At 41.7% G+C, this 72089-nt stretch overlaps 1 protein-coding gene across 1 annotated transcript; it reads right to left on the bottom strand.

Moving 5' to 3' along the window:
- Nucleotides 1-11732: 11732 nt before the first annotated feature.
- wnt4 (wingless-type MMTV integration site family, member 4) lies at nt 11733-39298 on the bottom strand. Its single transcript, XM_080026168.1, has 6 exons — nt 39060-39298; nt 20589-20670; nt 19216-19369; nt 18463-18594; nt 18017-18159; nt 11733-16715 (listed from the first exon to the last, which is right to left on the bottom strand). The coding sequence occupies exons 1-6, from the start codon at nt 39134-39136 to the stop codon at nt 16245-16247; spliced, it is 1059 nt and encodes a 352-aa protein (XP_079882294.1). The 5' UTR covers nt 39137-39298; the 3' UTR covers nt 11733-16244.
- Between the last annotated feature and the right edge of the window lie 32791 nt (nt 39299-72089).

Consider the following 72089-nt stretch of genomic DNA (forward strand, 5'->3'; position numbering starts at 1 on the left):
AACAAATGTGAAGCCCGCGTGTTTAGGCTTTCCAATACAGGAGCCAAATTTGCATTCACTTATCTGACATTCAAAGATACATAAGCTAGCAATAATAAAAACACCATTCAGTGTGTGGGTATTTTCATTGTATCTAAATGGGGCCTATAACCTGACTACAATGGATAATTTTGTAACACAAATCTGAACATATCCAGCATATTCAACATTATAGCATATATTGGACACAGTTAAGGATAGTAATATTAGAATAATATAAATGTCATATTTTCAGTCCTCATGACAACATATAGGGGAGAACGGGGGAATCTGAGGCATCGGGTAATGTGAGCCACCCCCTGTATCTAGGCAACGGAATAAAAATTTGGTCATGTGAGATATATGTTTTCAAGCCCCTCTCATTTCCCCATGGCCCTGAAAGAGAGGACCTCATGGTGCTGTGGTAAGCATGTTTCTTTCACCAAAATAGGTATTTTGCATGTAAAAGTTAATTTTCTTGCCAAAGCAAATGTATTCGCATAGAAAAACTTCTATCATACGTATTGATGAACTACCAACATATGAAACCATGTGATACTGATAACTGAAGATTAGCCTGAAATGCTAAGAGAGGTAGTTTTTTCTCAAATTGTGGTGGTGGGGGAAAGTGAGCCAAATGCTGTGGGGGAAAGTGAGCCACTGTCTCACTTTCCCCCACCATGAGGCACAAGTTAAGATTAGATTTTAATGTAATATTACATGACATATGTTTTATTGTAATGTCATACACATTGTAGAAAAGCCATCATGCCAAGGAAATACACCAGGAAGACGACCTGGGGCAACCACACGGAAATAGCACCTTCTCATCTTTCCCTGTAACCTTCAGGGCTGGAATGTAGAGTAGGCCTAGTTGTAGAGTATGACAGGCTGATGTTATAATCCAGTTGGGTCTTCTCCTGTGTTCTGAGTCCCAGGCTGTTCTCGCTGGTTCTGATTTTCCTATGCTTTGACCCCCAGACACTAGCTGGCTCTAAGGCCCTGTTCTCACGGCAACACGAAACGGTGCAAACGCGGAAAAATTCCCGCGGTTGCACTATATCATGTACATGAAAACAGCAAACGCAGGCATGAAACCGCAAGTTTTTGAGATCACGTCCCAGGGAGGATTTTTTGGAAAACACAACGGTTTTGGTTTCGTGTGAACACCGAAACCATTTCCCCTGGTAACGCTGACGTCACGGCTCCACTTCACGTATGCATAGTCTATAACATTTGCTGTCAATACCCACACGCGAGAAGTTAGAAGACAACATAACGTGCAGGGCTTAAATAGGCCTATAACACTCGCCAATTTAGTCTGTAGTCTATTGATACCATGCACCCTCCACTTTGTCTGGGGAAAGATTTGTGCTCTGCCGCTTTTTCTAGCAAAATAAACTTGTGTACACGGCTCTCTCTACATTAAAAAACACTATCCATAGTTCAGCGCGCAGCAGTTAAGTTACTGTTCAACAAAAGGAGCATTAAGGCTACGGCTTCACAGTAAAAGCATTTCACTGGCTAAACATTAACAGCATTTCACCGGACAAACGTGAGTTGACTTTTATTTTGAAGTACGCCCAACAGGAAAAGTAGCCGCTCACAAAGCCCCTTCACTATCAGCATGTCTTCTGTTTTCACGAGTTCAATGCGGTGAAATAAGAGGACAGAAAGCTTGTCATTTACAATACTTGTAACCCCAAGCTTACATCAACCGCTTTATGAACATTAGTGGCATTAATTTTCGGTTTCAGTAAGGTTTTATGCATCAAATTGTACCGGAAAAGCTATCTACTACTACTTTGTACCGCCACCTGCTGGCCTGGCATGCTTACTACATCGATTCCGTCCCGTTTCCTCTGAAAACATGTGCACGGGTGAAGATGTCAGATAAATTGTGTCTGAACGGGGTTTAAAAAAAAAAAAAAAAAAAACGGGAAAACTGTCACGTTTTCACCGTGAGAACAGGGCCTAAGGGTCCTGTGTTCTGACCCCCAGACTGTGTTCTAATCTAACTGGTTCTATCTTTCATTTGAATCTTATTAAAACCTTTTGAATTATAATATGTTGTATTTGATTTTGTTCAGAGTTACTTTCAAGTGTTAAGAAAATTTGCTTTGCTTAATTGACCAAACCCCATCATTCTTTTACTCGTCCGACATTAGTTCTGGAATGTGTGGCTAGCTTTCAGGATTCTTACTGTTACAATATACTGTTATGGTAGTTTCAGAGTGGAAAAAGTAAGTGGATCAGTTTACCCCACAGCTGGGGTAAAGTGAGCCACATGACAACTTTTTTTAAAACAATCATATTTTCATTGCCCTTTGTCTTGAAAAAATTCTGCTAATGCCCATTTCTAGGAAACATCCTGAATTAATGGGAAATGTGTAAATTTGAGTGATAAATAATTTTAGCTCGCTTAGAGGGGAACAAATGTAAAAAGTGTCTCAGATTACCCCGTTCTCCCCTACTGCTGTTGGCTACTGGATACATGTAACACACACGCGCCACCCACCCCTCTAGCCCGCATACACATACCTATACACACGCACACACACACACACACACACACACACACACACACACACACACACACACACACATGTCTTCAGGTGTTAAGTGTCCAGGTGTTAGGGAGAAGTTCTTTGCCATTCAGCTGAAGTCTCCCTGTTGACAGACACATGGTTATAAACCAGCGATAGTGTGTGTGTGTGGGTGTTTTCACTTTCACTCGTCCTGGCTGATTCTCCTCCGTTGGACCTCTCCTTATCTGATCGCTCCATGCTGGGATCAAATGTAGCCTGAATGGCCTCCACATGAGTTCTTGAAATGTACTACTCAAAGGCTTCGGGAAGGGAAGTTATGAGGATAGAAGTGGAAAACATCATCATTGTCTTAAGGCGAGACACTGCATGTGAATAGGGTTAACATTTTAAAATGATAGATATCATCATGAAACTTTGTTTAGTTAATTACTTACATTAAATCAATTATTTGTTGTATAAATTTTTCTGAAATGTTTGAATACATATGCACATTTGGGCGATATCTAACTTATATGTGTCAATTTGCATCTATTGCTGGAAGTTGGATAAAGCCGGGGTTGAAATCTTTGTTTCATTTTTACAACATATTAAGAGTCCTAAGTTTTTACAGAACAGATTTTGGATTTTCAAAGTTTTGAAAAAAAAAATAATGTTGAGATAATGGACGTTGAAGATGGTTCTATAGGAGAAATATACTGTACATCATGAAAACCCCCAATGCAATTTAAAATGCTGCCAAACAGCAGCAGTTAATATTTTGAACACTCATACCATCAGTAATGGGGTGCCACAGGGGTCTATTTTGGTCCATGACTTTTCACTTTATACATAATTAATATACCTCCAAATCATTCATTAAAGCTGCAGTTGAGAGTTTTTTTTACTGTAATTTTTGGCAAAACTGTCATAATAGCCATTCAGCTATATGTAGGTGAAGTGGTCTGAAAATATTTTTTTATCACTTTGCTCCCCCCTGCCTCTGTGTGCTGCCCCCCAAAATTGCCACCGCTCATGTTAATTTTGACCAATCAGAGCGAGGTCAGATTCTCCGTTCTTATTGGCTGTGGGACCTTGCCAACGACGTTGATGCGTCAGTTGCGTGAGCGTTCACGACCCTAGCATTCTGACACTAGCCTACTGTTTGGTACTAGGCTACTACGGCGGACAGCGAGTAGCTATGTCTTCACAAACAAACCCTCAATTTACCATTCCCAGGATACCAACAACTAACACCGCTAAGACAGCAAAAAAACGAGGAAAGACGAATGTTGAAAAGTTAACTGCTAAAAGGGAGACGGAGAGAGCTCGAAAAAAAGTACACCGGCCATGTCTTCTTGCCCTATCACATCAAGACCTCTCCGACCGCGACCTCGTCCCCTTCCTCTGCCCCTAGGCTGCCTGCCGCTAGCAGCAGGACGTTCTACATATCCCTCGTCCTGTGCTCAGTGTTGGCCAACTCAAAGCGATTTTGTCGCTATATTTAGTGACTTTTCAGCCCCCCTGGCGACTTTGTTTTTCAAAACAGCGACAAGCGACAAATCTAGCTTTTTTTTCTGGTGTTACCCTCTCCTCGCGCAGCAGCCCCGAGCAGCTGCGGTCAGAGCAGGAGATGCACACACACACCTCTCCGCTCTGTTACAATTAGTTTGCTATCTTGCCTGGCTGTTACAGCTACTTTTGTTAGGCCTACCAGCACACTTACAATGATTTTAAGCTAACATACATGGTATGTCTGTGATTAAAATGTAGATGCTCAATGTACGTATGTAGTTATCATTACTAATGTTTAATCACCTCGGAATCGGACATGGTGTTTGTCTCCTGTCAATGTAACTGAATTCACATGAACGCGCATAGCTGTCGTTCAGAGGGAGGAACTACAGCAGGTAGAGCGTTGGGAAAACAGCCGTTGGGATACCAACGGCTGAAACTCTCAACTGCAGCTTTAATTGACCGTTTTTATGCAGATGATCCAATTGGATTTTTCTGTGGATTTTTTAAAAAGAATATTAGGGAATCTGGCTTGACAACTATCCCCATCATTCAAGAATCATATTCAGCATTTCACTTTAAATTAGAATTAAAAATAAAACTAGGTCCCCTAGTAGAAGGGTTATCTTTTATTAACCCTAAATATGTTGTTCATTCAAATGTAATGTCTGCACTTCATTACAGAAACATTCTGTGCTATCACGCTGCTCCATCATTAGTCCAGCATCTAAACCTACTTCATCAATGTGTTTTATGTTGTACTCATCACTGCTCTCTGTGGATGGCATTCCTTACTGACAGGAGCAAGTAATCATCTGGTGATATTTATCTATAAATCTCTACTGTCTAAAGCTACCTCATCTCTTCTCTCATTTAAATCTTGGAACTACATTGCACAATCCAATCACGATGTAACCCAAGACATTCCATATGTACACTAATCTGGGCAGAGCGATACTTTCAGGTACCATGCATCTTTTAAATGGAAGGAACCTCAAACTGCCCTTCAGCTGGATTCTATTATATCCCTTGGCAATTTTAGAGATTTATTTTCTGGTGTTTGTTGTGATATTTCATTGTTTATAAGTTCTTATTTATTATGCCTCCCCGCTGGCGTTAGCTGAAGGTCGGAGGCATTATGTTTTTGTGTTGTCAGTACGTCTGTCCGTGCCATAGGCTACTTGAGCATGTGAGCGCAAAAATGTAATGAACACTTTGAGGAATCTTCTTCAACCTTTGCACAAATGTTCACTCTGTCTCAAGGTTGAACTGAATAGAATGTAGTTGTCATAGATCAAACTTCAAGGTCACTGTGACCTCATGCCTCATGAACACACTATCTCAAGAATGCTTTGAGGGATTTTTCTCAAATTTGGCAAAAAATGGCAAAAAAACACACACTACATTTGATACATACTGATTACATTTTGGAGGTCAAAGGTCAATGCCACTGGGACATTGCTTATTGTGATTGCAATATCTCAAATACGCTTTACTGGATTTCCTTCAAAGAGGTCAAAGGGCCCTGCAACCTTACATATTGTGAGATTGCAGTAACCTTGCACCATATTGTAGCTTTTTAGGAGCTTCGTCTTCTTTAAAGCATTTCCTACCACCACTGCACTTTCACCGTTCAGCAATTGTATGCCTTGTTGAGGCCTATAACCGCCAGACGGTATTTCTAGTCTATTGTGGTTTGCGTTGTTTTATACTGGTTGTGTGGTTGTCTGATTAAGTTTCTTGTTGTCAGATCTACCGTGAAAAAGAGTTTAATGAGTCAACCTGATTAGATAAATACCCTGACCCTAAGAATGATGTTAGATTTACTTTTGTGATTTTCTCCCACAAACTAGTTAGTCTATAGATTTTATTCAGAATACTTATTTTAAACTTGCTGTTTTTTATTATTTCTACAAATTGATAAGCTGACTCAAAATAACGTAGTGAGGGGATAATGTCTTATTGGGGAATACAATTCCTTAAATCCACCACTGAGAGGAATTGAGGCAAAATAAATAAGTTTTTCTAACATGCTCATTTCTCAAACATTCAGGCTAAACATCTCTGAGTCTGTGTCTGTTATGGCCAACCAGGGTTTACTAGTACAGGTTGAAGGAATGTAGAAACCAAGCTGTGGCTCACCTACATAACTCCTCAAAGTCAACCATCAAACCCCCCATCATCCACCTCCCCTGTGCTTCGTGTCACCACTTACTCCCCCACAATGACTCTAAACTTGTCAATGATCAACCATCTTTACCTCCTCTGCGAAATACTTAATTCTTAAATCTTTATCAGACACTAACACTGACTTATGACTCCTAATGATTAGAAATGACCTGTAAAAGCAATTATAAATGCCTTTTCAAGGGTCCTATTTATCCCGGGAAATTAGACATAACGATTTACGGCAGGCAGACTGGAAAAGCCTATGTTTAATAACAGTACTAAATCAAAGTTTTATTTGTGTCACCAACTTCATATTAGCATTATTAATCTGACATAGTCACATATAAATACATAACCTCCTTGCCATGCATCCTGCCGTCTCTCTTTCACTTGCTTCCTATACAAATACAAGGAATACAACTTAAAACTGGTGTGTATGGAGATGGTGAAAAAGCATAAATGAAAACGAAATAGCAGGGATCTTAGTTTACCCTGCTCTCGATTGACGTAAAATGTACTTGTGGGGTTAGAGAGGACATCAGAGGCGGTGTAGAGGTCAAATACGTTGAGTTACTGCAGCAGTGCATGGTCAGATGTGGAGCCTGGTGTCCATGTCTGGATGCCCACGAGCCCCAAGCCCCACTTTGCTCGTGTTGCACAACGTGGCCGTTTGAGGGCAGAGACCGCGCAGACATCAGAGGAAAGCCGAGGGGGGAGGGCCGCAGGAGAAAGAATTGCAACTGTCATCACAAACAAGAACCATCTGTCTCATTTGTGTAACTTGTTTTCTTTTAATATGAGAAGTATTCTGAAGAGATCTGGGAGTTTTGAGAGAGGCCTGGGAGGGCCGGGCCCAGGGCCAGCCTTCCTCTTTGGGTTCTTGGAGCGAGGGGCATTATTATCCAGCGCAACCTGCAACCGTTAACCCTTCACACTCACAGCCCGCGCTGACAGGCAAACTTTTAACGTGAGGCATACGGTCACACAATCGTTGTCTCGTCACCTCTCATACCTTCAGGAAGTGTTTGTAAGGCAAGTGCAAGTGCTCTGTGGGTTATAATAATGCTCGCAATAAGACAACAAGTCAATTTAAAATGTATTAAGGCGAGACACTGCAGACAAAACAGTTTTTTTCAAGCACTGGGATCTGAGATTTTTGTCTTTTTTGCTTCCATAATATGTCTTATTTCATACTGGTATAAATAAAGAGGTCCAGAATGTACATTTAGGTGTTTATTTGAGTAAATCTTGTCTGTTTGCTTCTGTATATTTCTCTTATACACATATTTAATGGCCATTATCTCAATATATATTTTTTTAAATACTCTGAACCAAAGATCTCAACTTCTAAAGCACTTACATCAACTACACTTTCCATAATGAATCTCAGCACTATTTTGAAGGATTTTTTTCAATTGTCGTGAATTCTCTGATTTGGAAACATTTTGTTTATAAAAACATGCCGAAGATGTAGGACCTGTATGTAGTATTTTTGGATTTATTTAAAAGGCTGTATCCAATATACTGTATGTTCTGAATAAACCTTGGACCTATAGTATGTTGTAAAAATGCAATTAAGAACTCAAACTATATTCAGCATCTAGATTTTAGTTTTCAAGAGTTAGATATTGCCAGTTTGAAATGTATTTTATGAAAAGATTGTAATACAGAAAATAATTGTTTTAATGTAATCAACTGGCAGTTTCATGATGATATCTGTAAGTTAAAAATGTTAACCCTATTCATCTGCAGGGTCTATCCTTAATTAGCTTGATGTTGTTTCATTGTGATTTATTTTCCCTTTTGTGTGAGTGTGCGTTTATTGAAGAGTATGGTCTAGACCTGCTGTATACGAAGAGAGTATCACTTCTGTCGGGATTTGGCGCCATATAGTAAATAAGACTGACTTGACTTGGGATTTGTGCATGGTTGGCAAGAGCTAAGCAATCAGTGCTTGTTATCCCAGTGCTTGTTATCCCATGCCATGCTATGTTGATTTACAGTACTGAATGAAACCCTTATCTCTTCATCTGCAGATTGACTTTGATTTGCAAGCCCAAGAGAAGGTCGCTCCCAAAAGTCCAAACACACATTTGTGTGGACACACCAAATCACAACCTTTTTGAGGCCAACATTGTGTTGTCTTATTCGTGGGCACTCAATACGGTGTATACATGTCAACACTGGAGCTAGAGAGAGCTATAGTGAGACCAGAACGTCCAGGTCTTGTTCCAGAAGCAAGACAACCTCTCACTGACTTGTGTAACAATGTTAAATTGCCAAAGGACCAGACATCAATGCACGCTGTAGAAGTTTTTAGACAGCCGAGATTATGACGATAAACATGAAGCAACAAACTCAGATGAAAGCTTTGGCAAATTTGGTGGATATGTACGGAAGCCAACAGCGGCCATTCCAGTATAGGTTGTTTTACTCTATCATCTCACGATCACAAGGGTACAAAGATGCTTTTCTCCTGATCACGAGTCATTTATCTTTTGATCATGAGATAACAAAGCTGGTTATCATGGCCACTCTCAGCGTCCGTAAATGTGGACGAGAGTAAGTTACGATGACCAGACTACCTGTGCAGCAGTACTGGTATTTTTTTCCGGGGAACTGTTGTCTTTTTGTTTGCTACTAAACAGGCAGGCACAGCATATACAAAGAAGAATTAAGGTAATGTATTTTATTTGTAGCGAATACATTTTTCAAAGTTAGACCATATGAAGCTACCCTAACATTTTCCTTCATTAAAGCATAACTGCACCCTGATCCAGTAATTGAGCCAAGCTAAAGGCTAAACTCACAGTTAAACACACTTTTGATCATATGCCTAGTAAGGACATGATGATGATGGTTGGTTTCAGTGGACTACTACTACTCTTTCCGACGTAGGGTAAGCCTAAGGTATTTTTATTCAACAGAGAGTAATATTGTTTCGGAATTTTGATGGCCAGAAAATTGTCTGCATGGATGCTTGGTCGTACAAAATATCAGCCACGAGTAGTTTTATTTGACAAAATATTTTTGTACCAGCCTTCATAAACCCCATATTTGTTGCATCTTTAGTTTCTACACAGTCCCACAAACACATACACTAAGTGGTAAAACCCTACTGTCAGCCTCTTGTCTCCACCACAACCGCAGCAAACCACAAAAGGCATTAGACTTCTCTGACTGACTTATGCTGTACATCTGGCTGGCTGCAGACTGACACACACACACACACACACACACACACACACACACACACACACACACACACACACACACACACACACACACACACACACAGTCATAGACATTCCCAATCAGTGTGGCCACCACCACCCACCTCATCTAGGCCATCGTATTATGGTGGCTTAATGAAGGACAGATCCCCACCGTCGCAGACCGAGAGTGGTTAGGGTTACACTCTCTGCAGAGGGGGGTGGAATGGAAGTCAGACATAATGCAGGAGAAGGAGTTGGTGTGTGTTTGTGTGTGTACTTGTACAGTAATCTTTGTGAGGACCTGTTTTAACTTTAAACAATCAGAGTGAGGACATTTGTGCAAAGTGAGGACATTTTGCCTGGTCCTCACTTCTTCAAAAGGCCTTTTTGAGGGTGAAGACTTGGTTTTAAGGGTCAGGTTAGAATTGTTTAGTAGATTAACCAATAGTCCAGTGTGGAGAGAATTTGCATTGAAAATTAAGATGAGATATTTCAGAACTCCTCTTATCTATCTGTCTCACAATTTAGCAACACTTCCAACATGTGCTGGCGGGGCTGTGGCTTGGTGGGAGACCACATACATATATTTTGGGACTGTCGAAAATGATCGACATATTGGCTTGAAATACAAAAAAAAAATTAAACAAATAATAGGGCTAGATTTACCGTTTGACCCAACCCATTTTATTTGAGGAGTGCTACCCTACAACTTGGGTGATAAAAACCAAATGTATTTATTAAAAGTCTTTCTTTTGATGATTACGGTCTCCTGGCTAAAGCCTCAGCCACCAACATTGAACCAATGGAGGGAAAGGGTTGTAAGTGTCGACTATATGGAGAGCCTAACTGCAAGACATTAGCTAAAATTGGACATTTATACAGTCAAATGGACTCAAATCTCATCTCACAGCTTTCAAAACTGCAACAGCAGAGATAAATGAGAAATGGTTGGCATTTGAGGATTGATATAGCCTACATGTTCATGTTACAAACCATCAATGACTGAATTCTGCTTATGTGTGTCCCCTTTGTCTTTGGGGGTTCAATGTGTAGTCTCTGAGAGGGTGGGGGGAGACGGAGAGGAGGGAGTACCTGCAATGTATATGATTTGATGATTGTGATTGCACCTTGTAAACAACAATTGGTTAGGGTTAGTGTAAGGATTGGGGTAAGGCATTTAGTTCTGATGGTTTAGGTAAGGGTCTAGGGAATGCAGTATGTTAGTAGCCACAGTCTGCCCCAGGGCAGCTGTGGCTACTCTCGTAGTTTACCACCACCGGTATGACTGTGTGTGAATGAATTGAACCAGGAAATGTAAAGCGTCTTTGAGTGCCTAGGCAATAAAGCGCTATATAAAACCTATCAATTATTATTATTATTAATGAGTGTCCTCACAAAGATAAAAGTACAAGAATGTGTGTGTGTTTGTTTGTGTGTGCGTGTGTGTGTGTATGTGTGGGGGGAGGGGGACAGTATAATATTGATAGAGACAGAAGAGGGAAAGAAGCTTGTGCCATGTGGTCTGCATTTCCCTGTAATCCCTGTTCTAGCCCAGTGTTCTTGCCTCTGTTCCCTCCTCTAGCCCAAACCCCAATCAGGCCCCGCTCACTGATTGGCCGCCCTGCTTCTTCCCAAAACCAACTTACCAGGTTCCCAACAGCGCGGGAAACACACATCCATTTATCTCTGGATGCTAGACTGTATGTGTTGATAAATGATAGGGCATAAATTATGCTTATAGATGCAGAGAAGGACCTCGGGGTGTAATGTACCTCACGAAAGCAGCACACACACACACACACACACACACACACACAAAACGCTGCACAGTGCACACTGTGGCCACATAATAGCGCAGCTGAATGACACCGGAAATGGACGATTTTATTGAAATATGTGTATGTCTGTCAGCAGGACTGTGCGTGTGTGTGTCTCCAGGCTTGGTGGTGGAATCGGTTTTGGTCCCTTTCACTTTCCATCTTTCTATCCTCTCATATTCTTTTTTCCCTTCTGGGCAACATTGTTTTTGTTGCATTCTTTCTCTCTCTCTCTCTCTCTCTCTCTCTCTTATAAACACACACGCACGCACACACACACACACGCACGCACGCACGCACGCACACACACACACACACACACACACACACACACACACACACACACACACACACACACACACACACACACACACACGTAGTTTCTTTTGAAAGAAAGGCACAACAGTGATTTTTGACACAGCATATATTCCATATTAACATACATTCATAGGCAGTATAGTCTTCTTCAGTGTATAAGTCTTTACAGATCTACAGTATGTCTCTATAATGATTGAACGTTATTATAGTAAAGCTTGGCTTTATGGTGGTGGTACAAGACAACAAAAGACTCCTGACAGTGGCATGGTTAACTGTGTTTGTGTGTGTGTGTGTGTGTGTGTGTGTGTGTGTGTGTGTGTGTGTGTGTGTGTGTGTGTGTGTGTGAGAGTGAGAGAGAGGAACTAGGAGAGTTGAATATGTGGTCTGATGTTTCTTGTTGTGGGGTGAGGGCTGTATGTGCGCTTGGAGAGAAAGTGATTCAGTCATCATGCATGGTGAACATGCTCGGCAAACCTCTGGCAGACCCCTTTGTTTATGTGTGTGTTTACATTGTTTGTGCTTGCAGGTGCATGCACGTCTCTGTGTGTTTACCCGGTTTGCATTAAGCCAACTTGCATTTGGCACATGGCGACGTGCAGACGGAGGCCACGATTTACACCGACCCAAATGAGCATGCAAGATGATGTGAAGTTCTAACAAATGATCTCAAAGGAATAGTGCAACATGTTTTTTTATCTTGTTGCCTCACTCTCGGGTTCAAGACAAGGCGACTGAAAACATTCCTTTAACTTGTAGTGCATTTTTTAAGAAGAAATGGGCAAAGGTTGCTCAACGCTAGTTAGTTTAGCTCAAATACTGGTAGTCTATGGCAAGAAGATTAACTTTACAGCATCACTAAATGGTCCTGTGTGCTTGTTCATATGAGCCCATTTCTTCTTCCAAAAAGTACGCACAGCTAAAGGAATGGCTACTGTTACCTTGTCTTGAACCCGAGATTGAGGCAAGTAGCTTCAATGAAACATTTTTGAACTATTCCTCTAAATAATATCTGGAAACTGTTTTCATGTTGGGCTTCTGGTTTGCTGTTTGCAGGTGGCAGCTGTGGATGTGCAGGGGCCTATTTCAGAATGCAGGTTTTGAGGCAACTCAGAGTTTGTTGGCTCAGAGTTAGCGTAAACTCTGGGTTTTTCTGTTTCAGGAAGAAGCTTCAGCGCAACTCAGAGTCCGTTACTGCTGCAACATACGCCGTGAGACTAACCCTGGCCGCTGGGAGGTTTTAGGGAACAGACTCTGAGTTTGTGTCACTTAACGCTGCAGCTCCTTCTGAAGAAAGTGTGCCACAGTGCGTCCCTGTACAGTTTAAAGCAAAATCGCTCCATACAAAAATGATGTAGTATAATAATTTAAACTGTGATCACTTGCTCAGGGACATGGATTTGGTTATTCAGGCTCTTTGTCAATGAAAACTGTCGCCTAATTTGTCTGACGTTAAAGTATTTCGATCTCCATTTAAAAGGAGCGACAGTCTGTTTACTGCAAGTGATTTAGGAACCGCTTGCCATACAGCAAATATAATATTGCTGTCAACAATTTTGTGCTGTGTCAGCTCCTACTTTTGCTGCTGCTGATATGCGAAACTTTTTTCCTCACAGCGAAGCGTAATTATTCTCTTGAGAAAGAATGTTTGCCCAGTTTTTTTCTGAATTCCCGAAGTAAAGGATTAGACCAGAGTTATGATATAATATCCCTGTTAATTCTTCAATTTACCATATTGTTCATTCATTAATAGTTCTCACTCAATTGGGAGGAGTGGATACATGGAGTAGTGGGAGAATTAAGCATTTTGTTTCTCCTGTTTCCATTGTGAATCATGTTATCAGCGATCCATTGACGATGGCTTTTACACACACACGCTCAACCCAGAGTGAGCAGACTCCGAGTTGATTGACCCAACGCTGATCCGCTGTTCTGAAACCGATAACCCAGAGTTGCTCATCTTAGAGTTGGTCGACTCAGAGTGCAGGGTTGAACTCAGAGTTTGTTAACCCTGCTTCCTGAAATAGGCCCCTGATGTGGTGTTGGATTTATGATTGTTGGCTGTGTGTGTGTGGTTTGTGTGTTCCATGCCCATCACCTGCCATTGCTACAGAAAAGATAGGATCACTATAAAATGAAAATAGTTAGGAATATTCACATTTTCAAGGAAATCGTCTGCATTCGATTTTTACATTTTGAGGCTAAAACTAAAACTCTTAAAGAGGACCTATGATGCTTTTTGACTTTTATGACCTATAAACGTTGTTATGATGATTCATAGTCATGCTTAACCATACTAAATTATCAAATAATGACTTACATGCATTTCGACGTATTCCCTGCTGACCGTCTGGGTTGTCTGTGCAGAGCACTAAACACTATTCTAGCCAGTCGAGAAGTCACGTCTTCAAAGCGGTCTACCCTTTCATAATTTGTGACGTTGCATAAAAATTTGTGACGTGACCACGCGGATGTTTCCATGTATGGTAATGCTGTCACTTCCCTGTTCGCGTCTGCCTCGCGTCTGCCTCACGCCCTTATAGGTCCATGCTCGCGCTTCCCGCCACTGAAAGTGTTCCGGAAGGAAGGTAACCAATCACAACGGAGTGGGGTTTTCAGGAGGGGGGGGAGGGTAGCGGAGATGGCCGATGCACAGGCGGAGGGAGCGGAGATTGCCGAAGCACACACACTCAAGTGTTGACAGGATGTGCTGGATCGCCAAAATAAGAGAAAGAGCTTCCCGAAAATCTACATAGTTTTTTGTGATGTGATTCGTGTCAGGTTGCTCTATAGCAGTGTAAAACAAGAAATTAAGACCAGAAAAGTAGTATAATAGGTCCTCTTTAAGTTTGAAGGAAAACTGCCTACATTTCAGCAAACTAATTATCTTTTGTTGAGATAAATTATCATTCATATGTAATGAAACTTCAAATTTTGAGTTCCATAAACTAATAATTCACAAATTGTATGCCAATATATTGCCTGGAAATCCAGACCCTGATATATTGAATGATAGAGGGTCTGGCCACGATTAACAGTAATTTCCAACTCAAGGGGCGGCTCCTACTCGTGCATTTCAAATGCCACTGCACGTAGTTGGATAGCACTACAACCAATCACAAGAGCGATGCACAAGGTGACGTAAGCCCCTTTCGTTTAGCGAACAGCTGTTAAACTGTTAAATTAAACGTTTGCCGTTGTCGGTCGGCAAAACAGAACATTCCACTTACTTGCTAATGAAAGATTTGAGTGCCGTCTTCCAAATCGTTAAGGGTGGAGGCCAAAGCAGTCTCAAACTCACACAACATATCCGCAGCCATCTTTGATGTTTGCTATCACGGCTTCGACGTCGCATGCACGTCACTGTCGTCATCCGGTTACGTCCTCCCCAGAGTACCATATAAAGGGCTCTGGCGCGCCCATATTAGATAGAACCAATTGAAACCACCAGCCAGATTTCTGTTTATCTTCATAAAGCTTCAACGGAGCGTGTCCAGACCAACACGCGCAGCAAATTTAATTTGCCAGCGCCTAGTGGCAGGTCTGGGAATGCCAGGCTACCAATATATTGTTTCTGTTCAGAAAGTTTTTCAGGCACTTTAAATGCTGTTTCACTTTTTAATCAGTATTTTGAATGACTTGGTTTTGCTTTTTAACTGTTTGACGGATAATTAGTTGGCACAGCTATTAGGGTTTGAATTCCTTTGTTTGTAGAACTAAAAACTTGTTTCATTACATATGAATGATAAGTTATCTCAACAGAAGATGACTAGTTGGCTAAAATGTAGGGAGTTTCCTCTCACACTTGTAGTTTAGTTTAAGTTGGCCTCAAAACTAAAAAAATCTAGTGTAGACAGTTGCCTTTGAAATTTTGAGTTTTCCTAAAATTTTCAGTTTCACAGTGAAGGAGCTGACAGTGGCTATCACTTGGTTATGAGTGTGTGTGAGTGGAGCAGCATCAGGGCATCGCAGGGGGCAACATAAATGACTCAACAGCTGGACCTCAGTGCAACACAGCCATGTACACCCAGGAAGCAAATCACAGAAAGTCAGTCTGCGATGCATCCTTGTTTGTCGCTCCAGTCCGTCCTCTGACAGACTCTGCATCTCCCTCATTGACATCCATCACTCCAATAGAGTCCTAGAAGCAGCAGCAGCAGCAAGGACAGAGGGCAAACAAGCCCTCCTCTTGAGTCGTGACCCCACCCCAATCCCTTAATCCCCATCCAATCATTGGCCTTCGCATGGGTCCAGCTTGTCTCTTATTATCACTCCTCGTAGGTCCACACATTTCAATCTCCTCAGTCTCGACAAATAAGTTAAACATTACAAAAATAAGAAGCATCAATGACAAAGCACATATGAGAGTGAGGGAGGGAGGCAGAAAGTGAAAGATGCTCTCTACTTGAGAAGAAGCCGTCTGCCTCTGTAGCATTGTAGGAAATCCCATGCATAATCTACTAGTATTCACGAGGGTGGCACTACATGAATAGGATGTCCGTTGTACTCTCAGTCACACAGTCTGTTTCCTTTGACCAGTAGTTGGAGATGGGGTTGGAGCTTCACAAGTCCTCATTGCATCCCTTTGGCCTTGGTAACTGAGCAGGCGAGTGTGGGGCATTTGTTTTGTTCATCAGCAGTGCACTCTGTTTAGCCCCCCAAACTCCCAATCACCGGCAAGTGTGCATCTCTACCATTTTACGGCACTGTTTGCATTTGACATAGCAGCACCAGTGGAACTTACAGCTGCACCTGTCCACCACTTCCACCTCTTGCGTCTGGAAACCGCGGCCGCAGCACATCAGCTCGCAGCCGTCGATGGCCTTGGAGGTCCTGTTACACTGCCGGCCCACCGTGCCCAGCATGCCCGGAGTGCGCGGGTCGTGGTCGCAGAAGTCCGGACTGGGCTCCAAGTAGACCAGGTCTTCGTCCGTGTGAGGTTTGAACTGGGAGTTCCGAGGCGTTAGGACTTTAGTGGTGCCCACTTTGCGCTGCTCCACCTCCGTAGCCCCGTCAAACTTCTCCTTGATGACGTTGCCCACCTTGCGGAAGGGCGGCATGGCTTTCCAGCAGGTCTTGACCTCGCAGGAGCCCGACACGCCGTGGCATTTGCACTCGACGCGCATGTGGGACAGGATGGCCTGCAGAAAATGCCAAAGAATCTTTGCTTAGCAGACATAAATTGAAACATGATGACAATGCATACTTCTCTATAAAGTGTAGCTGCGGTGGCTAGCAGCATCCAACTCTCAAACAGAGAGAGTTTCTGTTTGTGGTTACATCAACAACTACAGCCACACGTGTGACTGCTCCCGGAGCTGTAGGCTTGGACTGAAGTCAAACGTGGCTTGGATTGGGATTTGAAATATTTCAGACCTGACCCTGACTTATTTTAAATTAAATAAGACTTGACCAGAAGTTGTCTGGAATTATTTGAGCTGTGACCTGGAATGATCTGAGATGACTCGAGACTAGAAATTACTTTGACCTGCCTTGAATAAATTGAGACTAGTCAATTGAGACAAATAACTGGAAGATTGACCTGGCACTTGCACTTGTCTCAAATAACTTGCGACTCAGTCGATTTGGACTTTCTCCAAAAGAACAGTTCTATCTCATTTTTCATTCTCGTCAGTGTTGCTGCTGTTGTAAACTGCCAGCTGTGAATGTCAGCACATAAACCACATGTTGTTTGTTATAATGTTCTTTAATATAAACTAAACTCATTACTAAGCTCATTAGAAAAAATGTGTGAGAAAGGCTGGGCTTTACTATGTGAAAGACTGCTGCTGGTTGTGACCACAGTCCGAGTAGGTACACTCTCACAAGTGGCTAGCTTAGGCGCATGTCTGTACCATTGCAGCTAGAAACATTAACTAGCAGAGCTAGGTCACCTATTTCTCTCGCCACCTGCTCTTTCGGCTGATTGGGCCAGGCTGTATCATAACTTTGGGATTATGGCTGCATCCATTGCTGTGTGTTTGGTTGTTACGATAATGGCTGTGACGCATAGTTCAAAATTGACTACAATTTCACTACATGCAGGAGTTTTGAAAGTCACTTATTATGCAAAATGCACTTTCTTTCAACATTAATATGGGTGTGACTAGAGTCACCAAAGTATGAGGAAAAACAACCCCTCTCTCTTTTTCTCCACCTCCACCTTTCTGAAAACCTGTGTTAGATTTCTCTCCCCTTATGACGTTCTAAGTTTCAGACAAAGGCTGAAACGAGGAGATTCAGCAATGGCACTGTGAGAAATGTAAAAAGATTTATTTTGGACACTACTACACCATGAAAACTGTTTCTAATAGAAACCCATATTACATATTTTGTCATTACTGTACTGTATTATTGTACATTGTGACCCTCGTGGAGCTCCGTACTGAGTGCAGTGTTCTCACACAGGCTTATGCCCATTAGACATCCAGCAGTGTGTTACCTTCCTGCCAGCCTCATTGTTGTGCAGGTTCATGAGAGCCCGACTGGAGGACTGGCCTTTACTCCTCTCCCTCACATCCACAAAGGACTGAGAGAAGGCCACTCCGTACGCAATGTTATCACTGCAGCCCGACCACTGGAACCCTGGGACATGGAATGAAGACTTATTGGTTATCTGAATAGCACTGTCATCGCCCTTCACACATTGGAGAACCACAACAGTCATTATGTACTGACATTGTAAAATATCTTGCTTTACACACATGGATATAAGGAAGGCATAGTTAATCAATGTAGTCTACGACATCAGTTTAAATTAATTGGAATATCACATTGACTTATTGCATTAAAAGAAAGTGTATCAGTTGCTCGTTGTGTTTCCTCTGTATGTGTGTGTGTGTGTGAAAGGAGAGAGAGAGAGAGAGAGAGAGAGCGAGAGAGACCTACCCTCTGGACTGACTCCATGTACATTGTGGTCGCAGCCACATTTTTCCAGCTCTCCGCTGCTGCAGGCCCTGGTGACCGCAAACGCCACACTGGCTGCTGAGATGGCATACACAAAGGCTGCCTCACGGGTGCCTACAACACACACACACACACACACACACACACACACACACACACACACACACACACACACACACACACACACACACACACACACTTAGTCTTATTGTCTCATTATCTAACTGAAGAAATCTATTCCAGAAGTTAAACTGCAAGAGTCCATGGTTAAGGTGGGACAAATATATATTTTGGGGATTGTAAAAGCACTGGTCAATTTTGAGTTGTGTTGTCTATTTTGCTTCTATAACATGTCTTCTTCCATAATAGTATAAATCAAAGGTCTGAAATGTATATTTAGGTGTTAATTTTGACTAAACCTTGTCTGTATATGTCTGTATATTGTTCTTCTTTAAAACCATCCTTAACATCCATCTCAACATACGTTTTTCTTCAATACTCAGAACCAAATATCTCAACTTTTTAAAGCACTTGCATCAACTGAACTTTCCATAATCATTCTTTCCACTACTCCCAAGGTTATTACAGAAGGATTTGTTCATTTCTTGTTAATTGTCTGATTTGAACAATTGATACACGCGGTTTTTGTGCTGTCTGTTATATCAATGCCTCATCTGTGTCCAAGACGCTGGCAGCGAGGTTGGAGACATAAATTGCTGTGAGGTATAATCTTACCCTGGGTGACCACTTTGCCAAACACGGGCATGGTCTCCAGAGTGGAGCAGTTCCATCGACGGTTGCGAAACTGGAACTGACACTCGTCTATAGCCAGCTGGGCCCCGCGGCGCACCGCATCCATCACCTCCAAACTACGCTTACAGATCTGGACCTGCAACACAGACACAGGAGCTACGTCAGACACATGCGCACAAACACACATGCACACACACATACACACACACACACACACACACACACACTGACAGAATACATCCTGTTCTCATTTAACTTAAATTTGACCATCAAAAAAAAGATTTAAGTTAAAGGAACACTTTACCGACACGGAACCGGCGTTCTATCATTATAAAATCGCTATTATAATATACAAATTTTGTTTTTTCTTCCCTCAGTCTCCCCTCAGTCTTCCCTTGGCCCAGCTGTCCCGTAAGCCCCTCCTTACATTTCTAAACGCGCCATTTGACGTCATCTCAGTAGAACATTGCTTGCATGCTAGAAGGGCCGAGGACTCCGCAAATTGTTATGGCCACCAATAAGGAAGGGGAGGGGGGGGGGGGGGGGTAGGGTAGGGGGCTCGCGTCCGAGATGTAAACACAATATCCACCATGTTTCTTTCCCGCTTAGCAAGAGACTGAGTCCCAGAAAAACTCCGACCATGGCAGAAGGAAATTTTCCATTTTAGATGCCTAAAGGGATTTTCAAGTTACTTTATTAGTAAATCAATGGCTACATTGAAATTTGTCTTTTCGTATGTCCCCTCTAAAGTAAGAGGGGGTCAGAGGGAGCGCAGGGTCAGCCACACTGCAGCGCCACTAGAGCAGTTTAGGGTTAAGTGTCTTGCTCAAGGACAAAATGGTAGAGATGGTGGGTACCATGGATGTAATACCAGCCACCATTTGTGTTACAAATGCAGTGCCGGGTATCCAGCTAGCGACCTCATGGTTACTGGTTGGCCCTTCTTTAATCTAGGGCCATCCTACCACCCCCAGTATTCATTTAGGTTACTGGTATGTCATTATAAAATCACCTTGGTTCTTGATAATAAATGAGAATATGCTTGAGAAACCTTTAACCTCTGTCTCACAACAATGGGCTCATAATTTTTGTTGTTTATAGCTGAGGTTTTGGCAACCTAATATTGTGTTTCCATCACCCCAAAGGCTGGGGTTTTACATGCTGCACAGGGAAAAACACTCTTCCAGACACTGATGTTTAGCAATGCCTCTATGATGCTTTACTTAGTGTACTTGGTGTTTTTATGGGAACACAGGGCTCTCTTCTCATTCAATGAAAGCCTCCACAAGCACTGGATGAGTCCCACTGAAGTGTGTATGTTCACATCATTATTGTCAGTAGGTGGAGGGATGTACCTGTCTCTGGATGAGGCCCCGTAACCTCTCACACGTCTCCTCATCCCTGATGCTCCCCACTGACGACAGCTTGGCCAGGTACCTGACAGGAAGCAAGCACAACAGGACATATTTACTTTTTTTTTTACAAAATAAAATGTATTGACATTAAGCAATTTACAAAACAAGGGGAAACATTACAAACATACGGACCATACCAGAATAGAAAACAATGGCGAAATGACGAAACAATTTCAAAATAAGACAACGCCAAATGAAACATTGCAGCAAAATGTAATACTCTTGAGTGCTCAGTGGAATAACGTGGAGGTCACAACGACAATTCTTTAATGTTACCCTTTAAGATTCAGATGGGGCAGAGCTTGTTGTACAGGAGGGTTTGGTTCCCATGACGTTGCTGTGGGAATGTTTTGGGTAAATGTCTGGCTGTGAGGACATCGAGAGGAGGGAAAGTGTCTTATCAAGGAAAGCACCTCCAGGCCAGACAGGTCAGGGAGATATACTGCACACACACAAACACACACACGCAACCATAGGTCTCGATGCCCCGACTCTCACACATCCAACTCACCTCACTTCAGTCTCATATCTCCAGATGCACCTGACAGAAATAGGCTTTCTCATAAACTGGCTCCCACACAGGAGGAAGCTCTCATGTACTGTCTATTTACTCCACTCAAATTGTACACATTCAAACAAATGTTGAGTCTTAATCTTTTTGTTTTTTAGACTATACGGAAAGTGTTTTCCGATGATTTATCTGCTCATTTCTACTGCAGTTCCAACATAACCCAATCGTAGAGTCGCAAGGCATAGCTTGACGGATCACTCTTGATAACACTTGGTTCAAAGAAACCGTTTCAAGAAGTTACCTAAAGGTGAAGTAAGCGGTTTATTTATGTTAATATAAGTGTTAAATCGCTCTTTATTCATACAGTGATCACTTACATAATGTGCACGTTTCATAAAGCCAATCTCTCAGTCAGCTGCTTTGCATGTAATCGGCAAATCATTTTCATCATGTTTTATCACACTTATGGATCTGAGATGATAACTCGCTGCTTGAAGACCATTAATGCATTAATGTTGTGACGTAGGGACGAACGAGGGGACTGCTAACTGCAGTAACTGACAGGAAGTTAGCGAAAAGAACCATTCCGCTTACAGCACCTGTTAAACTGTAAAAGTGGAAATTGAAACACGACAAAAACTAAATTATAACACGTGTTGGTTGGTGAGATTTAGAGTCGGTGTTGGTAGATCTGTTTCGAAATTTTGGATAGAGCTAGACTGAGCTGTTTCTACTAGCATTCAGTCTTCATGCTAAGCTAGGCTAACCACGCATCGATCTTCTTATGTTACTCTCAGATCGAAATACAATCTGTGTTTTTTTCCGAGATGTTGTACTATGCCTTTAAGGGTTAATTAATGAAAAACACAGGGTTGTTTAAGAGGCAAAAAATCCAAAGGATATTCACATGTTCGTAAATGAACTGAATTCCATCCAAGTGGCATGGTTGTTTTCATTAGATCGTCCATTTTACCCAGTTCATTTTCCACCACTGAGCTCACACATTAGTACATTTCCCTCTAAAGTATAGCAACTAAAGCTGGCATCGAATGTGAAAATGTAGCACCACAACAGGGAAAAGAGCTGCGGGGAAAGGACAAAATATAATGAGCGTGAAGACGTTTTTATTATGAAGGAATTAAGTCAGTATTTGTAAGCGTCTCTACGTAGAGGTACGGAGTTTTGAATATCAAAAGTGTCCCTTAATAAAGACAGATTCCAAGCAAATGAACTTTCAGGCCGTCACTCTGTACAAACAGACTTTGCTTTTTCCTCAAGGTTTCTCAAGCTTGTTTTATAAGTCGTGGGTTATGAGTTCCCAAGACCACACATACCTCTGTAAAACCCTGTGAGCCCGTCTCAATCGAGCTGTGGCACACATCCAGATCGCACAGAGAAAATTCCGCTGTCACATTATTGACAGAGCTGGAATGCACAGCACAAAGCCAGTGTTTTGCACCAGATGGTACAATTGATATGCACAAAAGGTAAAACATATTTATTTTGATTGTGTATAGATCAGCTGTTCGCTACATCTCACCTCTTTTAACCATATCGTACGGAGGCCCTGATGGTCAAAAACACAACAACATTTGACGAAATATACATTTATATATAAAGGTGATTATTGACTATCTTTCGGACTTATATCGTTCACAACTGACCTACGCTTTCATTTTTTTAGTTCTGACAGTGTATACGCGTACAGTACAGCCGAATAACGTGTTGGCTGGCTTGACCGCAGTGGATCCTGTAATGTCGTTGTGTTTTCTAAAATGTCGTTGTACTTTTGACCCTAAGGGGCACCATACTCTTGACTCGACCTAGCTGGAAAAACTAATACAAGTATAATTGCTACAGGTTAAGTACCAGTGCAATATTTGTATTATACTACTTGTAAATGTGGTGGTATGATTAGTATACGGTCTTTACGGGGAGGTCAGTCTGCTCCTCCTCTCCGTTCACCCTCTCATCTCCTGCGCTCAGCAGTTCAGATAAAGTGTGTGTGTGTGTGTGTGTCTTTGATGGTCTGATTGCTCTCTTCTCCGTCAGACAGTGTCAGTATTCCGCACTCATCGCTGTGATAACCCTCGCTCTCTGCCACTCCAGCACATCCAGGCCACAGCTACTCACATCCGCGCTAAACGTATGACCTCACTCTCTCATCGGGTCTTCCACCAAGGCTCCCACCCTACATGATGTTCAAATACACCAAATATCTATTATCTATTACGGGGTGCCTGGACACTCAGTAAATTCGATTGAATGCAAGGTTTTTGTTTGTTAGCCAATCTTCTAAAATGGCCACAATCAAAATGATGAATTTTTGAAGGTCTGTATTTTAACACACACACGCACACACACACACACACACACACACACACACACACACACACACACACACACACACACACACACACACACACACACACATACACATTTATGTTACACAAATGTTGGATAATAACCAAACACAAAATGCAATCCATCCTCATATGTTATAACATACCAGATTAAAAACGCAACAAAGAATTAAGATAAATCCTTTGACAATAATCTCACCATTAAAAGGAAACTGATATGACAATGTGGCAAGGTAGCAGTGGTGAGAATAACAAGACCAGGATGATTATATTTCCCAAATCTCTGAAAACCCTGAAATTGTTTTCTGAATTGAGTTGCAAGAACATTTCAACTGTTAGTGGTGGAATCCTAAAGCTCACTGTCTGTGTGCCCTTCAGCTCTCTGTGAGGTTATTTCTCCCAATCTAGCTGGCCTACCCCCCCTCCCCCTCCCCCTCCTCCTCCTCCTCCTCCTCCTCCTCCTCCTCCCCGGCATGGATACAGTCCAGCTCAGATCGGCCCCGCTCTCCTCTGCTCTGTTGTGGTTGTGAGGACTTTCATCAAAGCCATGTGTGTGTGTTTGATCCCTTCTTTGTTGTTTAGCGAGCCTACGGGCAGAGAGAGAGAGAGAGAGAGAGAGAGATAGCTTTGTCTCCAGGCATCTAGAGCTGGGAGAGCAACACACACAAGAGGACAACAGCAACCTGCCTATTGGACTGAAGATGCAAACATCTGGATGGTGTCCTGCCAACACATTCTCACTCTAGGGTTGGGAGGTAATACGGTAATACCGTTTACCGGGGTATTTAACAATAGCAACAGTATTCCTTTCATCACCGTCATGAAAACATTTGAGAGATGAACCTGTCAGAAAAGTGCTGTTGGTTAAAGATGAGTATTTGGCTGAAGTAACATCATCATGATTAGTTCAATGTGATCTCGTAAAATGTAGTGTTTATCGAGAAACTAAAACAAGAAACTAAGTAGTGAAAAGAATAAATAAATAAAGAACTGCCAATGTAATTACAGCACGGTCATATCGTATAATGACTGGAAGGTTTAAAGGTATCAAATAGTCACTTTATCACTTTACCGTCATTTTTCAACAATCAGGGTATTCCAATAGACCTCTATGGGGATTCCCACAACGTCTTAAATCGGCAAGATGAGAGAGCAGCCCTTAGAGGCGTAAAACCATATACTTCCAATTACCAAATATTGTGAATATTTCTCGCTATGAAATTCATCATTCATCATCATTCATTTACTAGCTCATAATTCATTATTTCCCACTGAAAAACGTGTGTCCTCGACTAAAGATTTACAGTCAAATTGGTTGAATCTTGCCCCTTCGTCGACTCATGGTGGAATCATGTTGAATATTGTTCCTGCTTATTGATCCATATTCTCATTTGCCACATTGGCTCCCCCCCCAAACCAGACAGAGGCAGAAAGACTCAATTACAGTTTGTCTTCTTGAGTTGACATTAGCATTTATTGTATTGCGACTTAGTCTGACATTCACGCACACTAAGAATATTGATTTAAAAGCTAATGAATTTGTTTCAAATTTGTATCAACAGTATCAACAGTATAATATGCTGAAATGTATACAACAATGGGCCGATGTATCATGATTTATTGGGAGAAACCATAAGACATTCAGGACCCCCATATAGCCAGAATGGATGGATCCTTGTTTCATAACCACATTTAGTGACTATTCATCTGTGAGATTGGCTGTTGAATGGGGCTCCTACGATCGAATTGTCGACTACTACAATTTCAAATGACGGTAAAGGGGTACCCTTTGAGTCGATATAGTGATGCAAATGGACCCTGACTAATCTTCACTATGTTGAACGAGTTGGTAGTGAGAATGTATTGGTCCTGCTGGCCTGACTTTCACCTTGGAAGCATTTCATAAACATTGGATAAGCTTTAGTTTTTCAGGTGATTATGTAGACGTGTGTTTGTGTGTGTGTGTGTGTTTGTGTACCCCCGCGTGGGAAAGGTTCGGCATAGGCCTTGGGGCGAGTGTGAGTGTATGTCTGTGTTTGTGTGTGTGTGTGAATGCGTTCAGCCCTATCTCAATTTTATCTGTTCATTGGGCTGCATGTACCCTCCACTTCCTAGAGACGAGGTTAACAAAACACCTCAACATCGAGACAGAGAGAGGAGTCAACCCCATAAAAGGACACACATACACACACACACACACACACACACACACACACCATACCACATCCCATCCTCATTCTCTCCGGCCTATGGTGGTTGCGTGCTTAAATCCCAGGGGCCTAAGCCCGGTGGAGCCAGTGGTGTTGTGAGGGCTGCAATGTGTAATGCAAGCCAAACACACAGCGCTCCACAGTCCAGGTGGAATGTTCCATATACCTCCCACCCAGACCCCCCCCCCCTCAAACTGAGAAGAGATCATTCTAAAAACAGAGGACAGGAAATAAAGGCTAACATGGAAAATGAGGGAATGCCGTGCGAAAAAATCCCCTTTGAACTCCATTTATGTATTATGAATATGATTTGTTTCCCTTTTTTCAATCTAAAAGTTGGATGATTTTGTTGCATCCATTGTAAGCAAATGTCCATAATAAACAATATATATTTTTTAAATTGGTGTAAGTCTATTCCTTCGCTATGATATTCATAAATACGTGCTTTCCTTTGTTGGAAGAAGATATATAAGAAAACAGATTTCACTTTCAGGCAGCATATGGTCCCAGGGCTCAATAAGAAAACACTATGCTTAAAGGCATAGTAAAGACAGTGATATCTAGCGGGGGTTTTTTCCTGCTGAAACTAAACTCAACTGAGTTGTATAGAGATGAATCAATCAGGTAAAGGTAACACATCACAGATGTATCATGATTATAAAGTCACTTCTGTTTAGTTTACAACTGTATTTTATTCACAAAACCAAAAAATTACGTTAATAAAACCTCCCATTTAATGCCATACACTGTAAATCTGGGAACACTGAGCCCTATAACATTGGTAGATATAAAGCTCGAGTGAGTAGAAAGTTAGCATAGCTTAGCATAGAGACTGTAAAAAAGTGTGTGTAGGGGGGAGCCTGGCTGTGTCCAAAGATCCGCTAGCTAGCTAATTAACACAATGTATCTTGTTTGTTTAATCGGTTCACAAATGACAAGTTGAGTATTAAATTACATTTTATATTAAATTACATTCACCATCTTTGGGCTGTTTTCAGATCAAACAAGCAACTTGTAGACATTCCCCCTCGCTCGCTTTCTTATGAACAGCATTTTTCACTTCCATTTATAGAGCGGACATTAAATAAATGAAAAAAGCTGACAGATTTCCTCATTAGCTCCATCCCTCCTTCAGAATGCCAAACTGAATTGAAAGAGTATCCAGTGACTGAGGACTTGACGTGTTATGTACATGCTTATGTTTATTTATACAATCATAAAAGACAGAGAGGAGAGGACTCCAGGGAGAGGAGGGGGCATACAAGCTGCACACAACGTCGTGACAGGGTGATTCAGTCAACTACTTAGAGTCTGGCACACACACACACACACACACACACACACACACACACACACACACACACACACACACACCAAAATGACACAAACTCTAGCACGCTCTCTCTCTCTCTCTGCCTCCATCATCTCTTATGTGTATTTATATGAAAATATCTTGGTGTTTGCCTTTCCAGCACTGAGCACACAGCAGAGGTACACACTGACAGGTAAATATAGCATGGATGGGAAACGCAAGGAGGAGAGCTGAGCCTTTTAAGAAACTCCTTTTTCTCCTGAAGCACTGTGCATGGGGGCTATGAAAAGAGCCATGCTGCAAAATAAGTTGGGCTTTTTTGACTTGGTTCATGCACAATATTTTTCATTCGTTTTTTTAAGGCAAATAAAATGAAGTGCTAAAGAAACCCTTGCATTTAGCAGTGCTAGCAGAGAGCCACAGCAGAGCATTTAAACAGGCTCATAAAGACAAGTATGAGTGTGGTGGTGTGACCTGAGCTAACCCGATCCCTGTCTGCTCCACACTGGACTCCAGCTCCAGTGACCTGTAGAGGGCGATACTCACTTAGTTTACCTTCAGCCACCTCACCACACTACATTATAGTTTGACTTTGAGAGCGTTATGCTATCATTGTTTTATGTTGATTGCATGAGTAACTGGTTAAAGCCAGACACTGCAGCAAGCGCTGGTCATTTTAGGGGATGCTTGTCTATTATGCTTCCATAACATGTCTACAGTACAAGAATACTAGTATAAATTAAAGGTCCAAAATGTACATTTAGGTGTTTATTTGACTAAACCTTGTCTGTTTGCGTATGTACTGTATATGTCTCCTATACAACCATCCTTAACGGCCATTAGTATTGTTCAATACTCTTAACCAAAAATCTCATCATCTAAAGCACATACATCAACCTAACCTTTCATAAGAACATCCCGAAAAAAAAATGCATTTTCAAGACCTGTACATATATCTTTTGATTTATAAAGAAAGTACAGAGAATAATGGTTTTAATGTAAGTAATCAACTGGTTATGTTTCATGTTTGATATCTGTAGGTTCAAAATGTTACCCTGCGCACCTGCAGTGTCTCACCGTAAGTGGACAAATTACAGCGATTCCTGAGATTAAAATTGGAATATATTTCTGCTTTACTAGAAAGCAGCATGCGGGTCAAACACATGAGAAACGTCTGCAGTCCAAATGGTCGTAATTCTGACCAACTCTAACCTTTTATTGACCTCTGGGAATGTCTGAAAGTCTTCACGTATGATGAACAGTTTTGGCTTTTAGTTATCAACCTCAAAATGTAAAGATAACCTCAATGTATCATACATTGAGGCTCTCAGATAGCGGCACAGACCAGTAGAATTATGGTCCAACCACATTCTAAATAAGTGTGTGTGGTTTTTCGTTGAACGGAGTCGATTGATCCGTTTGGAAGATGTACTGCAGTTTGTTGGTGGACAAAATAATAGAAACACTTGTCAGAGACTAGACATTATAGAACCTTCATAAAGGTCAGTCTTATCAAAGGAGAGCCTTGCCTTAGTTTACACTATAGGCATGATTAATACATGGGAAACTAGAGTGCATCACAATGACATGTAAGAGGCAGCTGCTACATCTCGTCTCATATCAGGAGGAGCTTTTACTAAACATAACCTTTAGCATTGGTCCTTCAGTCACAATTACCCAATGCTTATATTGGTCCAACCCGCCAAGCATAGGCTTCCTGCATAGGAGCTTTTGGGGGGATTTCGGAGTTGTACAGTTTGTTTGGAGGCAAACCTGAATACTGAATGCCTGCTGTTTGATCTAATGTTCTATATGAAATCTTAAAAATCTAATATTAAAACTACTGGCATCTGTTTAATATGACACATTTTTAATAGATTTGATTTTTTTAAATATACAACAGATTATATTCAATCTTCAAATTTTTCTTAGTAGTCAAACTCTAGCCTATACTTAAAGAACAGGCTTTCTCAAATGATAGATATCTCAATAAGGAATCAAACTCAATTAAAACAAAAGACGAAAACCCAGCTGATATACAGTACAGGAGCCTAAGGGTGCTAATAACAGTTGTGTGTGTGGGTTATTGTATGAAGGACTGTGTGTGTGGGTCTAATATTGACTCATTATACTCCAAATAGCCTTTTGCTCGTACTGTCTGTATTCAATGACAAATGACAGAAATGTAGGAGGGAGGTAGGCAGCTCCTGCACAGAGAAGAATGGAAGATAGGAAGGAAGGAAGGGTGTGAGGGCAGAGAACATGGAAAAAGGAGTGGAAGGGGATCATTGGTTTTAAACATGTGTTGTTGGTGCTGAACTGCAAAGCACTTGAAGAAGCCTTCTGTGTAGGAAAAGGTGCTATATGAATATTGTTCATTAATTTATTTAAAATAAGAAGGGAGGAAGATAGAAGAAGAGAAGGGAGACAGTGAAGGGATAAGAGGGCAACAAAGTGAAAGTGAAAAGTATCTCTGAGGAGTTCAATTAACAGTTACTGCTGAACAGAGAGGCTCACACTGCTGTGCGCGCGCGTGTGTGTGTGTGTGTGTGTGTGTGTGTGTGTGTGTGTGTCGGTGAGTGTGTCTGGTATTTATATGCTGCTGGCTCCACTAGAGCTCATTTCCCCCGTAAAAATAACACACTCTGCCAACACCACAACACTCTCTCTCTCTCTCTCGCACTGAGACACACACACACACACACACGCGCACACACACACATACACACACACACACACACACACACACACACACACACACACACACACACACACACACACTTTGCACACACATTTGGGAAAATAGGCAATACAAGTTGTGAAATGAATCCCTTCCCTGGTGTTAGTGCTATGGCTATATATATATATATGTGTGTGTGTGCGTGCGTGTGTGTGTGTGTGTGTGTGTGTGTGTGTGTGTGTGTGTGAATAGGGTGTCACTATAATGAACGTCCATGAATGCCATCCTCATCCCACCATATAGTCTTGGCTGTCTGTGTCACTGTCCTCTGATTCTTTCTCCTGTGTTCTACCGTCTTGTCTCTGTCTCTAAAGGTCTCATAGGTGATGGAACTCATAGCCTGGCGTCCATGTTTGAAGTCCATAGCTCTTGGGCAAACAATAGCTGCAGACAGACAGCTGATTGTTTTAAAGTGCAGGACTCCACTGTAGCTGAATCCCATGCTGTGAAGTCAGGTTAGGATCTCTTGAGTATAAATTAAGGCTAACTTAATAAAGAGAGGGAAATCTCGCTAACAATATGCAACTCAAACAAAATGTGCATTCCACCAAAACTGATGTGATGGTTTAAGAATAGTACAATAGCTGGTAGAATAGAATAATAGCAATATAAGGTTCACTTCAGGCATATTGTCAGTTCAACCCATTTATTTTATTCAAGACTAAAGCGTCCACAGACAGGCTAGCAGATTTGTGAGGCAAAGTGGATATTTGAATTGCTGGCAAGGCAATGCTTAAATACAGTATGTTAATCAGTTACAATGCTTACCATATTCACCGTATTAGTTTGCGAGCTTACACTTCAAAAAACATAAACTACAGCTGAGACTGAGTGGAAAGTCAGGTATTTACATTAGAAAAAGCATGGGCACATTGTAAATCTTAAGTTGATGACTTGAAGCATTAGAAGACAGTGAATCAAAGTGAATAGGATTCACCCTTTGGGAACAGTGAATGTCTGTACACAATTGCAATCAATCCATGACCAGAGTTCAGGATACCTCAGTTTACCTGTGTGGGCTCAACATTGTTGATAGATTTACAACAACGTTAATTATGTTGTTTTTGTTGGGGGATAAACACTTTGCTGAACAGAAGGTGACTCGATGTTTATTTTCAGGTTGAGTTCTGATAGATATGAAGATAAACTGGTGAAATTTGAATCATTCATGCACAGCGGACAGGTCTGGACATGCACCATTTAGCCTTCTGCTTACTATTTACACAGTTCAACACACATGTATAAACTATGTGTTGTGCAGGTCTGTATGGATGAAGAACTCCTTCTCAATGAGGTTAGAAGTTTATCTTATACCAATACATTGCTACCCTGGACAGAATCCCTTACTTTTACACTTTTAAAATCACTAAACGTATCAATTCTGGTTTAGGACTTGCTATGATGAGGAAATGTAAAAGGATAAGTCACTTTAAGGGGTAAAAAGATACATTTGTTTCTCTACAGGACAAAGTCAAGCATTGAATGTTAACTTAAGTCTGCCTATGTTCCCTTTCATTATTAGTTAGGCGTTATACCCTGCCCATGGATTGAAGGAATCCAACATTATGCCTCATTTATTTTAGGGTATATTCTGTACACATTTTTGAGTGGAAAAAAACTAGCAGTTCCAGTTTGCAGTGTACCATGGATGTACAGACTACTTGAACTATTGACAGAGTTATTGCTGGAGCAATAACATAGTTCCTGAGCTGCTCTACAATTGGTCAGCACTACAGAAATAATATCCCATAATGCATAGCTAGCTGGCTATGGGAGCATGTTACACAGTGCTTACTGCAGTTGGGTCTGACAAAATCCGATTGAGTGCTCACCAAAAACAGACTGGACCAGAGTGTGACTGCTGTGATTTCACCTGCGCAAAGGAACCAAAGATGAGGTGGAAACAAACCAGAGTTCTGTTCAATGGAACCAAACAATGCAGTTGTGCAACCGACCAAAGACACCTTGTGATTTTGACACAAACTGTGTCCATGTGGCGCAGAGGGTTTTATAGTACCTTCATTGCCTCCAGGGGCTGTGTGTCACAGCCACTGGTGCTGTCGGAAGAGTTGACTGTATGTGAGCATGTCTATGTTCCCACATTCATAAGTAATCGAACGTTATAGGGCTGTGGGAACATAGGGATGAGCCCTTACAGACACTGCAGTACACGTTATGACTTCAATCAGCTGACATATTGCCCTGGAGCACAAGGCTTCCATCATGGCCCTGTATGTTATGGGTCTGTCTCGAGCAGCACTGCTGATAATCTGCTCATTCTGAGCAGCCATTCCACCTCGGCTCCAAGTGTGTTAAGATAATTGTACACAGTCTGGTGACAAGGAGGGCTCGAAATAACATGCCACAGCTTTACCACATTTGTATGTGTGTGTGTGTGTGTGTGTGTGTGTGTAAGACGTGTTAGGCGCCAGCGTGTACTGCAATGCCAAGGTCTCTGCTTTCTCTGGTTACCCCATCAGCTGCCATCTCTTTAGCACCTCACCATGGTTGTACCACACATATGCATGTACTGTAAGTTCACACACTTACACACTCTCTCACTCCTTCTATCTCTCACACACACACACACACACACACACACACACACACACACACACACACACACACATGCACACACACACACGCACACACCAAGAAAGACAAAGAAAGACTGGAGAAGGAGAGACTCCATTTATAAAGGGATATTGATGACGTGCTGTCAGTGAGCTATCTTACATGGTGATGCTACCGACCAGACACACTCCCTGTTCAGCAGCCCACCCATCTGGATCACACCTAGATGGACAAGTGCAACACACCTCAAATGCTAATCATGCTGCTCTATTGATTTATTTGATCCTATGATCTTAAAACAGTTTTATATATTTTTTAAACTGGTTTCTTTCTTTATTATTATCTACTGTATGTATGCCCTTCTCAATGCTGCTATCAGAGAGAAATTGTTGTGTTTTATAAAACTGTCTTTTAAAGATGTTGAGTAGTACATGTAAAGTGTAATCCTTTTAGTTTAACATTTTTCCTAGGCCTCAACTCTTTCTAGGATTCAACGGGGATGAGTTTCCTTATATTCCCTAAATGAATGAGGATTGTAATCATTTTTCCAGAGCAGTTTCTTGATGTCAGTGGCTCTGCTAGCCGCTATAGTTACCCTGTCTTCTTTCTGTTTCTCTGTAAGTAACTTTTTTTAAACGTTTGAACCAATTAAGTATAAATCTCTAAAAAATACCAATATTTTAAGCTATTTAACACCTTTAATCTTCAATGTAAATGTAATTCAATGTAATAACGTAATGAGCAACTGACAGGGTTAAAACAACTGAATATCTTCTTTTAAATAATTCTGAGCCCTCTCCTTCTCCTGCCAATTAATTTAATTGCTCACACACACACACACACACACACACAAAAGCAGAAAACAACATTGATTTTCGCTGTGCATTCATCTGTGTGTGAGTTGTAGAATGTGTTTGGGCACTATGGTGGAGCAGTGTGTGTGATCATTGCTGACTGTAACACGCCACTGTTGGGGAAGATGCCAGCTTATACATGCTTTATCCAAAAAGAAGAAAAAAAAAATCACGCTCACAGAAAAACATGGACAAGCACACACACGGCAGAGCAGCATGCAGGTGCAGCTAAACCAGTCTGAGCAGGGCAGGGGGAGGGGAGGTGTGTGTGTGTGTGTGTGTGTGTGTGTGTGTGTGTGTGTGTGTGTGTGTGTGTGTGTGTGTGTGTGTGTGTGTGTGTGTGTGTGTGACGACTGACAAACTAATGAAAAGTAACATTGAAAAATCCCTATTCGGCAGCGGGACACCGAACATGACTCAGCAGCAGCCACAGAGATTTTGGCAAAGCGATCATATCCTACAGGTGACAGACACACACACACACACACACACACACACACACACACACACACACACACACACACACACACACACACACACACAAACAACCCAGGCACAAGGCAGAGCTACAGGTGGAGAGTAAACAAACATGTGGGTTCAGCTTGTGGTTTGTGTGTGACGTCAGAACAGCTGAGCGGTGTCACAAACGTTTAGGCTGTCAGTGAATGCAGATTTCAAACAGAAATAATCATAGTCATATTTCTGCAATCATGTTAATGAACACAATTCAAGCAACAACTAACAACTGTGCTCATTATCAATTAATGTAGTTATTCATTCAAATAAATGATTTGATGATGATTTATCAGAAAAAAGCAGTGGTGGAGGAAGTATTCAGATAATTTACTAAAGTAAGAGTGCCAAAACCAAACGGTGAAAATACTCTGCTATACAAGTCAAAATCTTGCATTGAAAATTTTACCTGCTGTAAATGTATGTAAGTATAATGTGGAAATGCACTTAAAGTATAACAAGTTAAAGTACTCAAAGCAGACAAGTTGACTATTATGTTATATAATTACATTCTTAGTACTTCTGTAGCTGGGCGAGGTGTATTCTGTAAATGACTCAAACTTATGATTATTCTTTTTATCAATCTAATTGTTTTTTATTCAGTAATTTTTGTTTGAACAAAAATGTAATTATTAAAAGGAAAAAGGAAAAAAATTTCTATAAAAAAAAGTCTAGGGGACCAATGAATCCCCTAAGGTTTCAGCGGTACGTGCCTGAACTTTTGGGAAATTTAATTTGGATAAGAAACCATCATTTTATAGGCTGTTCATATGTTTTGTGTGAAATATTTTGATTAGTTAACTAATTAGAAACTCAATTTATGAAAGAATTATAGTGGAGTAAAAAGTATAAACTAACATCAAATTGTACATTTGCACTTAGGTAAAGGACTAAATTACTTTCCATCACTTGAAACTAGATATAAATGCTCATCACAATTCCTCAGAGCTCTTAACTTCAACAGTCCAACACCTTGAAAGTATTTAGATGATATTATTCCTGAGCAGCTGAAGCCAGTGGATTTTCAACCATGTTAGACGTGGATTCACAGTATAAGGCAATACTAGTTTTTATAACCTCTAAAATATCTACTAATTATAGAAAAGTGATCACTACCCCAGCAAAGTTGGTTTACTACTCATTAGACAAGTTTTTTTGTGTCTTTGAAAAGCTTTGTGTAGTATTTCCCGTGACTTTGGAGGAACCTGAGACAATAACCCTGGTGATGTCACAGTGATGTCATCAGGGTCACCTCTGCTTGGAGTTAAAAATACACCGTATGCATGAGATGCTTTCATGTTCCATTAGGGGACAATGTAAAGCCCTGTGTTTTGGAAGCATGACTCATCCTAGCAGATATAAGTGAACATATGTTATATAAGTGCAAGTCTATACCACTGATGTGCCCCTGTCAACTGTTTTGACCTCATGCAGCCCGCTCGTCTTTTCATTTGGTCCATTTCAGGTTTTGTTTCTTCTCTTGCTGTAAATTGACCACTGAAAACACAAGGCAAAGGTTTCAGTACCGAGTAGTGTTGTGTATTGGCAATGATTTTTACGATACGATACACATCACGATACATTGGTTATGATATGATATATCGTGATGCATTTTATATACAGTATATTCCATATAGTTCACTGACAATGTGAAAACAGATCTGAAAAAACAAGTTGCTGTGTACGATCTGGATGATCTTCATACATCACATGCATTATACTGATAACCCAGAGGACACATTGAGCCAAAATAATACATTGGTACATCTAGTGGAGTGGAGGTTGTAGTTCACAACCTGTTCAAATTTTTGAGCAACAGATCGATTTTTGGAGCTGACAATACGATACATATATCATGAAACTAAATATTGCGATATATTTTAGCACAGCCCTTGTACCGAGGGATTCACAGAGCCTGCTATACATGTCTCACAGTTGGCGACACAGGTCAAGATTCACGAGGAGTTGTTTGCTTTTTATTTATTTTATTTAATTTTTTACAAATTAACGCTTAAGCATATCATTTTGCTTTGCTAGTCTGGAAGATGATCCTTCAACTTGAATTAAAAGTGTGTGTGTGTAATATAGGAGTATTTTGGCTTCATCTAGTGGTGAAAGTTCTATATTTCAAACTTGCGGCGGCCTTCATAGACAAAAAGCAAGTTACTAAAGATGGCATCATCCACCAGTCTTTCCACAATATCAATTTAGATTTTTACCAAGTCTGCTCTAAAAAGCATCTATTCCCTTTACATCATCATAAATCATATATAGCTATGTATATTCTATTTTTATAACGTACTACTAGTGTAAATAATACGTTCAACGGACACACTCTGACGATGTTGGATAAATAAATAAAAACCCTATGCGCAGGTCGTAAAATTGTTTTTTATGCATGTTTTTAAGAACAAAATGTAAGATTGATGTAAGATGTAAGGCAATTCACAACATATGAACAAATTCCTCTGGAATAACCTTCAGAATAGTGCTAAGAATGATGATGGAAGGTTGATGGGAGTGCTTTAGAAGTTGAGATTTTTGGCTCAGAGTATTGAAAAAAGGTAATGTTGAGTTAATGGCCGTTAAAGATGGTTGTATAGGAGAAATATACAGACGCAAACAGGTTTAGTCAAATAAACACCTACATGTAGATTTTGGACAACTAAAAATGTTACCAGTGCTTGAAAAAACTATATTTTTGCCTTCTGTGTCTCGCCTTAAATGGCACACAAACAGCAGCTATATAGCGATGTTCGTTTGACTATCACTGTGTAATACACAGCCCAGTTGTGGTTTACTGATTTGTACAGTGTGTTAGCTGTTGCATGTTTCATGGTCCAAACTAAAAACATGAATTATCTCTTCCCTAATTGCTTTCCGTCCCCTTTGCCCGTACAGCCCCCCCCCACACACACACACACGCACACACGCACACACACGCACACAAACACACACACACACACACACACACGCGCACACAAACACACACACAAACACACACACGCGCACACAAGCACACACACACGCACACAGGAACACACACAAACACTCACTCAAACACATTTTCCCCAACAGTGTAATCCCGTCAAGCGGACTGGCAGCTCATGCAGCCTGCCTGTACATGCCCCGCTGTGTGCTGCTGTCACCACGCCTTCAGCCCCAAACAGCACAAATTACCCATGCACTCAGTGACAGAGTTCAAGGTGTATAGGCAATGCTGTTTCATGTCATTTCATTTATGAATTCTGAGGAATCTGTCAGGGATATCAGTTAGGCGTGATTGCAGTGGTACATCCTCATGTAAACACACAAGGCTGTAGTAGTTATTTTATAACTCTTACAAAAGGTATTAAAACAAGGACATTTACGTTAAATATAAGTACATATACGAGAGTCAGAAGTCATAACTCAAGTCCATGTAAGATCATAAGGAATTGTGTATTGGTAAGTAACAGTAGTTATTGTATGAATGTTGCAAAAGTATAAACACAGGGAAATTAACGTGAAATATAACTACAAATATTAAAGTCAACATAGAGTCACTTAATGGGGCCCAGAAGTCACAACCGAAGTCCATTTTTAGGAAGATCATAAAAAATTGTGTATTGGAAAAAAACAGTACATGGTCCTCCTCTAAATGATGAGCGCTTGCTTGCTTGTAAATGTTGCCGGAGCTTAGAGAAGGAATGAATGGCAGCAGAAAATGGAAGCGGAGCGTGCATGCAGGAGGAATGCAGAAACCTACCTAACCACCTCCCACAGCCTGCTGCATGCTGCTGGGGAGGAGAGCAGGCACTGCAACACATGGACCCAGACCCAGCCACGGAGGGCCTGGCCCCATGGAAGAGGTGGCACCACCGCCGTGCACTGCAAACCTACACACAGTCACACTGTGTGTTTCCCCCTCAACAAGCAAGGGGGGATTAAGAAACCCTGCAGGTTCTGACTTCACTACTCTGACCCCGCCAAAATAAAAGAGTTATTACGAATAACAAAATGTTGTGTTTCATAAACTGAAATGTGTCTGGTTTTGACCTTGTTTCATTTCTGTTGACGTAGTAAAGGGTAATTCACACAAACATTAACCGCATCATTTCATATCCACAACTCTTAAAAGTGACTGTTGGGATGATCTCAGCAAAGGCAGGCGGTTTATTTCAGCAGGATTCAGGGCCCGCAAACTAGTGAAAGACACTTTTAAAAAAGCAATTTGATGAATGAATCAAACGCGATCGTATCTAGAGTCATGTATATTCATTTGATTTTTTTAATTATTACTTTAGTCAGTAGGTAACACCTCTGTCTTTTGAGTGGGGGCAGCTCAGTGAAGGGTCCTCAGGCAAGACCCTTATAATGCTAACTGCTCATACCTCCACATGTAAACCTCTTTGGATAAAAGCGTCTGCTAAACAACATGCTATGTCATATATTCAGATTAGTTTATATTAGATTGGTATTTTGATTCTCTGTATTCATTTATTTAAAGTATGTCTGTATCACTGCATTATGTCTCTTTATTTCATAACATATGCATTGCGTGTGTTGAATAAATTCTTCATCTCAGCCGTCTTACTGTATATTTACAACACCAGTGTCAGCCAAAATGCTCATTTACGATGAACGATGCAGGTCAGCTGTAAACTAATTTACAAGTAATTGTGCAGGTTAAGTTAAAATCTTTAATCTTTCTACTAGGTCCCTTAATCTTAAAATACTAACTATGATAACACTAATGTAGCCTACTAATCGTCCTATAATACACACTCATAAATGGGGTCATCACGGCAAAGGATAGACACAAGAGACTTCTTAACAGGAAAGGCAACTTAATACACAATTGTATTCAGGCTCTTCTTGCATATAATTGCCACATCTACACTGCGATTCAATGTCTTAATTAGCACATATTATAAATTAGTATTAGTCTATCAGGATTACAAAATGACACATAATAGCCTATAGATGGAGCTGCACATTTCAATCAAGAACTTTATTGTTCTTTTTGGGGATGCAGTGGTGTTTAAGTTATTAAGGGTGTGTGTGTGTGTGTGTGTGTGTGTGTGTGTGTGTGTGTGTGTGTGTGTGTGTGTGTGTGTGTGAGTGTGTGTGTGTGTGCGCGCGCGCGTGTGTGTGTGCATGTGTCTGCGTGTGATGGTTAACAATTAACCCGAGTTGAGAGAAGATGAGTGGGCGCGTGAGGATGTGAGGAGGTCATGTTGGTGAATGATATAAGGTGGAGCAGGAAAAAAAGAGTGAAAGAGACGTGGTGGTCCACTTTGTTTCCCTTCTAAAACATGAGCATTAGATGAACGTGGAGAGTCTTTAACTTACAGCCAGTTACTCGCGTTGGCCGAGAGCAGCGCGCAGCACAACATCAGGACGCACCGCAACACATAGTCCTCGGTCATCTCGAGACGGTGGAAGGTGGAGGTCGCCGGTGAGATGTTAAAAAAAAATAATCCCGAGATAGACAGGTGGTGTCGGCGGGGGGGGGGGGGGGGGGGGGGGAAACAAACAAAAAACACAACACAAGCTGCGGCACAGTCCACAGGGAGGGAAACACTGTTTAATCCATGGTTCGTCCCCGCATCCAGTGGCTCATCCACCGGGGGGAAGCGCGCAATGCAGCTTCACGGTCCTCTCCGGTGCACCCCTCTGGTTCTCTCCCTGCCTGTGCCACTCTGCACTCTGCAAGAAAAGATGCTAAAAATACGGTCAAAACTCTGGAGCCGATTGGGGGCTGAATCAGACCCTTCTTCTTATTTTTTCTCGTTCAATGTGTTTGCTTTTTTCCTTCTCCTCCACTGCGCTTAACGCCAGCCGGGAAAGCGGCGCGTGGAGAGCCAGTAGTCAAATAAAAAAGCCAAATGTATGATCTCTCTTAGGCCGGCTCTTCCTCCTATATCTGACGGGCTTATGACCCCTTGAGACCCGGGTCCCGCTCTACAAGACAAGCGGGGTCCTTATCCAACTCTCTCTACCCCGATACATGGACACACATACACACACTGAGCGTAAATACGCACGGATCCTTCCTCACACACCGCCTTCTCTCGGTGCGTCTGGCAGAGCAGAGAGTGTGTGCGCTGACTTTAGTGGAGGGGCGGTGCGAGGATATAGAGGTATGGCAGAGAGATGGGAGTTGTTTTTTGGGGGGTGAAGGAGGCGGGTTTACTGCTGCGCTGCTAAGGTAGTGTGTGTGTGTGTGTGTGTGTGTGTGTGTGTGTGTGTGTGTGTGTGTGTGTGTGTGTGTGTGTGTGTGTGTGTGTGTGTAGACGGGACAATGTGTGTGTTTTAGAGGTCTCCTGGGAGGATGCAATAGCACAGCCATTCACTAATGCCCTCCTGAGCCACCCTCCACTCCTTCTCTCCAACACACACACACACACACACACACACACACACACACACACACACACACACACACACACACACACACACACACACACACACACACACACACACACACACACACACACACACACACACACAAACACACTCCACACTCACACTCTCTCTCCCTCTTCAAACAGCACACACTTCTTGGCAGCACCTCACTCTCCCTGTCACACACTCGACCAAATATTCTGCGGTCAACAGGCTATTTAAAGCTTGGCTGCAAAATGTCTGCGTTTTGAAAAAGCAGCTAAATCTCAGTAATAATATGACAAATGTCAAGTCCACACTATTGATTGATATTTAAAGGTTGTTGGAGTGTAATAGTTTGAGGCAGCCAACCTGGCCTCAACCTAAGACTGTATGACGCACCTGATCCAGGCAAAGAAGAAGACTGGAGACTTGCAAGATGATATTGCATCTACATTACAAACAAAATGTAAATGAGAAAAAAACACACATGGGCCTTATTTATTTATCGCAGAACATCCAGCTGTTTGGGCCAATCGCTGTGAATTACTTTTTCAATACCACAGCTGTTTATTTTTAACTATAGTGAGAATCCCAAGGATGCAAATATAGCAAACATGTCCGTTTGAATTATGGTTTATAAAAAGATGCACAAACATCTATATTTAACATGTTGCAGCTCCCCCCCGACAAACATAGCATCCATTAGGTTGAAATGTGTAGGCAACAGTGGTTTGGTTGAAATGATCAACACATTTACACACTGTATGTTGCAGCTTTGAGCATCTTTAAAGTGATTGAAGGGACATTTGGAGGGAAAAGGCAGGGTCTGAGAGGTTCAAGACAGAACTGTATTCAAGGAAATGTGCCTTAGAGTGGACGCTCAACATTCAGAGTGAAAGAAATGCCTTCATACATGCAGATAAGTAGAGAAAATATACCAAAGAATCAAAGCAAGGGAACTTTGCTGACACAATTGTGCACTAGTGTCTGTGTAAAATGAATGCATATGTACTGTAAGCCTATATAATCTTTATTTATCCACTAATATTACATATTTATATATATTATTATTATAAAAATTTTTAAGATTATTTTTTAGCGATTTTCGCTGTATTAGACAGATTGGAGAGCCCCCACCATTACCTTATTCATTTGATGCGAAGAATAGAAACGCCTTTATTGATAGGGAGGAATGTGGGTGACAAAAATGTAAATTAATAGTCCGCTGCTATATATACAAAATCTGATTGTGCAGAACCATATAAGCAAAGCAATGTATACTGGACCACCATAAGCAGTGTTTTATGATTGTGGATCACATATGAGCTATGATACTTATATTACATCACATTATTTCTTTGTTTGTTTGTATGTAATGCAATATTGTATTTATATCTAAGCACAAGATGAATATGTTACACACAGCCATACCAGTTTCCAACAGGATATTACACTATATAAACAGTAATAAAATATAATTGTATATCTGTAGGAATACAGTAATAATATAGCACTGTGTATTGTAATATACATCATAAAATACACAATATTGTATAATGTTATAATTTTATTACCTATTATGAATGCACATACCATATCCAGCCGTCACTGTGTATGAGAGCAGGGCTTTCCAATTACTTGTGAGCTAGATACATAGCAGGAGCATGGTGTAATATGCACATCGTGTCTTAATTACTGCGTGAATGTAAACAGACAACTACATGAAATGCAAACAAAATGTCATAAAATGAAGATAAAACAAACGAAACAGAAAGCAGACCATATTAACTTGCTTGTTAACCCCAGTTATGTGGTGGTGGACAACTTTGTTCAAAACCGCAGAACTTCATATGAAAACTCTGGTGAATTCCGAATAGAGAGACAGTTACCAAAGATACCGACTACATGTCAGGGCTGAACTTTGGAAAGAAAGACATCTCAATAGAATGAACAGGACGGTGCAAGCCAGGAGGAAAAAACATGGGTTTTGAATACTCCATGTCCACATCACTTAAGCTCAGTGAAGAGCTGGAACAAACTAATATTTAGACAGTGAGAACAAGATGTTTTTCACAGTTTAAAACGAGTGAAGGGGGAATAAGGAAAATAAAAATCTAGTTAAGGACAATGAACCTGTATGTTAATGTGTGACATCGGAGCTGGTCTAAAAAAAAAGAGATACAGACAGACACTTTCCACGTGGGCTGAGTTTTGTGTGTGTGTGTGTGTGTGTGTGTACATGTGTGTGTGTGATCATGTGTGTGTGTGTTCATGTGTGCCTGGCAGTGGTGGTTGAGGTTTGGGTTAAATACACACACACACACACACACACACACACACACACACACACACACACACACACACACACCGAAACGCACTCTCTTCTTCTCTACTTTTGGAAAGAAAAGTCACCTGTCTGATTTTGGATATACCCAAAGATAAGAAAAAATGTGTTGATTGATCCCTGTGGAGAGTTTTAGCTTGCAGCAGCCAAACTAAATAAATTCAGCAGCAGTACAAATAAAAAAAAGTTCAACATTAGCCCAAAAAAATAAGAGCGTCAACTAGACTAGTAAAGCTAACTGACAAGGTGCTCTGAAGTTGGAGAAGTTGTACAGGTTCCTCAGAATGCAGAAGCATTTTATGGAAAGCAGAGCAGAGCTGGTTGGAGGAACCTGATGACCTTTCTATTATGGCCTTACAAGCTTCTTTCAGACGTCCGCTCTCACCCAAAACACATTTTCTCTTTTCACATTCAGATGGATAACACCTGCACCGAGCGTGTGAAACGCACACTGTTTCACACACAGAGAGAGTCCCTGCGTTCCAATACCCATACCTTCTGCTATTTAGTATGGTAGAAAAAAGATTTAGGATGTCCCAATTCATATGGTCAGATTTAGTATGCTTAAAAATACCTGAATCCCCTATTACATCCTGTCGAGAATTTTAGTGTTGAAATCAGCATGCTATTTAGGCGATTCTGACCCACAATCCAGTGCACACCGGGTGTGACCTCTGCATGAAAACAATGCGGGATGAGACAGATATATAAGCAAGAGAGGCAAGATCAAGGAGGCATGTTCTGATGAAATAAATCAGTTAAAGTATGTCCAAATTGTATAGCTACTGCATGCTAACTGGATTATTTGTATGGTCGGATGTAGTATGTAGAATAGAAAAAATAAAGAGAGTATGTGATTTGGAACACAGTTAGTGTGAGAGTGTGAGTGCGTCCACAGAGGTCACATGCATGAGCTCTGCTGCTGATTGGCCAACAGAGGGAGGAAGTGAGCAAGAGGAGCTTGCTGTTGATCAAGCAGGAAAGCAACAATTCACAGAATGCTCTAACATAACTAAACTTATAATTTTCTTACATATAAGGCCATCTTATACAGCCAAAGGGTGAAACATTAATCGTTTTTGAGAAAAATGTTTAACAAAAAACTGTGGGGACTTGCTATTTATAAGAAAAGTTAGAGGTTTGTTTCAAAATAAAAGTTTCTGCTGGGAAATTGTTTCAATTTGAAAGATATATATATATATATATATATATTTTTAACTCCTTAAAGGCACTTTATAAGTTCCTTTAGGCACCCACTAAAATGTTTTTGAAGCGACCACACATTTTGTTTAGTGTTGAGCATCACCATATTCCTATCAAATCTTTATAAAGAAGAGCAACGTGTCAAAGCTGATAAATGAAATATTCTACTGACATTTTCAGTTTATTCTTCATAAAAACCAGATCAGACTGATCATCTGGTGGTTTACCGGGATCACAATTCCCACACATTTTCAGGCAATTCTGGGCCATTCTCTCCTGTTTTCAATTGGCCATTGCTGCCATTTTTCCCTAAACACTGTTTGTGCTTACTAATTTTTTTCTCATTAGAATCATTGGTATTATGAGTATCAGTACACACCTGATTTGTCACTGTATTAACATCGGAAGTCCTAAAAATTGGTTTATTGAGCAGTTTATAATTCTATAAATTTGCATTCCAATTCATTTTTTTGCACAACCCAACCTTCTTCTGATCTGTACAGCATGTTGAGAAAGTATTACTAGATCTTTAAATTTTTTTTGCTGGTTATTGAATTTACATTATGTTTCTCAGTATACCCTTATTCTGAAGCTGTCTTACTGGCAAGTAGCCACCCCCGAACGTTTTTTGTTTAAGGATAACTGCAATGCACCCTGGGATTTGTTTGGCCCTAACATGATGTTGAGCCCCAAATGAGTTCTAGGGATGCTTCAGTCAGCTTTTCAATCATTATTGAAGGGTTCATCTTGTAAGGCATTCACATTAGAGCATACCCAGAGAAGAAAAACATTAACTACAATCCCTACAATAAATTGAGTTGCAACAGAAACACATATGGGATGTCAACACCAAACTAAATGGCCTGTTACTGGATACAATGTGCACATAACATAAAACAGATAGTCAGCCCAAAGTGAAATGTAGTGCAGCAAAGACAGAGTGGGTCAACTGTGCAAAGCTGACTTCTATCTATCTATCTATCTATCTATCTATCTATCTATCTATCTATCTATCTATCTATCTATCTATCTATCTATCTATCTATCTATCTATCTATCTATCTATCTATCTATCTATCTATCTATCTATCTATCTATCTATCTATCTATCTATCTATCTATCTATCCATCCATCCATCCATCCATCCATCCATCCATCCATCCATCCATCCATCCATCCATCCATCTAAAATATAAAAATATCCACTCGTACACATGTTTTCAGAGCGGTGACACTTAGCCTAGTAGATAGCTCTTCCGGTACAATTTGATGCATAAAACCTTACTGTAACCGAAAATTAATGCCACTAACGTTCATAAAGCGGTTGGTGTAAGCTTGGGGTTACAAGTATTGTAAATGACAAGCTTTCTGTCCTCTTATTTCACCGCATTGAACTTGTGAAAACAGAAGACATGCTGATAGTGAAGGGGCTTTGTGAGCGGCTACCTTCCCGTTAGGCGTACTTCAAAATAAAAGTCAACTCACTCCAGTGAAATGCTATTAATGTTTAGCCAGTGAAATGCTTTTACTGTGAAGCCGTAGCGTTAATGCTCCTTTTGTTGAACAGTAACTTAACCGCTGCGCGCTGATCTATAGATAGTGTTTTTTAATGTAGAGAGAGCCGTGTCCCTGGCATATACTGTAGAAGTGACACACGTGTATTTTGCTAGAAAAACCGGCAGAGCACAAATCTTTCCCCAGCCAAAGTGGCGGGTGGTCTCAATAACTTACTAATCGCTTAGACTAAATTGGCGAGTGTTATATTTGAGCCCTGCACGACACTCTCCGCTGATCACAGTGATTGTGCCGCGGAGACACCGTGCATGTTATGTTGTCTTCTAACTTTATAACTCGCGTGTGGGTATTTTGACAGCAAATGTTATAGACTACACATGTGTGAGGTGGAGCCGTGATGTCAGCGTTACCAGGGAAAATGGTTTCGGTGTTTACAAGAAACCAAAACTGTTGTGTTTTCCAAAAAATCCTCCCTGGGAGTTGATCTCACTTTCATGCCTGCGTTTGCTGTTTTCATTTAAATTATATAGTGCATCCGCGAAAATATTTTCGTGTATGCACCGTTTCGTGTTTTCGTATGAACAGCACCTCAGTCATCCTCTCTGCATGTAATCGGCAAATAAAATTTTCGGGGATCCCACTACTGATAACCAATCAGAAGAGAGAACGCTACAAACCGGCACCCGTCTCGCTGTGTATGTGTATGCGCATACAATGGCGGACCAGGTAAAAATCCTTCCCTATGTCTGTTTTGATGGTTTTTATCATGTTTTATCACACTTATGGATCTAAGATGATGCTAGATAACGCGCTTCTTGAAGACCGCAGTGCATTAATGTGGGGACGAGGGAGGGGACTGCTAACTGCAGTCACTGACAGGAAGTTAGCTAAACTGACCATTCCGCTTACTGAACCTATCGGGCCGGTTTCACAGACAATGGCTTAAGCCTAGTCCGAGACTAAAATGCCTGTTGAGCTGGATTAATTCAAAACCACTTGCACAGACTGAGTTTAAAATAGTCCTAGATTAAAGCTATTCTGGATTAAACAAAGTCAATTGCAAGACTGTCGACTAGAGCTACTCTAGGTCTAAATTTGAGTTTAAATTAATCCTCCAAGGAGGCAGGTTTAACTTCATTTTAGTGGTGTTTGTGAGAGAGCATGGACTATTTGGAATATCTAAATGAAGACCAACTCCCACTGCAGAGGCCAGCCAGAAGAGTAGGGGAGAACGGGGTAATTTGTCACATGGGTTGGATGTCACATTCGTTATATCTCGCCACCAGAGCACGCTAGCTCTGAAATGTTGATATAAAAAAGGTCCAGAATTGGGATCAGAGGTCACATACATAGACTTCCTTGGAGGAAGACAGCTGCATTTCAGGTGAGAGGATGTTTTGTGTTTTTCATGTCAAATTCAAAATATTTTGCTTCTCAGTATTTTTCTTCTAGGCTTTTACACAATGGGTTTATAACAAAACACTTGTTACCCTCAGAAAGTGTGAAGGGTAAACTATAGTTTAGATTATGGTTAGCAAGCTAATTAGTTGTCAGATGGTTGTTGGCCTTGATGCTAGCAAGAAATTCAAGTTGGGGTTGGTCGTCAAATTTTTTGGGGGGTTGGTTGTCACATGTTATCTCAAGGCTGCAGCCAGAAAAGGAACCCAATGACGAAAGAAATTGTCAAGCTGTATCCTCACTGACACCCCAGAGAAGGAAAGAATAGAGCAGGAAAAGGCAGCTAGCAAGCAAAAGAAAAAAGGGCAACAAAATCAAGACAACCCAGTGCATCCCAAACTAGACCAGCTGCCAAGGCTACAGAACGTTATGTAGGCCTATTTGTCAACTTGACAATGCAATTAAACATTCAAATTTGGTTCTGCCTCCTTGCCTTCTTTTTAAGATTTTTCCCATTAAGATAACATTGTGACAAACAACCCCATAGTGTGTGACAACCGACCCCTTGATGGGGTTGGTTGTCACAATGTGTCAGAGTGTCTTTGATGGTGAATTACTTCTTCATTACAATAAGTTGGAAAAAAAGAGAGACACACATTTCTAGCCAACACCTTAAGCTTCAATTTAATGTAGGAATGGCTATTGACAGATGTTTTGGTGATGAGCAATTCTCACTAGAGTAAAAAGTGTGCCTACTTACCCCGTTCTCCCCTACTTGTGGATAGGTCTTATTAACATTTATTTGATGATCTTACATTTCGAGACCGCTTTCAATATGGAAAATGCACTGGAAATAACAACTTTGCTTGAGCTTATTAGATGGATGCATTTAAATTGAAGATGTATTCAGCATAATAAAATGAGTGTCTAAAACAATTCTGTTTTCAAATGTGGTTGTTGTGATTTAAAATACTGACACACATGAATAACAAAATGACAAAACACAACATGAACACCTTTTATTTTCTACTTATATCTTCACTGTGATTAGTAATCACAATTGTCTCAGTACTGTATCTTGTTTGAATCATAGCTCTCGCTTCCAACTTCATGTCATACAGTTTACGCTCTCTGGACTTTCTTTCCACCTCTGTCCCCAGAACCCGTACTGAGTTTGGGAAGAGGGCTTTCATGTACTCTGCTCCCACTGCCTGGAACACTATTCAAAAAACACTCAAATTGCAGGAACTCATCACTAAGAATGATTTTTAAAACTTTTCTCATTGCCTCAAAATTGTTGTTCTTCTTCGCCTTCTGGAATGTACACTCAACAAAAATATAAACGCAACACTTTTGTTTTTGCTCCCATTTTTCATGAGATGGACTTAAAGATCTAAAATTCATTCCAGATACACAATTGTACCATTTCTCTCAAACATTGTTCACAAATCTGTCTAAATGTGTGATAGTGAGCACTTCTGCTTTGCTGAGATAATCCATCCCACCTCACAGGTGTGCCACATCAAGATGCTGATCTGACATCATGATTAGTGCACAGGTGTGCCTTAGACTGTCCACAATAAAAGGCCACCCTGAAATGTGCAGTTTTGTCTCACAGCAAAATGCCACAGATGCCACAAGCATTGAGGGAGCGTGCAATTGGCATGCTGACAGCAGGAATGTCAACCAGATCTGTTGCTCGTGCATTGAATGTTCATTTCTCCACCATAAGCCGTCTCCAGCAACTTCGCACAGCCATTGAAGAGGAGTGGACCAACATTCCACAGGCCACAATTGACAATCTGATAAACTCTATGCGAAGAAGATGTGTTGCACTGCATGAGGCAAATGGTGGTCACACCAGATACTGACTGGTTCTGAGTCCCCAGACCCCCAATAAAGCAAAAAAATGCACATTTCAGAGTGGCCTTTTATTGTGGACAGTCTAAGGCACACCTGTGGCTATGACAAAACTGAACTTTGACATGAAGGTTTGCATTGGAATGAGAACTCACTGACACTGAAATGCGGAGTTCCTTTAGCTATTAATTTTGATTTGATTCAAGATGGTTTATTTGTCATAAGCACAACAATTACAGCAGCAGTCTTTGGCAGTGCTATTCTTAAGTCCCAGGCTCCTCTCAACAATGCAATATAGAAGAGGAAAATGTATAATAGAAACACAAAAGTAAAGAGGGCAACACCTGAGACACAAATAAACACAAAAGTAGTGCAAGGACACAGTGCAGATAAAAAGTGATAATAACTGTACTGAAACAGGATACTGTACATTTTATAGAATAATGTAAGTCCGCCATTAGAATAGCATCCATCACAAAACATTAACCAGGACTGAAATGTGTAGGATTACAACTTTAAATATACTCTCTTAGTGGTTCTTTGATACGCAGTGAATTTGTTTTGGAGCGTGTTTAAGTGGACAGTCACATAGCTGTCAGTGTTCATGTAGAGGTTTTGAGTCTGCAGCTGTGAACTGAGCGCCTGCTGTGTCCTGAAGTCTCCTCTGCTCTCACTACCAAGATCAAGTCTCATTTGCAGAACACACACACACACACACACACACACACACACACACACACACACACACACACACACACACACACACACACACACACACACACACACACACACACACATTGGAGCACTTGCGCCTAACACTGTGTGTGCGTTGTAACTAACTCCCATTTAGTCTGTTGAAGTGAGATCCCTGCGAGCATGTGCCTTGCTGAAGGATGCAAACTTACACACACCAAGTCTCTCTGTCTCTGTCTCTGTCTCTCTCTCTCAAACACATACACACATACACACATCATTGCCTGTGAAAGAAACCATTATCCCCAACGGAGCCCCAGACATCTGGGCTCGCTACACACAGCGTGCAGGCAGCCCTCACACACACACACACACATTGGCGCATGAATGTATGTGACAGATAAAGACAGTGAGACAGAGACGGACAGGCATTGAAGGAGTGTTTTCTTGCTGGACACATGAAACACATAGAGAAGGGGGTCATGAGAGAGGGAGGGTCCGAACTAGGACATGTTACGCCCCCCCCTCTCTCTATTGCTGTGGCAACAAGAACTGGCACACACGTCCGGCACAAAGGCATTCTGGGAAAAGCACAGATTTTATATTGCCCCGGGCTTTACACTCCTGTGCCATCACCTCGGTAACGCTAATGCTGCTCGGCCCTCTTAACATTTACTCTTGGGCAACACACACACACACACACCCCAACACACACACACACACACACACGCACACACACACACACACACACACACACACACACACACACACACACACACACACACACACACACACACACACACACACACACACACACACACACACACACACACACACACTGTGCTTGACCCCTGAGAGAGTTATGACAATTCTGACAAGTCTCTTCCTTTATCTCTGTGTGGGTCCCACTGTGTGTTTCTCTCTCTCTCTCTCTCTCTCTCTCTCTCTCTCTCTCTCTCTCTCTCTCTCTCTCTCTCTCTCTCTCTCTCTTTCTCTCTCTCTCTCTTTTAACATCCAGAGAAAGAGGACAGGAGATATGTGGAGAAGAGGACGAATATGAAAAAGGTTGATAGTTCCCCTTCTGGTTGGCATCAGATGTGAGAATGATACATTGGTCCATTTATCCACCAGGTTTAGTTCTCTTTACACCTATTGTTTCTTCTGGTCTAAATCAGTTGGTGAAGAATTAAAAGGCAGCAGCATAAGCCAGGTGAGAATGTTCTCGTCTTCACTCATTGGTCAGATGTGTCTGGGGAGGAAGCAATAACATACCGTAGTTCCTGGACTGCTTTACAATTGTCCCTAATTTCTATGCGGGAAAACTACCGAAAGAAACTACGAAATATATGGTCTTCCTCGTCCCACAATGCATAGCGTAGCTGGCTACGGGGGTTCCTAAAGTTGGGTTGGAGTCCGCTCACGTTCTCACACCAGAGTTTGTTTTGAAGCGTACCTCTTGGTCTGCTTTTGGTGAACACCTGAGTGTGATTGCTGTGTTCTCATCTGCACAAAGGAACCACAGCGAAGGTGGAAAGGAACTACAGTTAGATTCAATGGAAACAAACACGGCAGTTGTGAAAGAGCCTGTGATCCTCAACTGTTGAGATGAAAGAATTACTGAATGTGGAGGAATGAGACAAACCTGTGTTCACAAACCACAGACAGACATCAATAGATAAAGGGGCCCCGATATAGATTCTCTTTTACATGTACATGCAACAACTCTTTAATATCAGTACTGTCAAACCAACTAGGGTCCTACAGTATCTAGTAGGTTGACAGAGTGGAGCAGAAGGGAGTTACACACCAAAATGGCTGCAGACCAGCTTTTTAGAAGCAGGGGCCTATCCGAAAAGTCCAATCTCCTAACCTATAAGCCTCCTTTCCTATGCCTTAACCCCTAAACGTCATCGGGGTTAAGGAGAGATGAAAGGTGCTTCCTATCGAACATAGGAAAGGACAGCGCTGTTTCAAATGAATTCGACTCCACTTTTCCTAACCGACGTCATTGCGCGACGGCGAGTATTGCTGACGTGAGTCACTAGCGTGAAACTACACTATAGCCTATTCTCCGAAAATTGACTACAACAAGCGCTCGTTTGATCCATGCGTTCTTTTCATATTGATTTTAATCAGGTTGTCGTATATATCCCAATTCACGTGTGGAATAAAAAAAGGCTACACTTGTGTTGATGTTGAAATGAACTGCCCCCAGTAACTTCATTAAATGTGAAGTTGGTATTTTATTTTCGTATGGTGTAAATTATGTGCTACGAAAATAACTATTATGATGTTGGTCTTTTATGAGTTATTTATTATCTTTACCCTGTGTGTGTGTGGGGGGGGAGAGGGGGGGCTATTTTCTTTTAGCCGAGTTAAATCTTCCTCTCTTCTCCTCTCTTCTGTTTTACCTCTCGTTCGTATTCGTGTAGAGTCTGTAAACTCCGGTGGTGGCCTGTTGCTTTAAATCTTGCCGCCGTAAAGGATTATGGGATACCACTATCTCCTTTCCTTTAGCATAGGTTGGTCAGGAGTAACCTATGCTAAAGGAGGGTTAAAGGATGAATCGAGGCTCCTTTCCTATGCCTTTCCTAAGCATTTTGAGAATTCGGATCACCTATCTGCCGAGTACTTCCGGTTCATCTCGATAGGAAAGGAAATTTCCTATGCAAAAAATACTTTTCGGATAGGCCCCAGGTGCGTCCCACAGTATGTGTGTGCTGTGCTGAAGCAGGCTGCCAGCCCATTGTTTGATTCTTTCCTGAATTAGTAGGAAAGGTGATGGTGTAGAATCTGTTAGAGAAGTGACTGCTACTGTTTACTGGCTACTGACCTGTGTGCTAGTCAGTGTATCTCTTTGGCAGGTCCTTAAGGGAAAGGTGATTGAAATTTAGTGATTGCACAATAACTATAACCTCATAGGTCTCATTATAAGGCTGATAAAATCATTCTTTGTGAGCACATCACATCACACATTTTTTCAGGTTTGAATTACGGCAGGATTCTGATCCCATAACATATAAGGGCTTATCCCGAAGAAGATTTGAGAATACAGAAAGTTAATTCATTAAAACCAGGACACTAATGTATAGTGTTCAGAAGCACATACGTATACATGAACACACACATACACACAGAAGGGAAAACCTGCAAAACCAACGTGTGACATTCGGTGCCTTCCTTCTTCAAACACAAGCTAGATCGATGTTGTTCAATATTGACTGTAGATATCAATGATGACATTATGCTCTCCCTCTCTGCACTCTGACTCTGGAAGACATTTATTATACTGATAAAGCTTAAAGTCAGATTTTCATTCAAACAACTGAAACTTAAAGTGCCAACCATAGCTTGATAATGGTAGGTAGGGATCAAATTATTTCTAATTTGTCAATTCTGCTTTCTTAAAGCGGCTACGAAGAACTTTTAAATATCTTTAAAACAGCCAAATGTTTCCTCTGATAATCATAAATTACCTTTAACAGCAAACAAGACCATCAGTGCAAAGAAAGCAGTTGTTATATAGTTTTTATTAATGCCTTTGGTCTGGTCGCACACCCAGTCCGATTTTCGGCTTCGTATTGGTCGCAGATTTCAGTGCGATTTGAGTAGCCTATTCCTCCAGGTAAGGGAAGGAGAGTTTTGTTTGAGACAGTTATTTGTCATCATAATGGCTGATAACGGGGCAAAATCACCAAATAAAAAAAGAAAATTCAATGAAGAACAACTAAAAGCTAAAAGGGAGAGTGATAGACGGCGGAAGGAGGGCGTTGCCAAGCAACCTGTAAACAATTAACGGGAGTGAACTGGTCCTGCAGTGTTTACTCCTTAGTGAATGAACGGTACTAAAACAAAGTTTACTTTGCTTAATCATCATCATCAGATGACCATTATTCATCTGAAATAGTCATTATTTACAACAACATAAACACATTACCTCATCGTGATCCTTACTGCCGTCTGTCATTCATTCGCTTTCTGTGAGGGCACGGAATCTTCCAGCTCCGTGAGAGTGGTTAGTGAACCTGCATCAAGCCATTGCAATCAGATGTGTGTGGCACTGACTGGCATTAGTTGATGCAGTGTCACTAATCACTCTCATGGAGCCGAAAAGATTCCGTGCCCACACACTTTCAACACGGACATGCACTATATTGCATCCTAATCATTTGACACTCGCACCGGCCGGCACGCGCTATAAAACAGCTTTACGACAGCTGGCCTGGTGAAAATACTACCACTTTTGTCCAAAGAGGCCACCAGCCGCCAAAGTTCCTCGTAGCCACTTTTAGGCGAGACACCGCAGGTTGGAAGGGGTACAATTTTTAACTAGTAAATTGGCATCTACTAAACCAAAACATCTAGATGTTGGATAAAGCCAGAATTAAAATCTTTGTATCATTTGTACAACATATTAGTGTAAAAATGTTTTTACAGAACACATTTTGGATGTAGCGTTTTTCTTTTTGATTTAATATGATTCAAAAAATACAATTTACAGGTCTTAAAAATGCATTTCTGCACTTTTTAAGAACATAAGGTATCATAAATCAGACAATTGACATCATATGAACAAATCCTTATGTAATAACCTTCAGAATAGTACTAAGAATGATGATGGAAAGTTAAGTTGATGTAAGTGCTTTAGAAGATGAGATTTCTGGTTCAAAGTACTGACAAAAACTAATGTTGATAAAATGGCCGTTAAAGGTGGTTATATAGGAGAAATATACAGACGGAACAAACAAGGTTTAGTCAAATAAACTCCTAAACATAAATTTGGGAACTTTAATTTGTTGTAATGGTAGAATGAAAGAAGACATTGTTGTATCTTTAAAAAATCCTCTGCGTAATTCTTTCTTTCACTAGAGACACAATGGCCTTAGAGGGAATAATTTAAGGTTTACGATTTAATTGTTATGCTTAATATTTATATAATTGCAACTTCAGTGCATTGACAAAACAGGTTAATTTCCCATCAGAGATATATAAATGGGATTCAAAATGCCTCTGAATTTGGCCGTGCTTGCTCTTTGGTATATATTTGTGTGTGTGTGTGTGTGTGTGTGTGTGTGTGTGTGTGTGTGTGTGTGTGTGTGTGTGTGTGTGTGTGTGTGTGTGTGTTATATCGAGCCTATAGTTACTGATTAGCCCGAGCTTTGGCATCCTGCGACCCCCAGTGCCCCAGCCACAACACAGAGGTCAGAGGTCAAACGCCCTTTGGCCTGCCCCCCCTCCCCTACCCTCCCCTTGCTTTGTAACGCTTTCTCCTCATCCTCCTTTTTACCTTTCATCCTCTTTGCGCTTTTCTTTTTAAGTAGAATGAGAAAAAAAGACAAGAGATTTATTTCCACAGGGGTGGATCTGGACATGAAGTGGATAGGATGCAACGAAGTGGAAAAGGATGATTTTTTAGATGTGTATGTGTATGTGTGTGTGTGTGTGTGTGTGTGTGTGTGTGTGTGTGTGTGTGTGTGTGTGTGTGTGTGTGTGTGTGTGTGTGTGTGTGTGTGCGTGTGTCAGGGTGTCACGAGAAGCTGTCTGGGGGTTAGGCCAGTAAATGAACAGCTGAGAGCAATGATTTAGTCTGCATAAAAGCAACCCCAACTGTCATAACAAAGACACTCTGACAGCAGGGCCGACCAGGGAGACAAAGAGGAGTCACCGGCCCCCAGGAGGCCCTCCAAAGAAACACACACACACACACACACAGAAAAGGGGGGGTCAACAGTGGGCTCCCAGAGACCTTGCGAGGGCCCAGACTGAGCCCTGGTTAAGAGCAGCGGAAAGGCTGGACCGCAGTCACCCATTGGCCCCCGCCCTGGCAGCAGCAAATATCCCTACCGAACAAAAAATATTATCAACCAATGCTGTGTGGAAATGTTAAGTGTGCCTGTTCGAATGGGACTGTTTTGACACAACAATCTCATAATAGTTGATTAAAAGAGCATTCCACACAGTTGGCATTGCACTCCTGCTGTACTCATATTGACAGTTTTAAACTACAAGTGTCAAAGTCAATGCAGGAGAACCACAAATAACACCTACGAGCACTCCTGTGGCTTAGTGGGTAGAGTGCGTACCATATAGGCTCAGCTCTTGTCACAGTGGTCATGGGTTCAAGACCGACCCGTGGACCTTTACTGCATGTCATCCCCCTCTCTCTCCCCATCTCCACTCTTAGGTGGGGTAAGCTCATCTCCCGTCCCGTCCCCATGTTCGTTTCATTATTATTCTTCAGCCCTAACAGATGTTGATACAAGTGACATGGCTTGAGGATATAGATATGTCTCCTTAAGAAGACACAAAAGTTTTCATCCAACTTTGTTTACTATGTCATGATCGATATGACGATGGTGAAGCAAAGTAAGCTTTGATTTAGTAACAGTAAAAGTAATTTAGGAACATTGTTTTTTCCCGCAAATTGTATTGTCTAAGTTCCCAGGAAAAATCGGATCCATGCAAAGGCACTAATATATAGCCACTATTAATCTTACCACATCAAACAAGGTATTTTCTTATGTAATATTATCAACGTAAAATGGAGAAAATTGCAGCCTTTATTTTGAAAAACTGTTAATTCAAGTTACCATTGCAATTTAGCTAGTGGTGGACAGCCAAGAGTGGCATGTGGTGTTCTCATTACATTCTAATGAGCTTGTTTCCAGATCTCCCCCCATGCTTGTCAATCTCACACTAGACAAAGTCATTTTCAAGGTCTAACTATAATGCGATCACATTCCACTCAGCTATGCAGGATTGTGTTTTGATTCTTTTTCAATTGGATGTGTCTGAGACATTATTCCACTGTGGTGTGGGAGAATTGTACACTCACGTCTATAAAACCGTCAGTGAAACTTCTGGCCTCGCCTATGCAGTCTGCAATCATAACTGAAGAAAATTAAACCATTATGTGTTCAAGAGGCCAGTTTTAAAGTTGTCCCCTAATGGTCAAAAACCCTATACCAGTGGCATTTCCACCCAGACACGGTGGAGCACTCTGAAGCAGCTGATTTTTTTCCAGTCTATATGCCAGCCCCAGTGTGTGTGTGTGTGTGTGTGTGTGTGTGTTGGGTTGAGTTGATTGAAGTGTGTGGTCAGTGTTGGCTTTTTTGCTGAAAGCCAAAGCTCTTCCAAAGCCACAGACAAAGCCACAGCAGGTGGATGGGTAGCAGGGTTGAAGGAGGGGGTTACAGAGGGGCTCAATGCTTCTCCTCATCACGCTGCTCGACTGGGAAGAAAAGGCTGATTAATCACAGCCTGATAGGATGGAGGGGGCCACACTCATCCTTTTACTGAGAGTAAAGAGAAAAGTTTGGAAGATTTGTGAAAATCTGTCAATTGGAAGTCTTTTCATCATGTTGTTCATCATGTCCTCTATGAGGCCAAACATGAATGACCCAAAATGCCCTGTCTAACTTTTCATTATTTTCAATTATCATTTTGATGAGACAGTTATTAATGTTTTATATAATATGAGCGGGGGCAAGGGGGGATGCCTTCAAGGCGAGACCTCCTGAAAATGTGCAATTCATAATGCCATGTACTGTATTATTTGGTTATTAAACAATGGGGAGACAAACAGAGAGAGACAGAGAGAGACAGAGAGAGAGAGAGAGGGAGAGGAGGTAGAGGCGGCTGGGCCCTTGAGGCATTGACTCCATAGATGTTGGCTCTAGTATTGGTTGGCCATCTCGTCCCCCCACATTTACTGGCTGTGACTTCCTCTGTTTCTAGTGACAGAAGCCACAGCTACTGTGTTTATGTGTTTATGTCTCAGCATCAGCAGTGAACAGTTTCCTCACTCCTCTTCCAGAAGGTGAGCAAAAAAACTGTGTTTTACTGGAGGGCCTGTGTCGGTGCTGAAAGTTCCCATTTCCCATGTGCATGTCGACAGCAGAGGCCCTATGCCATCGTCAAGGGTGATGAGGACTCATGTTGCTTAGTAAGTGTGTGTGTGTGTGTGTGTGTATGTGTGGGTGTGTGTGTGCGTGTGTATGTGTGTCAACGTGTTGAGAGGTGTGGGGACCTTGGGGTATGTTCATCTACTTTATCAGATCCATTCCTGCAATGGGACAGGAAACCACACTGTTGCCTTCAGCTGTGGAGGTTTGTGCAAAGCATTCCAGGCATTAACCACAATACCATGGTGTGAAAACAACAACCGCCCAACAACCGCGTTCTGCTCTCACCGCGGGTTTCCCTTCCCCTGTCCAGCCCAGTATCAACTGAATATGGTTCATTCCACTGTTTTCCTATAGGGCACTGAACCACTCATCAGGAATTTACTACAAAAGTGCTCCTCTTTGTCTGCCAGGTTAGCACATGCAAGCTAATACACACTCATGCAATCCACATACAGTACACATAAAGTTTGGTTTCAGAAGTCAGAAAGACATAATGAAGTCAGGGAGGCTGTAATCTGGCAGGGGAAAAAAGCTATAATTTACATTAGATCTTGGTTGCACAGTGTGTGTCTAAATACTCTTGATATTTTAGCTCCGTCAGTCAAATCCTTGGTCTCATTGCTCTGAAATAGCTGTGGCAATCAGTATGAGAACAACAGCTCAACAAATGAAGAAACTGCTTCTTCAGATAATCATATCAACTGGATTGTTCAGAGTGGCATAATCCGAACACACAGCACCACAACTATGCAACCAGAGGAAGGTGGTGTTTTTTAAATATTTGTTTTAGTTAAAGGTGCTACGAGGAACTTTCAAGTATTCATGAAACAGTGTAATTTTCTCTCTCTCTCTCTGAAGATCATACATGACAGGTAACAGCAAACAAGACTATTAGTGCGAATAATGTTATCTTTATATAGTTTTCTTAATGCCTTTGTCATTGGTACGCTTACCACGGAACTACAGCTGGCGTAGTAAAACATTACCGCTTCCGTCCAGATAGGGTGCAAGAATCAATACAAACTGAAAGTACCTCGGTGCACCTTTAATTAGCACAACTATGATATGAATAAACAATTGTTTGGTGAGACACTTTATATGATTGCATCAATCCAAAAATATTTCAATCATAATTGTGCAGCATGTCCTGCATGCTGTCATTGGATAAATGCTTACATCACATCTTTAAAGGTCACATATGATGAAAATGTCTTAAGGTTCAATATTCTAATTTGGATTTCTACTAGAAACTGTTTCCATGCTGTTTTATGTCAAAAAAAAACCTTTATATTTCTGACAGTGGCATAGGTAGATTTACTGCTTACTTGGTTATTAACAAGGGGGCGTGGCTTCTCCTCTTATGACATCATAAGGGGAGGAAAATCTGTCTGGGGTTTTTGAGAATATCTACCCATCACTTTGCTTTCCCCTGCAAAAATTGCCACCGCTCATGTACACTTTGACCAATCAGAGCGAGGCTCCGATTCGCTGTTCTTATTGGCTGTTGGGACTGTCCATTCACTTTGGCACCGACGTTGTTGCGTCAGTTGCGTGAGCGTTCACGACCCTAGCAGTCTGACAGTTTGGCACTACGGCAACCAACAAACAGCAATGTCTACAATCAACGTCCCCTAAATGTCCTATTTCCCGTTCAACAACAACTGCTAACACCGCTAAGAGAGCAAGGATACGAGGAAAGACCTGGAAAGACACTAGTTGAAAAGACATGAACTCGCATAACTGTCGTTTGGAGGGAGGAGCTACAGCAGGTAAAGCGTGTCAGGTAGGGACCAGAGAGAGCACAAGTGGAGCGGTTGAGGTATTTAGATTTGAATCTCTATCCCAACTGCTATTTTCTCCCAAATCATATACCCCAGCTTTAATGTGGAAAACCCCTTAAATGTGATAAAGCAAGACGCTCCTAGAAATGCATTTCAAGAATAAACCATTCAAAAAGGAAGATCTGACATACTGGAAATGTGGCTTCAAGTAGCAACTGTACCAGAACCAGTGGATATTTTCCTCTCTTCTGCCTCAGGGGGCAGTAATGAAACCTCAACACATAGGAGTATCTCAAAGGGGCAAAGAGGACACATCACTAGGACACTTTCCAGGACAAGCAACACACAACGTTGAGATATGTTTTAATCACACCTGTTTTCAAACAGTATTTTTAGGTCTTACAAGACAAAAGACTTCAAGGATAAAAGACGTATTGGTCCCATTAAGCAGTACACAGACGCCTCCCTGAGTTTTGCTTAGTGTACCTTCTGGGACTGTCTCATCTACTGTGTGAAGTTGTGGTGAGGTGAACTTTCCCACACTGCCATATTAAACATATGAACCTTCACTCTTTTTGTTGTTTTTAAGCAACAGGCGGCCAACTCATGAAGATACATGTGTATCATAAGTGTTGTGTCATCTAAAATGCTGGTGAACATTTTTTTTGCAGTACTGACACTTATCATCACCCGGCCATCAGCTGTGCCCCCTACACCCTCTCACTCACTCACTCACTCACTCACTGCTGATCTCTTTGGTTTCACTCTGAACACCTCTGTGTGTCTCTTTGTTGGACTATCAGATGGCAGACAAGGGATTTAGCGTGGGGATCTCTGCTGTGTGAGGTCAAAGCTCTGGTATTTCCAGGCCGAATCACAGTTCCACTGAAAACCGCAGCGTCAACCCCCAATCCCCAATTACTAGAACACACACAGACCGACGCAAACTCACATACACAGAACTGCCACCAAGGGACAGCAGGGTTAATGCTTCAGTCCCAACCTTTGTGGAAAATGTGGTGAAGACACATACACACACACGTACATCTGGTGTGTACAGTGTATTATTGACCTGTAGTGGATAAGTGTAATACTGTATAGTCTACTCAGTATTAAATGCAAGAGGATTCAGTGCTCAAGTGTTTCAAAGGGGAGGTGCAGTCATTGCTGGGTAAGAAGAATGTTCATGTACATGTATTGCACTACACAGGACATCCAAGTAAGCATAAAAAGGTGTCAAGTGATTAGTATTGGAGGATATTTTTGTATGCAAGTTTAAAGTTCTAGGAGGCAGAAAGCCAATGGTCCAGTAAACTGGAAACTGAAGTGAAGAGTTCATATGTATAAGGGTTTGTATTGTGGAAATCCTAAACCTAAATAGTGTCATTGTTTGAGATATAAGGCTCAGAGTAAGGAGTTTCCAGGTTCAACAACTAAAGTCCATTTATTCAAATAATGAAGGGGGAGAGGTAAGGGAGCATAATACCTTGCCAGTCCGGGGCATCAGCTGGGCTGCTGTCTCCTGCTGGCTTAAGGCCAATTCATGATCTCCGCGTCTGTGTGTCTGTGGGGGTCCACTCTGGTATGTGTGACGTAAAAAGTCCTGTTCATACATACAGAATATGTATGTATGAATATCATATGCAACTCATCTAAGTTTCTTTAACTTAATTCAAACCATGTACAGAATGTAGGGTAAACAAGCTGAGACTTGATAAGTTTTAAATACTTACCAGAATACCTTTGCATTCACACTCTATCTCCTTCTATTTTGCCTCATATCCACTGTCATCCCAAAGAATAAGAGGCATTCGTTGGGCAGAGTAATAGTAATCTTGGCAGAACGGAAGTCATCTGGTTAATGAATGTATAGCAACACATCTTCAGCTTTTGGGTGCCATGTGTTGCTAACCATGACTCTCTCTATATTACCATCTGCTCTTATTTCGTGCACCAGTGGCTCCATATGAATTGCCAAGAGGATTGGTGAGAGGGGGCATCTTCCAATTATCCAGATTTTTTGTTGTAGGGGTCGAATACAAGGCTTTGATACTTTTAATTGAATTATTGGTACCAAAAACTAACATTGCCTTCGAACCACACATTTTCCATCTTCACCCCGTTATTAAGGACTAAATGCTGGGAAATTAAGATAACAAACATTGTTTCTGATACATGTCTTCAAATTCACCCATGCATAGCTGAACGGACACACACACACACACATACCCGCGCATAAGACACACAAAAGCGTGCTCAGCCATCAAACCACTGAGCTCCAGAAACAAAAGCCTTATCATGCTCTGGTGGGGTCCTGTCACTAATCCACACAGCTTTAGGGGTTGCAGACAGCAGACACACACACACACACACACACACACACAAACACGTACACACACACACAAACAGTGTATATGTGAAAATGAAATTTGACACACACACACACACTGCCTGGATTTGCGAATACATACTTACACACACTGGCTCCCTCACGCACACAAACACACACACACACACACACACACACACACACACACACACACACACACACAGTGGTGTAGTATAGCCGGCTGGCTGGGTGTTAAGGCCGAGCAGAGCTACTGGCGACAGATTTGAGAGAGGAGATAGCTCACTAAGCCTAATCACACAGGGGAATGCTGTCTGGGGCACCTGACCATCAGACCTCTTGCTGTGTGTGTGTTTGTGTATATGCTTGCTTATTTACATGTCATTTTTCATGTGTGTTTGAATGTGTATGTGTGTGTGTGTGTGTGTGTGAACTCTTGATAAGGGCAGTCATAATTGGAGCTTATCGCCCTGAAGGGGGCAGAGGGAGAGGTGCCAGAGCCGGATTGGGGGCGTCTGACCAGGCTGTGTGTGTGTGTGTGTATGATGAGTCATCCAGATTCTTACGAGCAAAGCCACACGCAGACGGAGAACATATTCCATAGACTGAACCTAGTCCATCCCATAAAACTCAGCATCAATTACTCTAATCCCCAGATCAAAGATAGCACCAAATGTTTGATGTTCTGGTCATCTGTTGCGTTCATCTCTTGATGTTCTCTGGAACCTGCTCAGGGGTAGACAGGCTCCGGCTGATATGTCCGGTTTGCTCCTAGTATATCAAATTGCCAACACATTTGGGGGGTGGTGGGGGGGGGGGGGGGGGTAATATCTCAGAATGATTGCATATCTTTTATCAACAAACGAGATATTAACCCCTTAAAGTTTACCTTTACCTCTGCAAGATACTTTGGCATCAGTCAACACGACTATCTGACATTGTTATGTTATTTATAGGTCAGAAAAGATGGAGAAGCACAATAGGTCCTCTTTAAAAGAAAGTGAAAGATATTTCCTCTGTATTTTAATCTTTATTGGAAAGTTGTAGAGTGACAAGAGTTGAAATGACATGCAGGGAACGGCCTGGGCCTGCTGCGATAAGGACTGAGCCTCAAATGGTACACGCTCTACCCACTACACCATGGAAGCACCCCCACATAGGTCCACTTTAAGCAAGAACAAATATGTAATAAATTGTTATCGAAGCCTCCAGAGGGATAGTTTTGCGAGAGGTTTTGGAAAAGCAGTTGCAACTCACACTATCTGTTTTGAGAAATCATTGTGCTTTTGTGAGGGGAGGTGGAAGCTGAAGGGAAAGTAGATCCGAGCATCTGGAGAGCCTTACTTAGATCACAAGAGACTTTCATTGATTTTTCTTCTTTAATATATCTTGCCTTTCAACAGCTCCTCTGACTCTCTGTCACGTTACGAGAGGACTGTCACGGACCGACTCCACAGGAATTTAGAGAAGAAAGCCCAAAAGACATCTTGGTGAGCGTGACAGGAGTTGTTGGGTGGGAGTTGTTATAATTTGGCATATTTCAGTAATAGATATTTTGTATTCTTGATGTATATTTAATTTTTCTATGTAACCTGCCGACTGTCATCTGAGTATACAGAATAAGATAAGAACAGTGGGTCCTTTGTTTAGAAGGTCAGATAATATTCAAGGTCTCTGTCTTCCTCCCTTTACTGCAAATTAGATGCAACACCCACCACGTTTTTTCATTAGCAAATAAAGGTAAACATTAGCAAATTTGGTTGGCTTGCTTACGGATAAACTGGCCAATAAGTTTGCGAGAAAGTCCAACTCATTTAACTAGCGGGGTATGCCCAGCCCGAAGAAGTTAAATTGTTTGATATTGTAATATGCTGTACACGTCTGAAGAGACCTCGCGAGATCTCTTCACTGTGACCAGCGCACACCTACTTTACATGTGATCAGAATAAAGTTTTCATCTGAGACCTGAAGAACCATTCCTCTGTCTTATTTTGCTTAGGCTTCCGATCCAAGAATCGGGTTATTCCAACAGAGTTGTCCCGGAGGCAAATTGGAGAGGTGCAACGGATGGAGCTGCACATTTAGTTCATTATGAAGGGAACACTGTGCTGCAGGTACTGTACAGGTGTGCAATTTTAATCATCTCGAGTGGCCGTAAATGTTATTGCAGAGTTTCTTTCAAAACTGAACATTATTGACTGCATGAAGTCAGTACATTGGCAGTTCTTAACTGTGCAATGCTTTCTCTGTGTGTTCTGAGCCAACATTGTGACCCAGAAGTTATGAGAAGTGCATACAGAGAGAGTCTGTATCGCCACAGCAGTTGGCACTCTGCAGTGAGAAAAATCGGCCAGACATGCATGCTGCGTTCGATTGTACATGGAAAATCGGGAACTTCGAATGCGCAGCACACACAATGTGCAGAAATACCTTTTCATCAATTTTGAAAACGCGGGACCTAGGACCATGCCTTATACGGATCAAAGACTGTAAATAAGTAATTTTTCTATAATTGCATTTTTTTTCACAGTGTATTTAATAGGCCTATATGTATCCCTGTGCACAAATGATTATACTAAAAGTTACAAATTAGGTCGATTTGAAACCTTTTATGGTATACTCTCTGTTTTTTCCAGAGCCTGAGGAGCCGAACTGCAAATGCTCTGTCCATTTTAGTCTCCATCCGAGCCGATGGGACAGAAAACCTACCTGCTGGAATGTAAGGTGGTAAAATGTCTGGGATAGAGCTGCATAATTGTCAAAAATTAAATGAGGGCGTTTTTTTCTTCATCATACTTTTCGAGAATAAAGATGAAATGTTTAGATCAAAGATGAATCAATTCTAGAATGAACTCTTCTGGCGGGTAAAAGACTGCAGTGAAGCTGAAAAGATGATGACAGATTCGAACTTCGGAGATCAATAACTCATAAAATTGTATTAATATGCAAACAATCTCAATGCTACACCCTCGTTTTTACTGAAACCATTCATCCTCTGAGCTCCACTAATAACTGCACTGTGAAGGTATTGAATTTTTTTGCTTTATTGGTGTCCTTTGTAGACGTCTCAGTGCTCTCGTCTCACAGCCTGCTGCATAAAGAGAGCAATGTTATTACTGGAGCATAGAGGACGTCTCGTTTTGGTAAAAAGTTGAAGCCCATTGTCCCCCTCATGATGATAGCAAAGATAAATCTGAATCTGTCAACATTTTTCCAGCTTACCATAGTCTTAGGCCGACGTCTTTATTCCTGACATTTCGTCTTTATTCTCTCCTGTGGCCCTTACAGTCGTATAGTCTTACAGAATAGCAATATAGTGGACAAACCAAACTATATTGTTCAGAAAAGACCTGGAAAGTCTGGCATATAATTTTACATTCTGGAACAGCGGACATGCAACCTCACGCTCAGGTGATGATCTGCAATCGCTCTGGCGAAGTACAAAACTTGTTTATGCTAACGTGAAACAGAGCTATGACTGCTTATGCAAAGCGCTTATAATTCACCTTATTAACTTCTCGGTTAAAGTTTCAGGTCTTTACCCTTTGAACTTTTTCTCCAGGCTTTCACATTTGCCTCTTGGCCCTGGCCCCCTCGATCTCGAAAAGTATTATCGACACCCCGAACCCAAAGGAGCAGCCATTATCATTCTGCCCTCTGGTCCAACTCTGTCGTTGCCTCATCCTACTTCCAATATGGTAATGATTAATCACCCTTACCAGTAATCGGAGTGCCCCTTCTTCCCCCTCCCCGCTTCTTCCACGGGCCCCCGGATGACTGTCTTGATGTCGGGGCACGAGACAATGGGATACAGATGCGTGATCGATGGGGAGGACGGACAATGTTCATAAGCGTGTGAGGGGTATTGTGGTTTAGAGTTTCAGACATACGGTCCCATCGGCTGGCCTGGCCCGCCTTATGGTTGGAAGGGTGATTAATGGGACTTTTACTGGCAGCGTGAGGTACCTATTTCCGCTCAGGCACTGATACAGAACAATATGTTTTGCTTCGGCACATGCACGCTCTTGAGATGTTAAACGCATGAATTCATTTGTGCAGATATACAGGGCTCAGATTCAGGCAAATGAAATCCCATGTGTGCTTCTACACTGCCAAAATGATGGGTTCCTAGAGGTGGTGGGTTAGGCAGAGAGCTGGGAAACGCAGCCTGGACATAGGAGATGACACTCGGGATGCAAGGGTAAGAGATGCCTCTGGTTTAGAACACCACAAAGCCTTGTGTAAGTCACGTGATTGGGCAGGCAGTGAGATATTATCGTCATAATGAAAATTACCATCTGGAAGATATCACCCAAAGCGCACAGCATTCATGCTTAAACAATGCACTCGCAAAAGGCAAATTTGACCACAAATCAATTCAATTCTGTTATTTCTCCACTCCTCCATAAACCGTCGATTCACACTCATCCTTCTTCATGTCTTTTTGCATTTCTTCCTCGCCCTGCCTCGTTTTTTTCTCTGTAAAAAGTGCATTAAGAGAAGACGAGCCCTGCTGTCTGTGTGTGCTGGCCTGGCTTGCTGTACGGTATGGCATGGCTGAAGGGTCATATGCTGAGCAGATGTGGTTTGTGTTGGAATCTCCGGGAGGCTCCATATGCTGTCTGATTATAGCAAGAGGATTAGATCTGATCGCAGCTGACTCCAGACCCCTTTGTTTCCATTTGCAATGAATGGGTCTCATTTTTCTTGAAACTGGTGTTTAAATTTTTTTTTAAAACTACACACAAACACAGCCCATGTGAAAACCATGTATTGTAATAAGCAGCACGTTATGGATTTCATACATCATGCATATTGGAAAACATGGAGTCTGCTCCAAAACTCTACAGCACTTTCATGTTAAGGTTAATTTTTATTCTCTCTGCAGCAAAGAAAAAAGTACAACTCACTCAAAGGATCTTTTTTTTTGTTGGTATATCTGTGTATGATTTCCTTTGCTGTCATTACTAGTTGCGTTAGAATCCTACATATGCAGTGTGAATATACATGTATTATAGTTTTCATCCCAATTATTTTGCTTATTTTTTAAATTTTTTATTTGTACATTTCATCAGATCCAAGAACGCTGCCTCCACACATCAAACAAACTAAAATAACAAAAACTGTGCACACACCCATTCAATCACGCACACTGCATCATGGTTTACATGAGGTATCATCCAAAGTGTCTGGGATCAAGAATACAAAAGCCTAAATCAACAAAGGACGAACTCACTTCAAGGGAGGCAGCCTGGCACAGAGGTTTACCAGTATAACCAGACACTCTCCAAAATGAGCTCACCACCAAGGTCTCACCATCTCTCCAGTGGAAGAAAATATACGCTAAAATACATTTTCTACAAGTGTTCTGTTATTTTTCGTTTGTATGCCTTCCAGAACAGGTGATCAGAGTTAGTTCAGTCAACTGGGTATGTCCGCTCTCGGTTAAAGTGACTACAAGGAACATAAAGTTTCTGTTGATTCTAATGGCACATGAACAGAAGAAGTAGTATTTGTACGACCACGGAGCGTGCATTTGTTGAAGAAGTGAGTGAAAGAGAGAGAGATAGAGAGTCCACTGGCTGTACCGCAATGAGGTTTATGTTACTAAGATTAATGATGGTAATATGACGATGGTTTAGCAGATTAAACTTTGATTCAGTACTGTTCGGGAAACAAAAACATTTCCAGTCTGTCTGCCGTGAATCTTTTAGTAAGTTCCCGGTGAAAACTGGACCAGTGCCAAGGCATTAATAATAACTAGCATTCTTTTCACTAATGGTCTTGTTTCCAGTTACAGGTCTATGATCATCAGAGTAAAAGTGAAACTCTTTCATAAAGATTGAAATATTCCTGGTAGGAGGTTTAAATCATCAATACTAGGGGTGGAATAGCAGGACAACACAAGAAAAAATAACAGATGCTCCACCTTTTTTTGTAGAGTTAGAAATATTGATGTCAGTGTATGCAGAGTATAACATTTGTTTGTTAACTACAGCAGCAGTGAAAGCCTTGAATTTGATGGTGGAGAAGAGCAAAAAGGTTACACTACCATCTACCATCCGACCTCTGCAGCTCATCCAGATTGCAGCAGCCTGACTGCTCCCTTTTTTTTTAAATATATTTTTTGGGCATTTTATGCTTTTATTGATAGTGTAGAGACAGAGTTGAAATGGGGCAGAGGGGAGTGACATGCAGAGAACGACCACGGGCTGGAATCGAGCCCGGGTTCGCTGCTGGCCGAGGCCCATGGGGGGGATGCCCTACCAACTGAGCTAAGACTGACTGCTCTTTAACATACCAAAGCTCTCCCACACTGTACCTCTCCTCCACACCCTGCACTGGCTAATGGTGGTTGCTCCAATCCAGTTCAACCCAAGGAAATTCCAATTCAAGTCTATTTGTCACATACACAATTGCACAGGACAATGTACAGTGGAATGCTTATGTGCCTAATGGTTGTACACCCACCGGCTGCACATGAGCAATGACCAAGAAGCCAAAATAAGACAATGACAGACAGACCATAACAAAATAGAACCAAAACCAACAATGCAACCAAGATACAAAAGTGCAACTATCATAAGCCTCGTTTCCACTGGGCAGTGCAGTTCGGTTTGGTACAGTGTGGTACCCTAGATCTGGCATGCGTTTCCACTGCCGACAGTATCCTTAATTGGTAGGTCATCCACTCTGTGTTGGCCCTCAGCAGACATGAGTGTCTCCCTGATGGCAGAGCAGGTGACTGAGATAACTGTAAGCAATACGAATGATTTTGAAATGCATAAGGCCCAACATTTGATTTTGGGCCTTATTTCCCACGGGGAAGAAGAGGCATAAGTAAGCAAGAATGTGCAAAAGAAATGTGGCCAAGGAATCTGACAAGGTTCACAGCATGAAGTACAAAATAATATGAAATGTTGATGAGGCTGGCTGCAGACATACAGGTGAGTTTGTGTCAGAGTTTGTTTCCCTGATGTTCATGAGCTGCTCTCTGGTGAAATTAATTTGACTACAGCAAAACAATGAGCTGACAAGCAAACAAAAAGACAACACAGTAGACGGCAACACACAGAGGCAGCAGACATCAGCAGCTGCGTCATCTTGATAACAAGATTTTTTTGTCACTGTCCGGCAAAAAATATAACAATATAATGAGTCCATTCTGAGTTGAAGAACAACATTCCACTTTGTTGTGTGATAACTTTTGAAACAAAAATCGGACATAAAAAAATTAGTGAGAAAATGAATACCGCGTTTTTAAACTGAATCAATATTAATGTTAAAGGAATCTAAAATTGACTCGACTAAAAAATGTATTTTGCTCAGATTTGTATATTTTGACACAAGTTCAAACAGCCTTAAGTTCAAGGTTCATAGATTCAGATTATAGCAAGATAGTTAAATGCTATCAATTAATTGTTCAAGTATAGATTTTTCAGCAGTTCTCACAATGGTGTATTCAGTTGCATATAAATTCTACTGGGGCCAGATAACCTACTTTTACTGCATTCTCCAATCAATAACTAACTTCATACATGCACCTTTTTTGAGTGTTGTCGGTTCCTGTTTCAGGGCGGTGAGCTGCTGTCTGGGACTGTGTGTGGCTTGGCTGAGTGTGTGTTTTGGCTTGTGTGCGGCCTCAGGCGGGGGGTGTCAGTATGTGTTTTGGGGTCACTATGAGGGTCTCGGATGGAATTACCTGTACACCACCCACACACACACACACACACACACACACACACACACACACACACACACACACACACACACACACACACACAAATAGAAACACAAACTGGATCTCAACAAGTTCCAGTTCAATATGATTACCACTCCATTGCTTCTGGAATGAGTTAAAACCATTACTCTATTCTGACACTGCAACTCCATCACAAGCATGTGTGTGTGTGTGTGTGTGTGTGTGTGTGTGTGTGTGTGTGTGTGTGTGTGTGTGTGTTTGTGTGTGTGCGTGCGTGTGTGTGTGTGTGTGTGTGTGCGTGCGTGCATGTGTGAGATTATTGCCACCCAGAATGGATGCTACACTCTAAAGAATCTGCCTCAGGCCTACTGTGCATCCCCCACTATCCAGATGTGGAATTGGAATTGCACAGGTGAAGCTGTGTGTGTGTGTGTGTTGTGAGGTTTCTACGTCTGTGTTAAGATGTTCGATTTTATCTGTGCAGTTGTGTATGACTGGGGTGATGGTTAGTGTGTGTGTGTGTTTTGAGGCTGCAGGGCAGATTTAGGGTGACTGATGTGTTGTGAGCAGTGCTGAGGGACACCTGAGACAGCAGGCGGATCAGATGGACATCACTCCATCAGTAAAGTGTCAGTAAGTCACACAAACACACACACACACACACACACACACACACACACACACACACACACACACACACACACACACACACACACACACACACCAATCAGGGACTAGAACAGGAAGCAATGAGATGAGGCGAGACAGGGAGTAAGAGGGGGAGAGAGAGAGAGAGTGTTGGATGCGCATGTCAAGTAGGAATGTGTGTGTTCGGCAGGTGAAAAATGAGGAAGCTGTTTTGTAGACAGAACGAGCGTAATTAGTACCACACGGACGCACAGACACACAGTCACACACCTTCTGAGAGGGCTGTGCATATGTCGGGCAGTCTTCTGTGTTCATGTGTTTGAGTGATGATGAGCAAAGCTGCCAAGTTGTTCATGCATTAGATCATACTGATGAAGATTAAATTACCCAACAGTATGGAACGTAGTTCAAATGAGCTCCCCTTCAAACAGCTACAACATCAAAACACTTTGTACATGCTAATGTAAATAAGATAATTTGAGTATGTTTGCTGATAATACTTCTGTCATTTTAAGTTTGAGTACCTGTTACAAACGTGCTTTTTTCGGTTATACTTTGTGGTTTTGCTACTTTTACTTAAAAACATAAATATCAAGATTTCAGTCATGGTTGATTTGTCAACCTATGTACCGTACTTTCCGGACTACAAAGCGCACCGGGGTATAAGCCGCTAAGAGCTCGTGCACAGAGGGGATTGTCGGGACAGAGATGGCTGCTTGAGATGCTCCCATTTATTAACATTTCAACAAACAAGCTGCATATTTGCATAACGTATTCAAGTGTTACCATTTAGTGCAATAGTAGCTACAGAACATATACTGTGCTGTGTAAACTGTACTGTAAACTTTTCAAGTTTCAAACTTAAACGGTGCGCTCCCAGCGCACATAGGCCTACCGGCAGTGATCTAGGCTACAGCAGTGGTTTAAACCACTGATCTACATTATAGCCTACAGTAATAATAACATAACAAAAAACAAAGCTTACAGCGCTTGACGAGGCAACATCAATGGCTAAATTAAATGTCTTTTTTTTAAAGTGCAAAATAAAGTGCCTGTAACACGACAGTAAGCGCGTAAGCCTAAAGTTGCAGCAACACGGCTGCTTAAAATATATCCCTATACGGTAATCAGCCTACCAGAAAAGTCATTAATCCTCGTCTTTATCTTTTAGGCTAAGGTGCATTACACGGCTGTAACCAGAAAAGTCAAGTCATTCATCCTCATCTCCGTCTTCTTCCTGTGTACTAAAACCACCAAAGTCCTCATCTTCAGTGTCGGAAACGAACAGGCTCAGGATGGCTTCGTCAGCCACTCTCCTCTCTCCTTCGTTGTCGCTCTCAAAACCAACGAACTCCTCTTCTTCAGTGTCGGAAACGAACAGGCTCAGGATGGCTTCGTCAGCCTCTCTCCTCTCTCCTTCGTTGTCGCTCTCAAAACCAACGAACTCCTCTTCTTCACTGTCGGAAACGAACAGGCTCAGGATGGCCTCAGCTGAGCCTGTGGCGGCGTCCTCCTCTTCATCACGCAGCAGTCCAGCCTTTCGGAACCCGTTGGTGATCGTGGATGTTTTGACACTCCTCCACGCTATCAGGATCCACTTGCAAACTTGAGCGAAAGTTGCTTTTCGCATGCGACCAGTTTTGGTGAATGATTTATCGCCGCTAGTCATCCACACCTCCCACTGAACGCGTAGTGCCACTTTGAACGCACGATTGACACTGATGTCGAGTGGCTGCAGATGCTTCGTTGTGCCCCCAGGAATCACAGCTGGAATCGAGTTTAAGCTCTTGATGGCTGCTTTAACAGAATCTGTAATATGTGCCCTCATGCTGTCCAAAACGAGCAAAGCTTTTTTTTTGCGAAAGAATCCTCCAGGGCGCTTGACGTAGCACTCATTCAGCCACTCCTTCATTACGCTTTCCATCATCCACCCTTTCTTGTTGACTTTTACGGAGATGCCGTTCGGGATCTGTTCTTTTGGCATTGTAATCCGTTTAAAAATCACCATTGGCGGAAGCTTTAATCCAGATGCTGTGCAGGCAAGAACACAAGTGAAATTCGTTCTCTCGTGGCAAGTGGTTCTCAACGTGATAGACGATTCACCTTTCTTGTTAACAGTCCTACTGAGAGGCAGGTCAAATGTCAAAGGCACTTCATCCATATTTATGATCTGGGCCGGTCCGATGGAATATTCCTCTATCTTTCTTTGAGTGAATTCGCCGAAGTTTGTTATTTTTTCCTGGTAGTCGGGAGGGAGTTGCTGACACACAGTTCAGTGGCAGCTCCTCCATTACCTCTTTTCTTCCGAGGCAGTTTAAAGCTCCCATGCACTTTGCTGTCAATTTTATATGGTCTAAGTAATAATACTTATTTTTTTAAATGTTTGCTGAAAAACCCGTTCAGATAATTTATTGTAGCAAGCCTCTATACCCTGATGTTCCTCTGGTCTCAGGATGACCTATATTGGTGTCTGCAGCCTGCGATCTGGCTGGCCCCTCCCACCGTCTCTGCCGTGCTCTCGTGATACTAGAGAGACACTGCGTCAGTGTTGCCAACTTAGCGATTTTGTCGCTATATTTAGCGACTTTCCAGC

The sequence above is a fragment of the Ammodytes marinus genome (genome assembly GCF_949987685.1).
Source record: "Ammodytes marinus genome assembly, chromosome: 4".
NCBI classification, from domain to species: domain Eukaryota; kingdom Metazoa; phylum Chordata; class Actinopteri; order Uranoscopiformes; family Ammodytidae; genus Ammodytes; species Ammodytes marinus.

Excerpts from the sequence above, each read along its gene's own strand:
- wnt4 (XM_080026168.1), bottom strand. The coding sequence starts at position 39,136 with ATGACCGAGGACTATGTGTTGCGGTGCGTCCTGATGTTGTGCTGCGCG. Across the intron at positions 19,370-20,588 it reads GGGGCCTCATCCAGAGACAG|GTCCAGATCTGTAAGCGTAG; the intron begins GTACATCCCTCC and ends TCTGTGTTGCAG. Across the intron at positions 18,595-19,215 it reads TGGCAAAGTGGTCACCCAGG|GCACCCGTGAGGCAGCCTTT; the intron begins GTAAGATTATAC and ends TGTGTGTTGTAG.